The sequence below is a fragment of the Caloenas nicobarica genome, chromosome 20 (genome assembly GCF_036013445.1).
Source record: "Caloenas nicobarica isolate bCalNic1 chromosome 20, bCalNic1.hap1, whole genome shotgun sequence".
NCBI lineage: Eukaryota > Metazoa > Chordata > Aves > Columbiformes > Columbidae > Caloenas > Caloenas nicobarica.
In genome coordinates this window covers 477,568-549,656 of record NC_088264.1, presented here as the reverse complement: position 1 = coordinate 549,656, position 72,089 = coordinate 477,568, and positions in this window count along the sequence as shown.

Sequence of the window (72,089 nt, the reverse complement as noted above, 5' to 3'; positions counted from 1 at the left end):
AATTACATAGCCCTAACTGATAATTATAAGACATTATGCAGTAATGTTGTATCTAACCTAAATCCAAATTCAAAGGAATTTCTTTTAGACTTCTTGTAATAGGCAAACACTTTTATGGTATTTTCAGTTGTAGAAGGATAAATACATCAGCCAGAAATGATCCAGTTGTTACCTCTTTCAGTGCAGACGCATATAACACTTCAGGTTTGTTGAAAGTTATGAGCAGAAGATCTGCCTCCTGCTGAAGGGAGTAACCTCTTGGCCAAACTTGGCCAAACTATCATGTTGATCTTGCTCTGGCACAATTACTCCGTATTTTCCTTGAGGCTAATTTGGAATATATACAGTTGAAGGAAATATGTGAGGTTTGTTTCTTACTCAGATTTTGGCAGGATTCTGTAGAATATATTCTTTGTTCCTCAGCTACTCTGTAGACACGTCAAAAGCATGTAAAGCCCCTAGTAACTGAAATTTGAGGATTGGCATTTGAGTTCATGATGGAATGTAGTAGGAAAACCTTTATAATCATAGGACAATAAGTTAGTTTTAGGATAATTGAGTCTTGCCTTTTTTTTTCTTTCAACTCTTTATCTCTGATGGAGAATGATAAAGAGATGAAGACAAAGTTTCCACAACAGCATTTAGCCCAAACTTGTCAATGCTGACTCAGCTTTAAGCTCATGTAAAGGATTTGGGCAGCACAATTCAGCACTGCATTTCACCACCAGGCTACAGGTTGTGCTGAGAGACTGGAGACAAAGAAACAAACAAATATAAATCTTTCAAACCAAACTTATGTTGAAGGGCAATTTGGTTTTGTTGTTAAAATAGCCCAGGTTTCACCATACAAAGATATGTATTCAGAAAATCACTTTGGTGGTTATACCTTGAAATTCACTGAGGCAGAAAACCAGTTCCGACAAAGATTGTGCTAGAAATAATCTTGACAGATTTAGTTTGAAAGAAGAAGGGATACAAACCAATAAGAAACTAGAGTTACATACCAGTATTGTGGATGTTTATTGTCTTTTTAAAAGACACGGCTAGTCTTTTACTTTGTTTTATTTTTAAATCTCTTCTCTGATAAAACTTTAGGGGATCTTTCAATGAATTAAGTTCTCATTGGCTTTTAACTTGTTTTTACCTCCTTTTCTCCCACAAGATCAACCTTATGGAAAACACAAGCTTCTACTGTTCAGTACTTACAGCCCTTTACAGAGAACTACTACATTATTGGATTTTTCCTCCATAAATACATATATTTGTCTCGAAACTCATAAGGAGGTTTTAGCACCTTAGCAATATTTTCAGGTAAATAGTCCTTTGAGAGCAATGGTGGTGGGAAGGATTTTCAGATTTGAATAATGTGAAATATGAAAAGCAAGCCTGCATTTGATGGATTTCTAATGGGAAAAAATACAGAACTTTTCTACAGCACGGTGAAATGTTGCAGCAATAGAGGTGAAACAGTTACTAATCTAAGGGGGAAATAATGTAATAATCCTTGCAGAGTATGTTCTTGGTTCTGCTGCATGAGGCACTTGCAAAATAGTAGGTAGTAAGTTGCTAAGATCCCAGACGGTAGGAATTGTTGAAAATGACAACCTGAGAGAGTGCTGGAGGTTGTAGATCAAAACCATCTAATTCCTTAACAATACGCTTCATTAAGCCTGCTGTAAGTATGAATTTTTAAGTATGTGAACATGTTAGTTTAACTTTAAAATGAGGAAAATGTTAAAAAGCTTTAATTACAAGGCATAAACGTAAACTACACGTGACATTAACGATACAAACAGAAAAGCTACTCTGAAGTCTGTTGCAGGATTTTTAGCACTATTCACATGGCTTAAGGGCCATAAACTAATGAAAATTCAATAATACTCATTTAGATCACTGTACAAATGAATGAATGTACGTCAGGAATATATTTTCACTTAAAGTTGTGTCTGTCTTTTTTGCTGACATTTAGTTTTTTTCCTGCTTCATATTTTAGACAATATTTGATAACACCAAGTAAAACCTTCTGTTCCTATCTGTATTATGACCATTGTTATGTAAAATTGTCTGTATGAAAGACATTTTATTTTTGCCCTTAGAAAATGTACTGTAACATTACTATTTTTCTTCTGTATTCTACTTTTTAAAAAAATCTGAAAGTGGTAAATTTCTTGAATGATTGCCTTTCCTACTGTGTCTTTGAAGCCTTAATTATGAGTTGAACATATTTTCCTCTTAAATCTGTCTTCCACTTGCCAAGGGATCTAATGAATAGAACATCAAAGAATATATTATCTCATTGTTCCCAAGGTGGCTAGTATTTGTATTGATGCAGGTTTGTATGTGTAAACTTTTGTGCTGTTTTATGCCAGAATGAATATGAGCACAGTCCTTTTTCAGAAATAAGACTTCTTTTCTAAAATGTTCTGGCCTCTGAATTGCTAGACATTTTGAAAATATGACCCAAGCTTGAAATGATCTTGCTGTATCATAAAGAAATGCACCTTCCTCTTGATACTGTGTATCTTCTGTCTGCAAATATATTACTCTTTAATAGACTTCATATTTTTAATAGTCTTAACCTAGACTGTCAGGTGCCCTTATTCATCAGGAAAAGGTTTTAAAGATCATCACGATATACTTCGTTGCTGCATTTTACTTTCTAATGCGAAGTACTAAACGTTTTGGAGTGATGACTTCCTGTCTGAAGTATTCATTTGTTTTGGTTTATCATACTTTGAGGCAGAGTTTCCCACACAAGTCAGGAGAAATGGAGCATTGCCAGCGCATTTCTGGGAACAGGCAGTAAGCCAAATGTGTCACTCTTTCTGAGTGCACGAATCTGCTACTGGCTGTGGGGATGTCCTGGTTTTGTTAAAAACAGGTTTCTCTTTTAGTGAATTTCCCTGTCAGCTAAAGTCTTCTTACTAACTGCAGTTTTCCTGAAAGTTAGGTACCTGTTTTGGTAGACGTAGCAATGGAATGCAAGGTCATTGATAACGATGCATCCTGCGAGATGTGCAAGCAGCAGGTGAACTGAAAACTGACCAATTAAAGTATTCCATCCCATTCATGTCATACTTCCTATAAAAGTGGAGAATCACGAGGATTTCGCCCCTTTTCCTTATGGCCGACATTGGGAGAGGACCTTGTGAGTTGTCCCTGAGAACTGAGGCCCAGTGACAGACTGAATCCAGCTCCGGTTGGCTGCAGAGTCCAGTCCAGGATTTCGGGTGCCGGCCCCACATCTGCCGGAGCAGTTGCCAGGACCTTCAAGATTGGTTTTGTATATTTTGTATTACTTTCTCTATTTCCATTAGTAGCATTAGTTAAACATTTTTAATTTTTTCCAACTCTCTTCTCTCTGTCCTTCTTTCCCTCCCAATCGCCTGTCCTTAGTGGGAAGGGGGGAGAGGGAGGGGCTGAAGGGGGAAGGGAGGAGAGGGGGTTAACAATACATCTGCCACGGTTTTATTGTCACCCCGCAATCAAACCACGACAGATGATTGGTGCCCAACATGGGGCGCAGAAAGGGTTAAAATTTGGCACTAAAAAGTGGTAAATTTGGAGATTTTTTCTTTCCCAGTGCTCTGACGTACCTTTGAATTTTCTTGGCATGGTGCCAACTCATAGAGTTGTGAGACTCGGGGGTCTGTGTGCTTCGGACATTATCTAGTGTCATTAAGGCAGAGTGAATTACATTGTTTTAAAGATACTGTGGCCTAAGTTGTATCAGTTATTTTGTACATTGTGTTCCATAGTTCCCTACCTGTGTTGGGCATTCTTCATGAATCGATGTCTATATTATATAACAACAAGAAACTGGACGATGGTTATGATGATACTGTGCGGTTTGGCACTGGTTTACTGCATTATACTGCAGCCGATAATGAATTTCTACTCGTTTCTCCTTTACCTTGAAAAACCTCCAGGAGAGATAAAAGAGCAATACAGCTATGTGTTTTAGAAAGGATGACTAACAATACTTTCGCTTTCTTGCTAGGACAGTTTACAAATGTTTTTGAGAGCTTTGAATATCCTTGGAGCTTTGATAGAACTATAATGGTGCTATTTGTCTTGCTGACTATGCTTATGTTTGTGCTAGTGTTAAGAGAAATGAGGTTAAATAGGATGTTCGCATCTCTTTTGAGTCCTGAGACTTGCGTTGCGTCTGCTGAGGCAAAAAGCACTCCGAGCCGCTCAAAACGAAAGGCAGCTAAGGCTGCAGTCACTGCCCTCCTGATCACAGACACTGCGGTGGCTCCACCAGCTCAAGCTCCGGCTGCCAAGGTTGCTGCTGCCTCCTCCACTGTAGATACTGTTACTCCTCCAGCCTCAAGGGCTAACAAGGCAGCCCCTCCTTCCTCACACACTGGGCACTGTTGCTGTTCACAGAATGTTGGGGATTGGAAGGGACCTCGAAAGATCATCTAGTCCAATCCCCCTGCCAGGGCAGGAACACCCAGGTGAGGTTACACAGGAAGGCGTCCAGGCAGGTTTTGAATGTCTCCAGAGAAGGAGAATCCACAACCTCCCTGGGCAGCCTGTTCCAGTGTTCCATCACCCTCACTGAGAAGAAGTTTCTTCTCAAATTTAAGTGGAACCTCTTGTGTTCCAGCTTGAACCCATTACCCCTTGTCTTACTGTTGGTTGTCACTGAGAAGAGCCTGCCTCCATCCTCGTGACACCCACCCTTTATATATTTATAAACATTAATGAGGTCACCCCTCAGTCTCTTCTTCTCCAAGCTAAAGAGCCCCAGCTCCTCAGCCTTTCCTCATAAGGGAGATGCTCCACTCCCTTCAGCATCTTTGTGGCCCTGCGCTGGACTCTCTCCAGCAGTTCCCTGTCCTTCTGGAACTGAGGGGCCCAGAACTGGACACAATATTCCAGGTGAGGTCTCACCAGGGCAGAGTAGAGGGGAAGGAGAACCTCTCTCGACCTACTGACCACCCCCCTTCTAATACACCCCAGGATGCCATTGGCCTTCTTGGCCACAAGGGCACAGTGCTGGCTCATGGTCATCCTGCTGTCCCCAGGACCCTCAGGTCCCTTTCCCCTACACTGCTCTCTAATAGGTCATTCCCCATGTTGTAATCATAACAAACACTGTGATTACGCCAATGCCAGTGACAGTCATCCAGACTCTGGAAATAATTCAAAGGATGGTGAGCTCATATCTGCATCAGTTGCCGGTTGTAAGAAAGTCACAAGAAAGACTACTCGTGCTGCAGGTGATGGCAAAGGGCTAGCAGGTGATGGCAAAGGGCCAGTAGATGATGGCACAGGGCCAACATCAACCCAAGGGGCACCATCAGCGCAGGGAGGAGAGGAAGTGACCGCTACTCGGTCCTTTTCTCCAGGTGACCTGAGAGATCTGTGAAAAGACTATAGTCGTCGCGAAGGTGAGAATATTGTAACCTGGTTGCTCCGATGCTGGGATGAAGCCAAGCAGCTGGGATCTCTGTCAAAAGATTCCACCATTGATAGGGCAATTTCAAGAGAGCACAACTCCGCTACCCTCCGGACCCGACTCCTAACAGCTATGAAAGTAAGATTTCCCTACAAGGAAGATTGCATATGCACATTAGGGAAATGGAATACTATGGAGAGAGGCATCCAGTTCCTGAGAGAATTAGCTGTGCGAGAGATCATCTATTTTGGGCCAAACAGCCAAGAGGGGACAGACCCAGATAGAATTGATTGTACATGACCTATGTGGCGCAGATTTGTACAAAGTGCACCACCTGCATATGCTAAGTCATTGGCAGGAATGATCTGGGCAGCCACTGGTAGACAAAGGGTTTCTGACGTGACTGAGCAGCTCCGAGACTACGAGGACAGCCTTGGTGGTTCTCTACGGACTTATGTCTCTGCTGTGGAGAGACCGTGTGAAAAATCTGGTGACCAGTTTGAAAAGCTGTTGCAAGAAATCAAAGCACTCAGAGAAGACACGTACCATTCACGACCTGCACAAACCTATGTTTCAGCTATTAGGAGAAGGCGCTTCCAATCCCAAGACAGAGGATGGAGGCAGTCCACAAAAAGAGGTTCAATGTGGTTCCTCCTGCGTGAGCAGGGAGAAAACATGAATAGATGGCATGGAAGACCTACCTCAGAACTTCAAGAACAATTACATGAGTTAAAAGGAAAAGCTCCTAGGAAAATGGCTGCTCCAGCTTACAAAAGGGGCAGAAGAGATTCTGATGCTCTTGATGGAACCTCTAATTCACACTTAGAGACTGTGCAAGACAGAGATTAGTGGTGCCCTGCCTCCAGCCAGGTGGAGGAAAGGGATAACAGAGTTTATTGGACTGTACAGATATGATGGCCTGGTACAACACACCCCCAAGGAGTATAAAACTTTGGTGGACACCGGTTCTCCGTGCACGACAATTCCTTCCAAGTATAAAGGAACACAACCCGTCAATATTGTTGGAGTGACTGGGGGATTCCAGGAGCTGACTGTTGTAGAGACTGAAATGAGCCTAACAGGAAAAAACTGGCAAAAGCATCCCATTGTGACTGGCCCAGATACTCCGTGCATCCTTGGCATAGACTACCTCAGGAGAGGGTATTTTAAGGACCCAAAAGGATATAGGTGGGCATTTGGTATAGCAGCTGTGGACACTGAGAAAATTGAACAGCTGTCTGATTTGCCTGGTATTTCAGATGACCCTTCTGTTGTAGGACTGCTGATGGTTGATGATCAGCAGGTGCCAATTGCTACCACGATGGTGCATCGCTGACAATATCGTACCAATCGAGACTCTTTGATTCCTATCCAGAAGTTGATTCGTCAACTGGAAAGCCAGGGTGTGATCAGTAAGACTCACTCACATTTAACAGCCCAGTTTGGCCAGTGCGTAAGTCTAGTGACCAATGGAGACTAACTGTAGACTATCGTGGCCTGAATGAAGTTATGCCACCGTTGAGTGCTGCTGTGCCTGATATGCTAGAACTGCAATTGGAACTGGAGTCAAAGGCAACTAAGTGGTATGCCACCATTGACATTGCTAATGCATTTTTCTCTATCCCTTTAGCTGCAGAATGCAGGCCGTAGTTTGCTTTCACCTGGAGGGGCATCCAGTACATGTGGAATCGCTTGCCCCAGGGGCGGAAATACAGTCCTATCATCTGCTATGGACTGATCCAAGCCACGCTGGAAGAAGGTAAAGCTCCAGAACACTTGCAGTATATTGATGACATCGTTGTATGGGGCAACACAGAGAAAGAAGTCTTTGAGAAAGGTGAGAGAATAATTCATATTCTTTTGGATGCTGGTTTTGCCATAAAATGAGGCAAGGTCAAGGCAACTGCACGAGAGATTCAGTTTTTAGGAATAAAATGGCAAGATGGTCGTCGTCAGATCCCAATGGACATGATCAACAAAATTACAGCTATGTCTCCACCTACTAATAAAAAGGAGACACAGACTTGCTTGGACATTGTATGTTTTTGGAGAATGCATATTCCTGACTACAGCCAGATTGTGAGCCCTCTCTATCGAGCGACTCGTAAAAAGAACCAGTTTGAGTGGGGCCCTGAACAACGACAAGGCTTTGAACAAATTAAGCGTGAGATAACTCATGCGGTGGCCCTTGGACTAGTTCGGACTGGACTAGATGTTAAAAATGTGCTCTACACTGTGGCCAGAGATAATGGTCCTACCTGGAGCCTCTGGCTGAAGGCACCAGGAGAAACCCGAGGTCGACCCTTAGGTTTTTGGAGTCGAGGATACAAAGGATCTAAGGCCAACTATACTCCAACTGAAAAGGAAATACTTGCAGCTTATGAGGGAGTCCGAGCCGCTTCAGAAGTGATTGGTACTGAAGCACAGCTCCTCCCGGCACCTCGACTGCCGGTGCTGAGCTGGATGTTTAAACGGAAGGTTCCCTCTACACATAATCCAGCCGAAGCTACGTGGAGTAAATGGATTGCATTGGTCACGCAACGAGCTCGAATTGGGAGTCCCAATCGCCCAGGGATCTTAGAAGTGATTATGGACTGGCCAGAAAGTAAAGACTTTGGGATGTCTCCAGACGAGGAGGAAGTAACAAGTGCTGAAGAAGCACCACCGTATAATACCCTTTCAGAGACTGAAAAGCAGTATGCACTATTCACAGATGGATCCTGCCGTCTTGTAGGAAAACACTGAAGGTGGAAAGCTGCTGTGTGGAGTCCCACATGACGAGTTACAGAAGCCAGTGAAGGACAGGGTGAATCTAGTCAATTTGCAGAAGTAAAAGCCATCCAGCTGGCCTCGGACATTTCTGAATGAGAAAAGTGGCCAATACCTTATCTCTACACTCACTCATGGATAGTAGCAAATGCCTTGTGGGGGTGGCTACAGCAATGGAAGAAAAGCAACTGGCAAGGCAGAGGTAAACCCATTTGGGCTGCCACACTGTGGCAAGACATTGCCGCTCGGCTAGAGGGACTGCCTGTGAAAGTTCGTCATGTAGATGCTCATGTGCCTCAAAGTCAAGCCACCGAGGAATATCAAAACAACCAACAAGGGGATCAAGCTGCTAAGATTAAAGTAGATGAAGTGGACTTGGACTGGCAACATAAAAGTGAACTTTTCCTAGCTCGGTGGGCTCATGATGCTTCAGGGTATCAAGGTAGAGATGCAACATATAAATGGGCTCATGATCGAGGGGTGGACTTATCTATGGACACTGTTTCACAGGTTATTCATGAATGTGAAACTTGCGCCAAAATCAAACAGGCTAAAAGTTTAAAGCCTGCATGGTATGGGGGGCAATGGTTAAAGTATAAGTATGGAGAGGCTTGGCAGATTGATTATATTACACTTCCACAAACACGTCAAGGTAAGCGCTATGCACTTACAATGGTAGAAGCAACCACTGGATGGTTGGAAACATATGCTGTACCCCATGCTACAGCCTGAAATATGATCTTGGGCCTTGAAAAGCAAGTCCTTTGGTGACATGGTACGCCAGAAAGAATTGAATCCGACAATGGTACTCATTTCAAAAACAGTCTTGTAGACAATTGGGCCAAAGAACATGGTATTGAGTGGGTATATCACATTCCATGTCATGCACCAGCTTCTGGGAAAATTGAAAGGTACAATGGTTTGTTAAAAACTACACTAAAGGCACTGGCTGGTGGAACCTTTAAAAACTGGGATTCACATTTAGCAAAAGCCACTTGGTTGGTCACCACTAGGGGATCAACCACTTGAGCCGGGCCTGCACAATCAGAAATTCTACGTACTGTAGAAGGATATAAAGTCCTTGTAGTACACACGAAAAATATGTTAGGAAAGGCAGTCTGGGTTACTCCTGCCTCAGGCAAAGGCAAGCCCATTTGTGAGATTGTTTTTGCCCAAGGACCTGGCAGCACCTGGTGGGTGATGCTTAAGGATGGAGAAGTTCGGTGTGTACCCCAAGGGGATTTGATTTTAGGTGAAAATATTCAATACTGAACTGCATTATGTTAATTGCCATACTAACAATGTTTAATAAGTGTCTTTCAGATCAAGACAGTGGAGATGAAACCAGAGCTAGCCTTTACGAGTGGCACTGGACGACTTCTTCGAAGTTGATGTCTTTAACCCACAAACAGTGGTCATGAGATGCACTAAATGTACCATTTTTTCCTGCCCTGGGAGACTGTTGTGATAAATGAACTTAAAGAACTTTTTGAAGGATGGACCACGGACTAAGAGAATGATGAATTACACCTGTGTATATATGTGCATATGTGTATATATATATACAGTAGTAGTAATTAATTAGATTGTATTGATAAGGTCTAAGCATGCCATCAATGGCATGTCATAAGGGGTGGAATGTCCTGGTTTTGTTAAAACCAGATTTCTCTTTTAGTGAATTTCCCTGTCAGCTAAAGTCTTCTTACTAACTGCAGTTTTCCTGAAAGTTAGGTACCTGTTTTGGTAGACGTAGCAATGGAATGCAAGGTCATAGATAATGATGCATCCTGCGAGATGTGCAAGCAGGAGGTGAACTGAAAACTGACCAATTAAAGTATTCCATCCCATTCACGTCATACTTCCTATAAAAGTGGGGAATCACGAGGATTTTGCCCCTTTTCCTTATGGCCGACATTGGGAGAGGACCTTGTGAGTTGTCCCTGAGAACTGAGGCCCAGTGACAGACTGAATCCAGCTCCAGTTGGCTGCAGAGTCCAGTCCAGGATTTCGGGTGCCGGCCCCACATCTGCCGGAGCAGTTGCCGGGACTTTCAAGATTGGTTTTGTATATTTTGTATTACTTTCTCTATTTTTATTAGTAGCATTAATAAAACATTTTTAATTTTTTCCAGTTCTCTTCTCTCTGTCCTTTCCCTCCCAATCGCCTGTCCTTAGTGGGAAGGGGGGAGAGGGAGGGGCTGAAGGGGGAAGGTGGGGGAGAGGAGGTTAACAATACATCTGCCATGGTTTTATTGTCACCCGGCAATCAAACCACAACAGGGGATATTTTGACCTGTCTGTTCATTACAAGGGTTTGATCATGAAATACATAGATCATCATGGCCTTGTGTCATTGACAAAAAAAGTCTCAACTCTGGGAATTTAATGAATTCAATTTACTGCCAATAAATATAAACGTAAAAAGAAACCTGCCATTTCTGTGCAGTGTCAGTTGATGAGATGTCATCACAATGGTGATTTCTTGTAGAAACAGCTAGTACTAAATTTTGGGTTTATACTTGTGGTCAGAGAAAGGTATAAACATCTTTACCCTTAGACCTTAGTTGCAGGCCGCTTTTTTTATCCGGGGGCTTCTTGGTGGATCTTAGGCTGCAAAACATGTAAAAGTTTTAGAACTAAATTATGATGCACAAAAATAAAAATGTAATGGAGAGCCGTGTCGTATAAGGCACGAGACTTCTGAAGCTCACTCTCAGGTTGTTTCAATTTGCATCTTATGGCTGGACTAGAATTTAAAATTAAAGTAAATGAAGACCACAATGTAAAAAATCCATTGTATATTCACCTTTATTTGACTTCGGGATGATACCTTCTTATTAATTAAAATTTAATTCCTAGACAGTAAGCTTTGCAGACTTGTATAAAAGGGAGCTTACGTATTCTGTGGTGTGATTATTTACCAGCTTCCAAAGCATTTTCAAGTTCTTTTCAAATTTTTGATTTGTGCAGGTTGTTATATCTTAAAACTTTGTATTGACTCTAATGAAAGACCCTACCAAAAGTCAATGTGATGTAATACAAACAACATATCTGGAAATGATAAGAGATTTTTGTTAATGGCCCTTCCTGCTTTAGTCCATTTTCCTCGACAGAAATATTCAGAAGATACACATGGAAAAAGTAGAATTGACGTTTATAGACAGAAAAAATGCAGAAGTCATAAGTTTAGCATCTAAACAGGTATGCTTACAAAAATGTAGAGTTCTTTTCTCTGGAGAATCAAACCTAGAGGGAAGCTGTGGAGAAATTTAAGAGACTGCAGAGCTCCACTTCTATGAATCTCCTTAGAAAAATGTCAGTTATTTCTCCAAATACCGATATAACTAGGTGTCTTGACAGGTTTAAAAGTTTTGGAGATACCTCGTATTAATCAATTACATAATCAAAGATAAATATATTAAACTATATTCTGTTTTCCAGATGTCCTTCGAGTTCTGGCTCAAAGCACCAGCTTTAGATTTCTACCACTTGATATGAAGATATGCAAGTGAGGTTGAAATCTGTCTCTGTCCATTGAAGAAAATCTCAGCTAAATTTGAACTTTACTATAAATTGATGGTTCAATGTCCTCTCACAGATTATAACTACTTTAATATTTCACTAAATTGTTCACTAAATGAACCGTTTTAATATCAGATGCATTTAACTTACTTTTTCTATTACTTTAATGCATATTTTATACCTAGCCAGGGTTATACTATTACTAATTGCTTGACCCTGCACTGCCATCTATATTATTATATACTGGAAGCATTTCGCTTTACTACATTCTTTCCAATTTTTTATAATGTATGCTATGTGAAGAAAATCACTAAAAAACAAACGTCAGTGGAAATGTTAATACATTGACAGAACGGAAAGATAACAATTCAGGTCCTGAATATGCATTATTATAAGTGTCTAAATCATGTCAGCCTAAGTAAGTCTATCTTCAAGTCTCTTGCTGCAAAAGACCATAATACTTCATGATACAACAAAATGTCAAAATCATAAGGAGAAGGTTTGCAAGAACATAGTCATCATCTCATCCAGTCTTTAGTAATATTCTCACAAACAAACCATTTCTTGAAGAAACAATAATACTGATGTCAGTATATGGCACAAATGCTTTGAATTCAATTTGAGATAATACTTCCAATTTGAATGTGATCTAAACCACTAAAAGAAGATCAGCGAAAAGCTGACAGAAAAATATTATGAAACCTTTCACTTCTAGACAAACAGCAATTTGGATAATTCTGAAATGAATCTCTGGGGGTGTTTTCTGCCTAAGACACCTCCTAAAAGCCACGTTCAGGCCAATCTGGAGTGAAAAAGAAGCAGAAAAATAATAAAATGATAGAAAAACCACAAAAAATCACTATTCTTGTTGTCAGCATAATAACAGAATCACAGAATAATTGAGGTTAGAAAGGGTGTCTGGACATCACTTCTGTCAGCCTTCCTGCCGAAGGTACAGTCAACTCAATTCTGTTGTCTGGGACTTTGTCCAGTCAGAGTTTAGGTATGTCCAAGAATGGAGACTTCATAATCTCTCTGGGCAACTTGGTTTACTTGTTAGTTTTTAATCGCCCTTACAGCCTTGTCCAGCTGAGTTCTGAATATCTCCAAGGATGGATATTCCCCAACCTGCTTCGGTAATTTGTTCCAGTGCTTAAACATCTTCACGGTAAGATATATTTTTTCCTAATATCTACTCTGATCTTACCACTACGCATCTCTGAACTCATTCCCAGCACCTCTGGGTCTTTCTTGTCATGAGGGGCCCAAAACTGACTCCAGGATAAAAGGTTTGGCCTCCCCTGTGCCCAGCACAGGGGACGGTCACTGCCCTGGGCCTGCTGGCCACACTATTGCCGATACAAGGCAGGATGCTCGTGGCCTCTTGGCCACCTGGGCACATTGTTGGCTCATATTCAGCTGCTCTTGATTAACACCCCCAGGTCTTTTTCCTTCAGGCAGCTTTCCAGCTGCTCTTCCTCGAGACTGTAGAATTCATGGGGTTGTTGAGACCCGAGTGCAGGACCCAGCACTTGGCCTTATTAAACCTTGTACAATTGGCCTCGGCCCATTGATCCAGCTGGTCCAAATCCCTCTGTAGAGCCTTCCTTCCCTCTAGCAGATCAACACTCCCACACAACTTGGTGTCATCTGCAAACTCACTGAGGGTGCACTTGATCCCCTCATCCAGATCATTGATAAAGAGATTAAACAGAACTAGCCCAACTACTGATCCCTGGGGAACACCACTTGTGACTGGCCACCAACTGAATTTAACTCCATCCATAACAACTCTTTGTGCCAGTTTTTTATTCAATGAAGAGTATTCCCATCCAAGTTGTGAGCAGCCAGTTTCTCCCAGAAAATTCTGTGGGGAACAGTGTCAAAAGCTTTATTAAAGCCCAGGTGAACAACATCCAGTCACAATATCACAGGTTGGTTGAAGCTGAAAGGAACCTTAAGAAGGCATTTGGTGCAACCATCCTACTCAGCCAGGGCCACCTACACCCATTTGACCAGGACCACATCCAGAGGGCTTTTGAATATCTCCAAAGATGGAGAATGCACAACCTCCCTGGGCAACCTGTGCCAGTGCTTGGTGACCCTCACAGTAAAAAAGTGTTTCCCAATGTTCGGATGGGGACTCCTGTGTTTCAGTTTGGGCCCATTGCCCTTAGTCCTGTCACTGGGCACTTCTGAAATGAGCCCGGCTCCATCCTCTTTGCAGTCTTGCTTTAGGAATTTACATACATCAATAATATACCCCCCACCCTGAGCTTCCTCTTCGCCAGGCTACACAGTCCCTGAACCCTCAGTGTTTCCTTGTAGGAGAGATGCTCCAGCCCCATTGCCATCTACGTTGCCCTTTGATGAACTCTGTCCAGAATTTCCATGTCTCTCTTGTACTGTGGAGCCCAGGACTGGACCCAGGGCTCCAGGCGTGTCCTTACGAGTGCTGAGTGGAGCAGAAGGATCCCCTCTGTCAACCTTCTGGCAACACTCCTCCTAATACAACAGAGAATTCCACCAGCCTTCTCTCCTGCAAGGTCTACCAGGACTCCCAGGTCCTTTTCTACCAAACTGCTTCCCAGTTGTGTCATTCCTCAGCATCTCCTGGTGCCCAGGGTTGTTTCTTCCCAGCTGCAGGACTTTCAGCTTCCCTGTGTTGAACTTCATGAGGTTTCTGCCAGCCTATTTCTCCAGCTTATATAGTTCCCTCTGGATGGCAACATGACCTCTGACATATCAGCCACTTCTCCCATTTTCATGTTAGCAAGAGTTAGGTGGGGTTTTTTTGTTGGTGGTGGTGGTGGTGGTTTTTTTGTTTGTTTTCTTTTTGTTTTGTTGTTATTGCTGGTGGTTTGGTTTGGTTTGGTTTTTCAATGGAAGTATATTCTTTTCATATTGCTGAAGGATTTTGTACTCCACTTAAATCTGGAGATGTATTGCCAAGTGCAGTTGGAGATAAGGTTGTCAAAATCTATTATAAATAGTATTCTGTACTTGATAAAAGTATACCACTTGTTCGTATCTTGTGGTATTTTGTATACAAAATCCTTTACCATACCTGTTTTGTTGTTGTTGGTTTAGCTTTGGTTTTGTATTATTTTGTTTTTAATAGTCATATACAACACTTCACATCTGTGAAAAACAAACACAACCTTGATATAAATTTCATTGCTCACCCAATTTAGTAATAACTTGAATGTGCTGGAAATACTGGATCTTCTTTTTTGTTAGTGTTATTTTTTTTTCAGATACGTGAAATACAGTGCATCATAGGAATAATTAAATATCATCTACATTTTATTTCAAAGGTAAAAAGGAAAGAGCACTTTAGTGAATGAAAATGTTTATTTTGTTCTATATCATTCTGTTTGACGAGATAACAGTGCTAATGTTTAAAAGCAGTCTACTTACCAGGATACAGACAAGTGATTAAAACTTTGCTAAAAATTTTCTCCAAATGTTAAATATCTGCCTCTAAACAAACACAAGATATTTGCAGTCAGTTATGAATGATGATGTGTCTTGAACGGTTTTATATTTCTACCCTTGAAAAATTTTCAGAAACAGAGGAGTTAGAGGCAAGTCTTCCACAAGGGGGCTCAATATTTCAAACTCAGTCTTGCAATTCTCATTTGACAAACTGCCCAGCAGAGACTAATGCCACAGAATTAGCAGGAATTTAGTTTTCTCTTAGTAAAATTATTTTTATTAACATTGCGAGTTTTCCACAGTATTGCTTAGATATGTTCATATAGCATTTCTGACTCTGTGTTTATTTACTGGAAATAGTTCCAAAGTATGTGGGTACTCTCTTTCTGGCATCAGCTGTTCTGTGTGATCATATTTGAGCATGACTTGCTGTCTGAATCTCCAGTCTTCTGAGATCAGCTGTATGGGACCAGTGTTCCTGAGCAATTGCATTGTGCACCATCTATTTATTTATTTCATCTATCTATCTATCTATCTATCTATCTATCAATCAATCAATCAATCAATCTAATTATTATCATCATTATCATCATCGTCATCTCTTCCTTTCCTGTCTTATTAAACTGTTCTTACCTCAGCCCATGAGTTTCTCCCTTCCCTTTTGATTCCCTCCTCCTTCTCACTTGGGGGGGCCATGGAGAGTGAGTGGCTGTGTGATTCTAGTTGATGTCTGGCTTTAAATCAGTCACAACAAAAGTAATTACTGAAGAGGGTCTTAAAACAGCTTCACTTTAGTAAAAAAAGCCTAAAAGTTACTTTTATTTAACTTCTTCTTCCTTATACAGTTCTTTGAAAAATGATATGTAGAAGATATGTAGAAGTTCCTTGTTTCTGATCAAAGCAGAGAATTATAGTCTGCGCACTACAGAAGTTCATGCATGGACTTACATTTAATATAATTTCAAAATGCTGTTTAGCGTTCTTGAGTCTCTGCATTTTGTTTAAAATCAAAGTATTTTGTCCATTCTGTGTATACCTTGAAGTAATTTTTACAAAATAGCCCATCTTAATAAGAGTTTATTTTTAAAAAATGTGTCTCACAGCACATTTATTTCCCATGTATAACAACCATCCTTAAAATGCTTACAGTGGAGGTTTTGTAACAGAAAATATATTTGTAAAAGCAAATGAAAACGATGAATTTGATAATATATTAAAATTTCTGTTTACAGAAATCTGGTTCCTGAAAATGCCTGCTTGTTTCTGCTCTAAGTAGAAGCTGAAATCATCATCACTGTCAGAAGCACTGGGACACAGGACCACGTATTTTATTGCTTCTTCTTAACAGAACCTGTATTAGCTTTTCAACAACTACTATGTTGCCTCGAACTTGTGCTGGACTCTCCACATACGGGAATGTTCTGTCTCCTTCACACAGCGATATGTGTCTTCCTTAACAGATAGAATAGTCTTTGGCAGCATAAGTGATTTACAAAGGCTTTTCAAGATTTTTAAGATTTTAAGATTTATTACTACAGATTACCGTAAATTGAAAATTTTGTACCACAGTACACAGCCTTAGACATGGTGGCAATGTGGTACAGAGCAGTTTCCTCCGCAGGTGTTGGAGCAGCTCTCCTTGTCAGGGCAGAGGCTTTGACACAGGCTGAGTTTCACATGGTGGATGCAGCCCTTCAAACCCCAGGCTGCAGGGAGTGCCCATGGCCATTCCCTACCACCAAGAGAGATGTCCCCCTGTCCTACGCTGTCTTGGAGAAGTTGTGCCACCAAATGGAGGAGTCATGGGAGCTGAGAGCAGGTTGCACAGCATCAGAGAAGATGAAAGAGAGACAAGATCTTCTCTGGGACTCAATAGGCTGAAGATCTCTGCAATAGTGAAGCAAGCAGTGTCCACCTCTAGCATCCGAATTCCACCTCTGTATGTGGGAAACTCATCCAAATGAGTTAATGGGAAAAGCTCTCCAGAGCACTTAAAAAGTCACGGAAGGTTATGGCATAAGGGGTATAGGACACACTACAGAATGTGGGTAAAGAGTGTTTGGGGCAGATTTCCTATAGAATGTTTTGAAGAGGAAGCAAACCTGGGGAGAGGAAGGAAAAATATCAAGAAGTCTGGAGATGAAAAAGGGGATAAAAAACTCTGGTCTCATGTAGATAATCACAGAATCACAGAATGGTTGGAATTGGAAGTGACCTCTGGAGATCATCTTGTCCAACTCCCCTGCTAAAGCAGGTTCACACACAATAGATCGCACAGGGTCACGTCCAGGCGGGTTTGAATGTCTCCAGAGAAGGAGACTCCACACCCACTCTGGGCAGCCTGGTCCAGGGCTCTGGCACCTCAAAGTAAAGAAGTTTCTCCTCATGTTTAGATGGAACCTCCTATGCTTCAGTCTGTGCCTGTTGCCCCTCATATTATCTGCCGTTCACTATGCTTGCCTTGTCCATGCCCTGTGTCTTACTGCTGCAGACTGTCCTGCCTTGTCATCAGACCCTATTTCTCTTTTCCTGTTTATGGAGAGCTAAGTGGCCATAACTAGGGGAGGAGCCAAGGGTAATAGAAGCTCCTATGTCTGTTAGGCCAACACTCAGAGAGACCAGATTAAGTTAAAATTTATGTGTTGGTAACTGAAGTAGGGACAATATGTCACATGTCCCACCTGTCTGTGGTGCCAGCAATGGTAGTGACTGTGGGTGTGTATGGCAGCAATTATGGTCAGTCTTGTTGGTGAGCAGGCTAAGTGGTCTGAGAGGACATACAACTGGAGGAGTTGGTTACCATAGGAATCTGTAGGCCTAGGCCAACTGCTAGAGAGACTGTGAGGTCAGGGGATCAAATGGGAGGCCCTCTTATATGTGCTTCTGTGGGAGAGGGTGGGGTGTGTCTATGAGTAAAAGGGTCTGTACCAGCAGATTCGGACTGTGTTCTCACTACCTCATGTGAGCAGGTGTCAGCAGGCGGGGAAACTGAGGATACAGGTCCCTTTACTGGATGGACTGTATGTCTATGCCAAGTTGCTAGAGTGTTGTGAATTGCATATATGTATATGTTTCCCATTGGCAGACCTTTATCCTGATCAGCTGGAGGGGAACATTAGTGTTGCTTGTCTTTGCACGAGTGTTTAGTGTTTCTGCCCATGTTGGTCTGTGTGGCTGTGTGTGCATATGTACTGTTTCACAAACTAAAGGGCTTCTCAGACAGAGAGACTCCGTTTTGAAAATTTAATCCGTCTATATCATAGAGGCATAAGAAAGCCTAAGACACTGCCACTTCAAGAAGCCAATAGATGTTAATTTCTATTTTTCACCTTTAACAGCCAATAGATGATAACATTTTCTGTTCTTTCAGACCAATTTTACTTTCCCAGACTGTTTCCACTCTTTCAGATCATAAGGTGCTGTTACAATTTCTTGGTTTTGCACTCATCGATGGTATCTCCTCACATTTCCTCACATCCAACAGTTCTTGGCATGTTCTATCTTTCCAATCTATTTTGCAGTTATTCTTTCATGATGGGGATGTATTAACTCTGAGAAATACATATTCTGATGAATAAAGAAAGGAAAGTGTGAGTGCTTAGTAAGAGGCTACATTTTAGGTGTTATTTTAGGTCTTATTTTAGTAGCATTGTGTGTGATTGTTCTCTACTGTTCTTTAACACTGCATAAAAGTCCATTGCGGTATCTTCTTTTTAAAGAGTTACACTATGTTGGCAGGGCTGCTGTGTGTCTACTTTCTGTGTAGGTTAAGTTATAAAATGTGTAGAAAAGCTTTATTCCCTGTAATGAATGTCTGATTCTTGTAAATCAGTGAGATTTCAGGGGACAGATTAGCAATCTGATCATGGTGGCTATGTGTAATTCTGCTTTATTATCATTAGTGCACAAGTGGGTCTTTTGGGCTCACTTGTTGGTACCATTTTAGTTTGATGAAGCACTTCAAATTCAAGTTAGTGAGACCTTGTTCAATCAACATGTAGCACTGAGGTAACACATCCAGTGTCAAGTTGTTCAGGGTAGTTTTTAAACAACTATTCTACTGTAGTGTTCAACGTCAGAGCACAAAAATCATATATCAAATTTTAAAATGCCTTAGTGGCTCTAAATGCAATAAATTTACCTTTTGGGGAGCCATAATTACAAGTTTGACTTACAGAAGTTTGCTGAAGTCTTACTCTCTTCTTCCAGCAAAAACTGAGTAGATCTCTCCTGAATATATATTTTTGCTATATGTCTGGCTTCTCACAGGAAGTCAGCAGCAGGTGTCCAACATTCTGTCAATGTGAGCAAGCTTTTATATGCCTAAATTTAAGAAATAACCACTTTTCCTAAATGAAGATGAAACAATGTCTTTGATTTGGCCTCATAATTGACCTTAAAATTGGCCTCATAATAAATAATATTAAATAAATGTAAAACAAACAAAAAAATATGTCCACTGAATTACAGAGTTTTAACTTCCCAACTGTTAGAAAATAAACTGTCAGGAGAGTAAAAATAGATCCAGATAAAAATAGATCTGTGTAAATATAGATCCAGAAGAAAGATACATTTCATACCTAGGTAAGCAAGCCTTGCCTGGCTCCCTGAATTCTAAGCTCCTGCTAGAAAGTAGGTATTTTAATTTTTTTGACTGAAGGTCTCTCAGGGTAATCTTTTCATGGGTTCCCCTCCCACTTTCCCAATGTAACCAGAACCAAGGCCACTGAAAAATAAACTATTTTCTATCATTTAAAATTCTGTTGACCTCATCTCTAAAAATCTTTAACTTCACCAGGTTTTGGAGCACACAGGTACAATTTAATGGTGAAGTAGCACCTGTGAGGCCTTTGTGCCTTTTATCAACCATATGAACCCTGTCCCAATTTGATATGGTTTAAACCTTAAAAAAAAATTATTTGCATGCCATGACAAAAAAATTAAATTTTAATAAATGTGTGGTCACTACCCATCCCATCCCATCCACACAGCTGTATTTCAGTCAAGGACTGAACAGGTTGCACCCAGCAGTTGCAGCTTAGATGCTATGAGCATGGTCTGAGTAACTCAGACAAAACCAGAAAGATTACCTCTTTTGGAATTTACCTTACTTCATTTTTAACATGGACAATATGTTTAAAGAAGTTTCCTGATGTGAATGCAAAGATAATAATAACTGAGGAAGAGGGAGGAAAGGAGACAGGCAAAGGAAATTGCAGAAATGGAAGTATGAGATTAGGTCAACAAACCTAGCAGAAGGGAGAAGCTGGTCCAGTAGTTGGTTGGCTGGGGACAAGAAAAAATGTTTTATGATGAGTTTCAAAAGGAAAAGGTAGTCAGGACTTGGGATTCTGGCAAGTAGAGTATAAAGGGTAGAAATGTTTGAATTTGGGAGTGTAACTTCTGACTTTGCAGGACTGCTAGTGAATATTTCACTTAGGATTAACTTGTATGCTGAGAATCTCTTTTGCAATGCAAGAAAGTGTCATCTTTCTTTTTGTTTGTTTAGTACTAAGGAGAAACACCAAGAATCTAGAGGAAAAAGTATTGATATAAAAATGGTAAAATTGTCAGGCTACTAAAATTAATGGAAACTTTCCTAGAAAAAATATTTAATTCTGTCCTCAGAAATAAATTACTGCAAACTCCTCAACTTTCAAAAGATCCTCTCCGTAAAGTATTTGTAAAGAATTACTTTAATTAATCCTTATTACATCCCCTTAGGCTTAGGTTTAACTGAGTTATTAGGGAAAATGTGAAAGTTTACATTCATGTAGATTTATTTGCCCTTGAATGTGCTTAATTATGTTTGCAGAATGACAGATACCTTGTCTACTGACAGTAGGACCTCAAAACCAGACAAAGTCTTTGTCCCCCTTCAGTCTGTGACCCAGAGTCTATGCTGTACTTTGGGTTTGCTCCTGTACAGATATTCACAAAAGCTGGGTGGCTCATGCATTTCATTACAACCATCTTTAATGCTGTCCTCAATGTTGTCTTCTTCTGCCAGAAGTGCTCATTAACTGGAAGAGATAAAAGCAATTTAGGAGGACTTTCCATCATTACAAAGAAATAATTTTATTTATATTCTTTTAATCTTATTGTCAAGGAAAGACACATGCACAAAATGTGGTAAGATGGAGCACTTAAATGACATTCAGTATTATTTAAAGAATGGTCTAAAAAATAATGACACAGTTCATAAAGCAGATAAACATAAACAATACTTTCAATGTTTTATGTTGGCATATAATTAAAAAAGATGTCAAAACCAGCTGAATTAACAAAGAAAAAAGCAAACAACATTCTAAGTCTGAATTACAGTGCCAGTGGAATCGGTAGATTCTTTCTCTGTGAGGAAAACATTGAAGATGCCTGTAATAGTTTTGGCTGGGATAATGTTCATTTTCATCAAAGTAGCTGGTATGGGACAGTGTTTTGGATTTGTGCTGTGTTGATAAGACAGGGATGTTTCAGTTATTGCAGAGCAGGACTTGCAGAGATCCAAGGCCTCTTCTGATCCTTCACACAACCCCACCAGCGAGTGGGATACTGGAGTGAACAAGAAGCTGTGAGGCAACACAGCTGGGACAGCTGACCCCAACTCACCAAAGGGATATTCCATATCATATGATGTTGTGTTCAACATATAAAGATGGGGGAAGAAAAAAGAAGGAGGGGATGTTTGGAGTTATGGCATATGTCTTCCCAAGTCACGGCTATGCATGATGGAGTCCAGCTTTCCTGGAGATGGCTGAGCACTTCTCTCCCTCATCCCACTGGGGGAATGAGTGAGCGAGTGGTGTGTGATGTTTCATTACCAGCTGGGTTTAAACCATGGGAGTCCTTTTTTAGTGCCCAGTGTGGGGCTAGAAGTGTTGGGAGAATGACAGATCTGACCAGAGCATGTTAAAACAAATTTGTTATAAGCATACACTATATTAGTTTAATGGTAGCTGGTCACAATGTTGATTTATTTGCTTTCAGAGTTGTGCTTGTTCTCAGGGTGGTGTTATATGACACTGTACTTGCTGGATATGTTCCCTGTTTTGCTGTTTATCATCTCTGGGGACTGGATTAAAGTTTTAATTTTGCTGTACTATTGAACATTGTTTTATGTTATAATTAAATTACTGGTAGTGAGACTAGCCTGGTATTTCTACTCAGCAATGCCATTGTGTCTGTACTTCATTAGCCATCTCTTGGAAACTACTAATAATTACACTCTTTACCTTTTCTCCTTGGATAACCTATCTCTGGGGTGGATGGGGAGACACACTTTTCCCCACTCTTTCACCTTCCCCTTCTCCAGGCTGGCTACAACAACTCTTAAGAATGCTGAATGTTCTTGGGATGTTTCTATTGCAATGTCTCCTGAAAGTGTTTCAGATCTTGTTTAAGGTTAAATGAATATTCAAGAATGCCCTGAGGCTGGATAGTCACGAGTGGCAGGGTGTGTGGGATATTATGGCTAAGTACCTAGGACAGTGAGCACCTCCAATATTTTGGAACTTCACCTCTGAACATGTGCAGAATCCTGAAAAACTACAAAATACTCAGAAAAACTGTGCTGTCATCGTGGCAATTCCAGAGAGACACAAGTCATTGCAACATGCCAAGGCCTATCTGATGCCCATCGAGTCCTGTTCAACAACACTTGGTACCCTCAAGGGCAATAGAAGATCTCTGGATCCGACAATAAAACGACAGGCACTGCAATCAGAGCAGCAAGCACTGCAGCTGAACCAAAGAATCAACACGTGTCAGCATCAGTTGCCCGTATAAAAAAGAAGAAATATTGGATGCGAAGGTCACAGCTTGTTTAGTAACGGAAGAAACTCCTACTAAGAAGAGGGAAGAGGAAGAATTGGACCAGGTAGGCTACTCCAAAGCAGGGCCATCACAAGAACAGGAAGATGAAGAGGCACAACTCATAAATGAGGTGGTAACCATCCCGTCATTATCCCTGAATGAACTGTAAGATATGCAAAAACATTTCAGCCATTGTCCAGGCAAACACATTATCACCTGGCTACTTTGGTACTGGGATAACAGGGCCAGTAGCCTGGAATTGGAGACTAGGGAAGCCAAGCAGCTGGGATCCCTTTCTAGGGAAGGAGGTGTTGACAAAACGGTTGGAAAGGGAGTACAAGCCCTCAGCCTCTCAAGGTGACTCCTGTCAGGTGTGAATGAAAGGTATCTCTTCAAGGAAGACATTATATATCGCTCAGGCAAGTGAACCACCATGGAGGGAGGTATCCAGTACCTGAGGGTATTAGCCATGCTGGAGGTGATTTATGATGACCTGGACAACAAGCAGATATCCAGAGAGCCAGATGAAGTCCAGTGCACGTGACCCAAGTAGAGGAAGTTTGTACAGAGCACACCATAGCTATATGCCAACTCATTGGCAGTAATGACCTGGAAAGAAGGAGAAGGACAAATGGCAGATGAATTGGCTGGCCAACTTGGGCAATACAAAGAAAGTCTCTCTTCCTCCCTAAAGGACTGCGTCCCATCTGTGAAGAAACTGTCCTAGGAGTTCCAGCAATTCAAAGAGGATATGCCCTACTCCACACCTGCATGGAGCATTGTCTCAGCTATGATGGAGCAGTGTCTCAGCTATGAGGAGTAAGTGCTCCTTTGCTCAAGAGAGAGGATATAGTGGGATCTTACTCCTGATCTGAATAGAGTGACTTCTGATTCATATTTACAGGAAGCGAGCAACAAATACTGTGACCAGAATGAGCCCTGCCTGCAGCCAAGTGGAGGAAAGGGACAACTGGGTTTATTGAACTGTGTGGATTTGATGGCCTGGCACATCAGACTCACAGCAGTGTAAGGCACTAGTACAAACCAGTGTACAGTTGTACTCTAATGACATTAAGCTATCAAGGGGCAGAACCCATTGATATTTCTGGAGTGACAGGGGCATCCCAACAGGTAATTGTATTGGAAGCTATAGTAAACCTGCTTGGGAAGGACTGGCAAGAGCACCCTATTGTGACTGGCCCAGAGGCTCCATGCATTCTTGGTATATGCTACTTCAGAAGAGCGTATTTCAAGGACCCAAAAAGGTATCGGTGGCCTTTTGGTATAGCTGCCTTGGAGATGGAGGAAACTAAACAGCTGTCTACCTTGCCCTGTTTTGTGGAGGACCCTTCCATTGTGGGGCGAATAAAGGCCAAAGAACAAGAGGCGGCAATCACTACAATGGTGCATTGGCAGCAATATCACACCAAGACTCTCTGATTCCCATCCATAAGCTGATTCAACAGCTGGAGAGCCAAGGAATGATCAGCATTACTCATTGCCCTTTAACACTCTCATATGGCCAGTGCGCAATTCCAATGGAGATTGGAGACTGGCAGCTGAATGAAGTCAGTCCACCACTAAGTGCTGCTGTGCTGGACATACTAGAAATTCAGTATGAAATGGAGTCAAAAACATCCAGTGGTATGCCACAGCTGACATCATTAACACTTTTTTTCTCAATCCTTTTGGCAGCAGAGTGCAGGTCACAGTTTGCTTTCGCCTAGAGGGGTGTCCAATATGCTTAAAACTGACTTCCCTAGGGGTGGGAACACAGCTCTACCATCTGTCATGGACTGATCCAGACTGCACTGGAACAGGGTGAAGCTCTGGAACACCTGCAATACATTGATGACATCATCATGTGAGGCAACACGCAGAAGAGAACATGCTTTTCGAGAAAGATGAGAAAATAGTCCAAAATCTTCTAAAAACCAGTTTTGCCAGAAAGAAAAAAAATAAAAAGTAAGGTCAAGGGACCTGCATAGGAGATCCACTTTTTAGGAATAAAATGGCAACATAGGCATCATCAGATCTCAGTGGGTATGACCAACAAAACAGCAGCTATGTCTCCTCCAACTAGCAAAAAGGAAACACAGGCTTTCTTCAGTATTGTGGGTTTTTGGAGAATGCATATTCCAAATTACAGTCAGATTGTGACCCCTATCTATCAAGAGACCCAGAAGGAGAATTATTTCAAATGGGTTCCTGGACAAGGACAAGCCTTTGAACAAATTAAACAGGAGGTAGTCCATGCAGCAACTCTTGGGCCAGTCCTGGCAGAACAAGATATTAAAAATATGCTCTACACCACAGCTGGGGAGAATGGCTCTGCCTGGAGCCTCTGGCAGAAAACACTAGGGAAGACTCAAGGTCAATCCCATGGCTTTTGGTGTTTTGGATACAGAGGATCTGGAGCTCACTATACTCTGACGGAAAAAGAGATATTGGCAGCATATGAAAGGGTTTCAGCTGCTTTAGAAGTGGTGGGTACTGAAGCGCAGCTCCTCTTGACACCCCAACTGCTGGTGCTGGGCTGGATGTTCAAAGCGAAGGTCCCCTCTATATATCACGCAACTGATGCTACATGGAGTAAGTGGGTCACACTGATCCCACAATACGCTCAAATAGGAAATACCAGTTGTGCAGGAATCTTGGAAGTGATTATGAACTGGCCAGAAAGTGAAGATTTCAGAATATTGCCAGAAGAGGAGGTGACACATGCTAAAGAGTTCCGACTGTATAATAAACTGCCAGAAAATGGGAAGCGATATACCCTGTTCACTGATGGTTCCTATCATATTGTAAGAAAGCATCAGAAGTGGTAAGCTGTTGTGTGGAGTCCTACATGGTGAGTCACAGAAGTTTGGTGGTACAGACCAACCCCAGGGCCACCTGGCAATCTCAAGACAAGCTGATATACTGTTCCCACCCTAGTTACAAGTGTTCTTGCCTTAATCACAAGTGCAATGAATCAAAATGAAGTCACACTCCTCACCTGGTGATCACAAAACGGGACAGCATTGCTCTTGTCTTGATCAAAGAATGAGTTGGGACAATCTGGTAGCCCCTGGTTGTACCTGAAATTACTACTAACTGGATCATTGCCCAGTTTGGGAAATATCAGGTAAGCCTAAGGTGAGTTGTAGAAAAATACTGACCAAAGTCTCATGACCTAAGTGAGGCAGGTTGAGCACTCTGGGATGGGAGCAGGCTGCCAATTTGTATCTTTCCTCTGAGGTGGAACGTCACCTGAAGTCCCCTCATGATGATGCCACAAAGCTGTGGGTGAAGATAGATTTCAAGGAGCGCCCATTGACAATGCTGACACATCAAAAGTGAGTGATTTGCTAATCATGAGGGGGAAATTTTGGCCACAGGTATATCTCCACATATATTCAAGTATCCATGATTAATGTGTGTATGTATATGTGTGTTTTACAGATCTGTATATATGTGTTTTTATCGATACCTCTGTGTGCGTGTCTATCTGTGATCTGTTTTATCTCTTTGTAAATATAATATAGTGTGACCCTTGCTGTTCTTGAATCTGTGACTAAGCAGCTATATTAACAGTTCATATATCCCATTGAATTGATTTAAATTACTTTACAAATCAGCTGTTGATTAAGTGTTATTAGAAATCATATATTAAACTTGTGATCTACCTTAATAAACTTCAAACTGCTGTTAAATCTAAACCATGTAAAAAACCCATCTGCAACAAGAAGCCACTGATGGATGTGAATTGAGTCAGTTTGTAGAGGTGAAAAACATCCAGCTGCCTTTAGATATTGCTGAACAAGAGCAATGGCCAGTACTTTATACTGGCTCTTGGGTGGTGGCAAATGCCCCATTTGGCTGGTTACTGCAGTGGAAATGGAGCAAGTGGCAGCATAGATACAAACCCATCTGGGCTACTGCATTGTGTCAAGATACTGCTGCTCAGGTAGAGAACCTTGTTGCAAAAGTATGTCATGCAGATTCTCACGTACCCAAGAGTTGTGCCACTGAAGAACATCAAAATAACCATCAGGTAGATCAGGCTGCTAACATAGAAGCGGCTCAGGTGGATCTGGACTGGCAACACAAAGGTGAAATATTCACAGCTTGGTGGGCCCATGACACCTCAGGACACCAAGGAAGAGCTGCAATGTAGAGATGGGTTTGTGATCAAGGGGTGGATTTGACCATGGACACTATTGCACAGGTTATCCACAAGTGTGAAACATACACTCCAGTCAAGCAAGCCAAGTGGTTACCTCGCTGATATTGAGGACAATGGCTGACAGGGAGACCTAGCAGATTGACTATATCACATTCCCACAAACCCACCAAGGCAAGCACCATGTGCTTACAATGGTAGAAGCAACCAGCAGATGGCTGGAAGTGTATCCCATGGCCAATGCCACTGCCCAGAACACTATCCTGGGCCTTTAGGAGCAAGTCAGGTGGTGACTGGCACCCCAGAAAGAACTGAATCAGACAACAGGACTCATTTGCAAAACAACCTCACAGACATATGGGACAAAGAGCAGGGCACTGAATGGGTATATCACATCTCTATCACGAACAAGCCTCCTGGAAAATGAAACTATACAGTTAAAGACTACACTGAGAGCAATGGGTCGTGGGAGCTTCAAACATTGGGATACAAATTTAGCAAAAGCCACCTGATTAGTCAACACTAAGGAATCTGCCAGTCGAGACTGTCCTGCCCAATCAAAGTTTTACATACTGTAGAGGGGGATAAAGTCCCTGTAGTGCACATTCTAAATGCTCCCCAGTGGGTGTGCACCATTCTTGGAGGCTCTGCAATATCAGGACGATGTCCAGATATATGAAAAAAACCCTTCCATATTCATTAGAATGCATCAGTTTTTAGGAACCGCACAGAAGCTGAAACAAAGAACAACAAAAAAACCCACAGTTTGAAATGTATGGGTGCGTGGGCTTCTTAAAAAAAAAAAATTGCAGTATTTTGTGTGTGTAATGGTCAAACTCTTCTTGCACAAAACTTACCATTTTGTTACACTCAGCTTTGGGGAGTACTTAGTTTGCAAACATGCTGCTTAAGCTGTAAGGAACCTCTTTATATTATCTAGTTTAATTTCTGATCAAAGGATTTTCTTCCAGGGTCAAGGCCCTCAGTGCACCAGCTGACCATAATTGCCACGAACAGCCTGTCCTGGGCCCCTGACTCATACCTGTGTCCCAGGGGCTCCATTTCAGCTTGGAGTCCCATCTCCCACCCTCACCTGAACGTTTGCAAGAAAGCCTGTGCCAAGCCGTGAACTCTGCTAACACTCACTTCCTGGCTGGGCTCCTCCCAGGCCTGATCTTGCATTTGTTGGATGAGCTGACTGTCAAGCGAGCCTGTTGTTCTCACCAGCCCTGCTCAGTAGGGTACAGCAGGATTGCATCCTTTTTTGGAGATGGTGCTGCCCCTGACTGGTGTTGTGATTACCCATAGCTCGTAGCAGCCCCACTCTTGCTGCTCCATGACACGCATTAAGATAAATATTAACTTTTTGTCTGATGAGAATTTCAGAACATTATCTTTTTGTGCTTTTCATGATTTTCAGTTGTAGAGTTAGTTCTTTAGAATATATAAGAGATAGCTTGAGGAGATGTTTCTTTTTAACTGGACTGAACTCAGGTTTTGCACTGTATGGATTTCTGTGTCATGATTGGTTTTACTTCCACTTTGTACTTGTGGAATACAGATTCCTTACCATTTTGGCTACGTTCACGAACATGAGTAATTATCCAGCTTTTTTGTTTGGCTTAAATTCTTGGCAGGAGACACAGATGCACATATGAATTAACAGAAGTAAAATATAAATCTCATGACTGTGTGTATGAGATTTCAAAAGGCTAAGCAATTTTTAGACATATTACGAAACATATAGGAAAGCTATTTTAAATATGAGTTTCTTATGTCTCTGTAAGCCATTCATGTCTTATAGACTACCAATGCAATTAAAAAAAGCCCCCATATTTTGGGATTGTATAAGAGGATAGTTGAACAAAGGCCAGCAATGCAAAGCAGTTCAGTAACATGAGTGTACATTTTTTCTGTAGGACATTGTCTTCCCTATTGAGAGGGCTCATAATAAACTTTATAGAATAAATCACAGAATCGTGGAATGGTTTGCGTTGGAAGGGACCTTTAAAGGTCATCTAGTCCAACCCCCCTGCAATGAGCAGAGACATCTTCAGCTAGATCATGTTGCTGAAAATCCTGTCCAGCCTAATTTTGAATGTTTCCAGAGCCAGTGTTTCACCACCCTTGTAATAAAAAATTTCTTCCTCATGTCTGGTCCTGAATCTCCCCTCCTTTAGTTTAAAACCATAACCTCTTGTCCTATCACTACAGACCCCACTAAAATCTGTCCCCATCATTCTTAAAACCCCTTCAAGATATCTGCAAGCACAAGAATGAACAAAATGTATAAATTTGAATCTCAGAAATACCTTCTAAATTCAACAACATAAAGTAGTACCTGTTATGCACTTCTTTTTACCCTCCCACCTTTGTCTTCAAGTCAGTGATACATATAACATTAATGAAAATATTTTACTTCTTCCTAATAAATTTGCAACTGCAGAATCTGTTCCAAAGTTTTTATATCAAATGGATGCAACTGAAGCAATAGTCTGAAACTTGCTGAAACTATTTCAGGGTGGTGGTTGAGCCAGGCAGTTAAGAAAAAAAAAAGTCTCTAAACATAAACTGACAACAAAATATGTGGTAATTGAGACAAATTTATGTGGAACTGTTCAATTGGAATAAAGGCCAAATTAAGGGAAAAGTATGTTGTAGAAAACTGCATTTCCTAGCCACCATGGTTGTAGCCACTGTCTTCTGTGTTTAGTCTCAAATCTTCTTCCTAAAAAATTTTCTTCTCCCCAAACACTTGTTCATAATTTTATTACATCTCATTTAATGAGATGCCAGTGGTAATCAACAGGTGTCCTGGAGCTATCAGTGAGAAAAGATTTGGTGACAAAGAATAGATTGAATTTGGGGGTGAGTTGAATATGCATTCCTCATCTAAGAGGCATCAGTAATTGCTGGTGTTATACTGCTGAACTTACTCATGAATATTCATGAGTACATTCATGAAATGCCTTCAGAAAGGCATTTCATGTCCCCCTTTTTAAAGTAGTTTCAGAGTCACTGAGACCTTCTAGAAGTAACTTTAAATCTGAGATAAGGAATACAAGAAGCAAGTCAAAATCTTACGGCAGCAAATGTTACGGCAGTATATTTTTATCTATATGGTGCCTAGCTACTGAAGCATGTAGAAATACAGCATGGGTATATCTCTACTCCACAAACTTGTCTGAAAATCTCACCATTGTTTTTCAAAGGTCTGAAGACATCTCACAAGTGCTGCTGAAAAACTTAAACTACTTAAATAGCTTAAAGAGACTGTCAAAAAGAAACATAAAAAGAATGTTTTAAGAATGTTACTTTAAAAATAATTCTATTGTGGATGATAATTAGATCTTTTCATACCAATATTTAAAGTCTTTTTGGACATCTTTAAAGATGTTCTGTAAAAATTGCATATGTATTTTTTGGCTATTGCAGCACTCCTTGCTTTTAATGAAGAGAAATATTTTAAAGGTTAAAGCAGATTCATTTACATGAGTTGTAGTTTATTTCTGGGATTACTATTTTCTAAACTGAATCACTCTTTTAATTTCAACGTATTTCATAGAATCAGAAGATGGTTTGGGTTGGAATGGACCTCTAAAGATCATTTAGTTTCAACCTCCGTGTTTTGATCAGGGACAACTTTCAATTGGTCAGGGTGCTCAAAGCCCCACCCAACTTGGTTTTGAACACTTCCAGGGATAGGACATCCACAGCTTCTCCAGGCAAACTGTTCTAGTGTCTCACCATCATTTATTATTAAAAAAATATTTCTTCTATACAATCTAAATCTACTCTCTTTCCATTTAAAACTGTTGCCCTTTGTCCTGTTACTACAGGTCCTAAGAAAAAGTCTCTATCCATCTTTCCTGTAGGCACCTTTGAAGTGTTGAAAGGCTGCAATAAGATCTCCCCAGAGCCTTCTCTTCTGGCTGAACAACGACAACTCCCTCAACCTTTCATCAAAAGAGAGGTGTTTCATCCCTCTGACCATTTTTGTGGCCCTCTTCTGGAACCAATAAACCAATAAACAGGTCCATGTCCTTCTTGTACTGAATACCACACACCTGGATGCAGAACTGCCACTGGAGTCTCACAAGAGCAGAGTAGAAGGGGAGAGTAACTTTCCTTGACCTGCTGGTCACACGTCCTTTTGTGCAATCCAGAATAAGATGGGCTAAGTTGCAAGTCCGCATTGTCAACTCATGTCCGTTTTTTCATCCACCAATACCCCCAAGACCTTCTCCACAGGGCTGCTCTCAATTCATTTGCCTCCCAGTCTGTACTGGTATTGGAGGCTGCCCCGCCCCAGGTGCAGGACCTTGCAGTTGGCCTGTTGAACTTCATGAGGTACACAAAAGCCCATTCCTCCAGCCTGTCAAGGTCCCTCTGGATGACATCCCTTCCCTCAATTGAATCAACTGCACCACTCAGCTTGGTGTCATCTGCAAAATTGCTGAGGGTTCACGCAGTCCTACACTCATTTCTTAAATAAATTTCTTGAGATATGTAGATATGAATGAATAGGAACAAAGCCATTTCATTTTTTTTTTACTATTAATGAGTAAATTGTCTGCCTTAATATCACTTTGCTTTTCAGACCAGGAGGAGAAAATGTGAACGGGTCAAGCTGGTGGTACTTGCTTGTCATATAACGAACTCCTGGACTGCACCAGGAATACAGTTTTCCTTCTTATTTTCTCAAGCTTAGCCTCAAACTTAATTGTACCTCATAATTTCCCATCCCTTGAAATGGCTAAACTGCTCCTGCAGACCCCGTTGTATTTCTCTTCATTTTAAGAAAATCCATTCTTGAAAAAACTCATAATTCCTGATATTACAATGACAATCTTTCTTTGTTTTGTTTTATTTTGTTTCCACTTGTAAGAGCTAAATACCTTATGCTCAGTTTAGGGCATTTTTTTCTTTTTATTTATTGTTTTCTTTTTTAAGAAAGCGCTGTATGCCACATTCAAAAAGACCTTTCTTGCTGTATATATTGATACTTTCAAATAAAGATAGAATACTGCAATGATAATGCACCTTATGGAAAACTGGTGATTCAGTTGAAGGTTAATGGCAAGCATTGCAGGAACACCAGCGTACAAGCTATAATTAGGAGCTTCTAATGGCAGCTCACATTATAATATAAACAGAAAACATCTGCATGCTCATAGCAATTACAGTCTCTGTCTCTCTCCGTATATTTTTTGTGTTTTAATAGCATGTTTATCACTAAATCTTAGATTATTAAATTCCAATCTAAAGGGAAAATAAGTATAAATTGCACTTATGTAAATGGAGATTCCAACACTACCTAAAATGCTTCACATGCATTTTGCCCTTAACAATGTTTTGCCTTGCTAGGGTGGGGAATGTAAAGAATGCATATTTTTGATAGAGGTATTCGCACATTTCAGAATAGAAATATGTATAGGTAAAACTCTTCATTCCTTTGATGACTGAGTAATTTGAGATAATGCTTTTATATGTGATTTTCCTTTTCTACTCCAGGTAGCAGGCTTTACTTTTGTCCTTGTCCTTGTAAACAATCTTCAGAAGAGGGAACAGGACTCAGGTCTCCTCCTCACAATAAATGTCTTAATCAAAACTGTATATCTGTGCTATCTTTGATATTTCTTTTGTAAATATGCATACCTTTCTGGCTGAAATGAAGCAAGTGTGACTCCAGAGCAGCCTATAATCTGCTGATTAAGGCGTTCTGAGAAAGCATGACATGGTGGAAAACTGAAGGCATTTTGGGATCATCTGCCCATACTGTAGATGCAGATGCTCAAGTCATGAGTTACTGGAGACAAAACTACTTTGGATATATTCTTAAAGTAACAAATAATCTTCCGTCAGGCAAAAAATTAGGATATGGTGTCAGAGTCAAAATTCAAGGCAACAAGAGTTCATGAAGATAGATCAGTATGTGGACTTATGTCACTTGTGGTTCTCATCATGAACTGGCAACAGAGCTTAGAGACTCATTGAAGACTGGATTCCTGGGGACAGGCACGTGGGATTAGCCATTTAACAAGCACTGTGAAGCCTCAACATCTTCTGCGACTTTGAAGATATAGTTGTACTTAATATTCGGTCCTTTTCTTTTTCACATTAACCTTTTTGTTTTCCCCTATACTTCCATATGCACTGTCATTGCACCACTTCCCATTTTCATCCAGCTCTGACCATTACTGTAAATGTGCATTTTAGATATTTTGGTGCATTTAGACTGCAATTGTTTCTCTGTCATTTTATTTTACTCCTTCAGCTCTTCAATGTATTTCATTTCATTTCACTAATCAGCTTTCCTAATTTCTCAGGTTTTCCTATTGATTAGGTCAATTTGACCAGTGTGTCATTTTCTTGGTACCATGATTCTCAACATTTATCAAATGATTGAATATCATCCTTGCTTTTAGGTTTTAGAGATATGTGATGAATAAGTTTCTAACTACAGCTTTTAGTCCTTACCACTGTTCATGTTTATACAGTTGTTACCAGTTGCATTATACGTAGCTATCATTGTGGCTGGACATCATGCCTCACGATGTTAATAACTGCTTTTTTTAGACTTCTGTGTATGCAAAGCCAGGGCTTCAGCTGGTGTAGGTTAGAATATGTATCTTTAACAACATTGTGCCAGTTTTCTCCAGCTCCAGCAGAAGCAAGAAACTTAAATGTAAACTACCTGAGGGCAACTACCTGAAATTCAATTTCATTGTTTCAGTTTTTGTGTGGAAATTACTTCCTGTACTGTTTTCAAGTCTTTGTTTAGGTTTTTGTAATGTAAACAGAAATGTTTAAATTTAAGGATTTGATCTAGGGAGAGAAACTAGGGGGTTTATTCTTGATTCAGTGGGTATTGGCTGTTATATTCTGTGATTTCAGTTTCAACAAATACTTTAGGGACAAAAAAAATGGGCTGAGGTGAAATGCAGAACTTATTATAATATTAAAATAATAAGTGTAGACAATTTTTACAAGACTGTGAAGCGCATTGTTGTAAGCACTATAAATACAGGTCTACAAATGCTTCTTTTGTTGTGCGTGCATCCTGTTTCAAACAAACTGTCAATGCAGCTTGGAATGCAACAAAAAAACATGGAACTGTCCCTCATGAAATATAGATTTTATGTTAAAGAATAATGATCCCATTTGAAAATACCCTTCAAAAACCCCCTTTTTTCTGTATTTCACTGAAAATCACAAAGGCATTTAATTACCTCTTCTCTGTATAATTTAATCTCAGAATGTAACAAGAACTCATGATTTTTTTTTTTTTATACTTAAGGACTATTCAAGGGAAAACCTTGGAAGAAATGGTGTTATGTATAACTCCTACCCTGACTCAGCCTGAAGTTCAATCCTGCCTACCACATCTTGTTGAGATTTTAGGGTGGCTTTGTTTCTTAATCTAACATTTTAGTGTCTTAATCTGATGTCTTAGTCTTCATGACTTAATCTTACATTTTATGCTTAAAACTTAATAATTGTTTGCTCTTCATTTTGACATGCAGTAGAGATGCCAGTCCTCATACAGTCATGAAAATAATTTATGCTTTATTCTTTTCCTTATGTCTCTACCAGCAGCAAAAGAGGTAGCAGCACATAGTTAATGGCTAAGGGGTGGAATACTACCAAATTCAAATTGTGTTCCTTTCTCCAACTGTATCTTTCTCTCTCCTGTGACCTAGTGGTTAAGCAAAAGTGGTTAAGTTATTGCATGTCTGTTCTGTTTTGAAAATGAACTCTATAATGGTCAGAAATACAGAATACTTTGTTTTTATGTTCTGTCTGCTTTTTATTATACTGCCATCCCAGCTAGGCAACATACACTTACAGGCAGCTTCATATTTGTTTTTCACAGGTTTCAGACCCACACTTGCAGAACTCCATCTATTTGTCTTAAAAGATAAAGAGATGACCTAATTACAGGCAGTATGTATGCATATAAAAATGGACCTTTTAATAAAAGTTAATAAAAGGAAAAAATGTACTTAACTAAATTCAATAGACCAAAGATGAAAAAAAATCAGAATTGAAATCAGAAGCAAATTGATATGAGTGAAAGTAATCACTCTTTAAGAAGTCTTCATCTGTGATGAAGGATATGTGGTAAAATATTGCTTCATACTTAATCTATTACCTTGCTTTATCTGTTAATACTTTTCCCTGCCATTGACATGAGCAATTCCAATGGCAGATGTTACTATGAATAGGTCAACATTTCTTGCATGGTAAAACTTTGTCTGAAAACTTTCTACTAACAAATATTAAAGATGCAATGTTTCAGAAGAAAAATATTGCTTTCTACATTTGCTTATATTGGCTTATAAGTACCCAGAAAAGAATTCAAACTCTTTTATCACTTCACAAAGCTCATTTTTTCTACTGAATAAATGGTAAAAAAGCTCTGTAACCTGTTCCTTTTCTGTGACTCATTTGTGGTAGGAAAGAAAAAAGGACAAACATTCATCACAACACATTTGAGACAGTGTTCTTCTTATCTTTTACGAACTAATTACAAAATGCTCTTCTGAAAGAACTGTAACATGTAATTAGTCTCAAATTTTGAAAATAATTATGGTGTCAAAAGTATTTTACAGTAGATTTTATAAATTAAAGAACTCCAAACCACAATTACTTATCATATTGCTTTATAAAAGGACAAAATTTACTAAAGTCTTTTCTACAGTAGGTTGAATAATTTATAGATTACAATAGTTACACTACTGCTTGAAGCAGTAGTTTTACCTAATATAGATACAAAAGATATTTTTCTACTTACCTAAGTTTGACTAGAGTTTTCCTGACCAATACAAATCACAGTTGATCATTAATATTTTTGAAGTATAAATCTTATTTTTATTTAATGGGACATGAGAACTGCTGATGTGATACCTTCATGCACATGCAACACCACCTTACCAGAAAATAATAAGTTTGAAATATTTTGTTCTGGATTATGCTGAATGATGTTATGGTCTGACTTAGCAGGTGATATCAGAAGACCTAATGCAAAAAGACATCTGCGAACACTATGTGTAATATTGTTTATGTGTCAAATACATCCTGTTATATTATGGATCATTAGCTAATAGACGTGACAATATAGCCAGTACAGTTAAATCTTAGCTATAGGTGGCAGTCAATCAACCACAGATCAAAGAATGAACACTAATCTGCAAAGGCTTGATTATACCAATTTTTACGAAAAAAATACCAGGTGTTTGAGTAATCCTCATGTCTTGAGGAAACATAATTTTGTTTAAAAAAGATAAAACACTGGGGGATTTATCATACAGTTTACTTCGGTCCAGAGCATCTCACTGAGACTCATTTTTTATCACTTCTTTCTTCCTACTTCCATAATTTTTCAGATCTGGTTAGTTTAGTCCTTTTCAGAACAAAGGCTCCTGTAACATACTTGCCACTTTTCATCACAGTCTTTAAAGTAGAGATGAATTGAAAGCTTTGTTCTTAAATATAGGTGAAATCTAGTAGTTGATTCTTCTAAGCTACCTGTACTGGTTTTCAGTCTGCTCAAACTTGAAATTCAGAAGTAAAACATTAATAAAGTGATAGAAGGCGATAAAAAGAAAAGTTTTGGACAAATCTTCTGCACATAAAATCTGCAGCTCAATAGAGCTTTTACCCTACTATGACTCACTTTTAACAGCAGCCACCAATTTTTTTTGTCTAAACATAATTCTGCACAATGCAGTGAGATATCTTGAGAGTCTTTTGACTGAAAGTCATTTATGAATCCAAGAAGTCATTGGGCTTTTTTTCATTATACTATATTAACGATAAGAACATCAGTTTTAGAATATAGAGTCCTACTTGTCTTGGTGAATTAATATTGACCTGCTTGGTGCAAATAAGAAAGGACATCAAACAAGTTCAGAGCAGTAACAAGCGAGACTGTGATGTGATAAAACTGGTAACTCTGAACATAATAAAGGTGTTAAGGGTATGAGACACTCCTGAGCACTGGGTCTGCAAATAATTCTACTCATTTTCTCTAATGACTTAATGGCGTTTTGAATGTGCTATATGTTATCACACCAGCCATGATCAAAAGACTTCAGATATGTTTGACTTCTGTAATTACAACATGAGATAGAAAGACCACTTAAAAATCATGACCATGTTATCCAGTGAAGCCCTGGGGAAAATAAAGAAAACAAACAAACAAAAACCACCACCATCAACAACAGAATCAAACAAAAAAACCCAAAACAAACAGAAACAACAGAAAAACCCCACTGGTATATTCCATATATACTTTATTTAGTATAAAGAAGACCATGAAAGAACTGCAAGAAGCCATTGTGAAGAAGTTATACTAAGAAAAACAAACAAAATTTGGCGAAATATGAGCTCTAATGCAAATCCATATTTGCGATGTGTCCTCTTATTCATGCATATTCTGTATTCTAATTGTTCTGGAATAAATGCTATGAATGCATATGACTTAAAATTTGATGAGATATTAATGGATACTGTTCTAGAAGGCTGGGTTACATGTTCAGTTTTAAATACTGACATTGGAGTAAGGAAATAGGGGGAAAAAATGATACGGAATTGTGGTATTCCAGCTAGTAATGAGCCAGCAGTGTGCCCAGGTGGCCAAGAAGGCCAACATCATCCTGGCTTGTACCAGCACTAACGTGGCCAGCAGGCCCAGGGCAGTGACCATCCCCCTGTCCTGGGCACTGGTGAGGCCCCACCTTGAATCCTGGAGTCAGTTTTGGGCCCCTCATGACAAGAAAGACAGTGAGGTGCTAGAGAGAGTTCAGAGAAGGCTAGCGGGGATAGTTCTGTTTAATATCTTCGTCAATGATCTGGACAAGGGGATGGAGTGCACCCTCAGTAAGTTTGCAGACGACACCAAGTTGTGTGGGAGTGTTGATCTGCTGGAGAGTGAGAAGGCTCTACAGAAGGATTTGGACCAGCTGGATCAACGGGCCAAAGCCAATTGCATGAGGTTCAATAAGGCCAAGTGCCAGGTCCTGCAATAACCCCATGAATGCTACAGGTTCGGGGAAGAGTGCTGGAAAGCTGCCTGGAGGAAAAAAGACCCGGGGGTGTTAATCAAGAGCAGCTGAATATCAGCCAACAATGTGCCCAGGTGGCCAAGAAGGCCACCACAATCCTGGCTTGTATCAGCAACAGTGTGGCCAGCAGGCCCAGGGCAGTGACCGTCCCCCTGTACTGGGCACTGGTGAGGCCCCACCTTGAATCCTGGAGTCAGTTTTGGGCCCCTCATGACAAGAAACACCTTGCGGTGCTAGAGTGAGTTCAGAGAAGGGTAGCGAAGCTAGTGAAGCTGTTCTTAATGCACACCAGGATGCTGTTGTCCTTCTCGGCCACCTGGGCACACTGTTGTCTCATATTCAGCCGGCTGTCAACCAACATCCCTGGGTCTGTGTATGCCAAGCAGCTTGACATGTAACTCAGACAGGGTGGGAAATGCAAGAGCTCTCATCACAGAGCGTGGCTGCCAAGGTCGCACTGTAACATCAGACTTTCAATCCTAGGACACCCTGGTTTATTACGTTTGCTAGACAAAATGGTAATCATTTTACTTCAGTTTCTGAAGAAAATTAAAATGAAGCCTAAGGGTACCTAAAGGTTTATATGTGAGATGTGGATATAAGTGTTTCTTAACTGAAGCAAATGAACTCCAGAAACCCAAATGATGAAAGATTCTTCTCTGGTTATCTTTAATTTTGAGCAGGAATTGAGGGATTGCAACTCCCAGAATTGCTTCTCCTCCATCTATCTCTAAAATCTGACAGAATCCTATCTATCTAGATACTTTATAAGATTTTTCTCAGAGAGTAGTAAGCTCAAGAAGATGCAACTAGCAGTTTTGCCTTACTCTGACATAGCATAGCTTGAATTCTCCAGGCAGCTCTACACACTTGCTTTTTTTGTGACCTGTAACAGTTCAATGCATTCGGTTTTGAGTGGTTTTTTTGGTTGTTTTTTTTTTGTCTCCTCGTATGCAAACACAACGTATCTTTCAGTCCAAATTACACTAGATTAAGGGAACTAACAGAACAAAACCATATATCATAGCATTAGAGAAAACATAATGACTCATTGTGTAAATAAAGATTTTAAACTTAAGTACACAATGGTCAAAGCCTCTTATTTCTATTATATATATATTTTTTTTTAAGACACATACTGAGCAGCACTTCATCTCTGTTCCTTCACAGTTGCCTACAGGGAAGAAGCATACAGAGTAAGAGTAATTCTTGTTTGTTTGGTCAAAAACTGTCTTTCCATTTGCAGAGACTGCTCTTAGTCTTACTTCTTATCAACCATATGCATGTTACATCAAATCATAAATAGATACCAGCGTTATTGTAAAATACATTATGATTTCATGTCATATGATGTTGTGTAAACTTTGTTAATGAAAGATACTTTCAAATAAAAAAAGGAATTTGGAAGTCAGCAGTCATAGCCAAATTCATTAGGGAACTTTAAACATTTAATTGCTTGTTTTTTCTCTTTTTTAATCAATCTTTTCCTTAATTTGTAACTTTTTCACTGTTGCCTATATACTTGAAAGCACTCAGGATACCATTTGTTCAAGAAGTGCTTGGACACCTGCTTTGGATGTAGGGAGAATTAAAAGTGTTTTATTACAAAAGCAGATTCTGAAAAAAGTCAATCATGTGGTACAATTGTTTATTTTGCACACTGTTATCTCAGTAAAGAGCTTGTATTTTCAATGCAAAAACACTCTACGTTGTCTAGGAATATATTTGATATGAAATCAAATCAACACTTAAAGATAAATTCTGATTTACATTAATATTTAAGATCCTCTCTTCAGCAGCATTACAGTTATGCACTAGTATGATGTGGGGGATCCTGCTAAATAAGTTTTATTAAGATAGTCATTCTCTCACAGGCAAATCAGACACCTGAGTTTATTTGTTAATGGTGGTTTGCACTTGAAACATTTTCTTGCAATTCTGCTTTTTTGTTCAAGAATGTTACAGTCTACCTGTACTATATCTTGAGTCATCTGTGGAACAGTTCAAGTGAAGGAGAAATGACTTTTCAAAGGACAAAATATAGGTACTTGTATTTATTAAGCCATAGTGTTGATACTCCACACACGTGATACACAGCTTCCAACCAGACACACAGCTAACATATTCTTGACAGATAATGCAGATTAGGGAATTTTGACAGCCTGAATTTCACTGGGAAAAAAAATCTTGGGAGAGAGGGGAAGAGAGGGAAATTTGTTTATTTAGTTATTTATGTACCTATATGGATGCATATTTTAAGCAAAGCTACTGCCTTTATCTAGATAAAAGTAGAAGTACCAAATTTTGGTGCAGATGTAGCAGAATTTAGAACAACCGAGTGAAAATAGTTAGGTTCAGGTTGCTTATTGGAGAGAAGACTGGGACAGAGAAAGTGAGGTAGGAGGGCAGCAAACCAAAGGGACAAAAAAAACCAACCAACCATCCAACCAACCATCCAAACCAAACCAAACCAAACCAAACCAAACCAAACCAAACCAAACCAAACCAAAACAAAACAAAACAAAACAAAACAAAAGAAACCAAACCAAACCAAACCAAACCAAACCAAAACCAAACCAAACCAAACAAAACAAAACAGAACACACAGAAAAAGGGATAATAAAGCGTGTGGATGATGCACAGAGCTTCTTGGGGTACCTATAGGCAGCCTTGCCCTTGATCACTGCAGCCTAAGTCAGGACAATGAACCATAGATGTTGTTCTGACCCTACTACACAAGTCAAACTTGCTTTTGTGGTGAGGAGGTTTGGTGAGCATGTGGTGCTTTCCTTGGCTGGTACCTCAAGAATTAGATCGCACAGCTTGGTAACACCAGGTCAGTGCCCTGAAGGCATCAGCATCTTCCATCACTTCCTGACACATTGCTTTGGACTCAGTTCTGTAGGCTCTGTGGGGAGTCAGAGTCATGTGCAGTGCCACTTTGGTGATGGGGAAGCTGCAGACACATTTATCCCAAAACACGCTACAATAGGCAGTGCAATACTTTATTAGGCTTGGTAACTACAGGTTAGCATGAGTCAGCTAACCCCTGCAGGAGTGTTAAGCACCAGCTGGGGTGGTACTACACATCTTTAATACTCCAGCATTATCATATTATCGTAAATCTCATTTTATTGTTAGATTATGTTTGTTTGATATATTATTCCTGTACTCATGACTTAAAAGAAAGAATCCTGTCTGCAATTCCTAACCTAAAGATAAATAAATTCTTTCAGTTTTAGGTTGGTCTACTTATATAATGAATATAAGAGTGGCTTGCAAAACAATCATGAACTACAGACACTACTGACCTTGCAGCTTTACACCTTTTGAAGCTCCCGACAATCAGTTGAGTCTTGTTTTAAGACATATCTCAAGACTGTTAGATAAAGTGTCCTTTAGCTGAATGTTGTTCAGTATATGCTAAAAGTATTATGTAATGCAATATGCAACTATGTAACCAATTGGCTCTTCAGGACTGCCATGAGTAGTGATAAAATTTTGTATATAATGCCTTTTACTTTTCTTGCTGGCATGCTATCTTTATTCCAGCATCAAGACTTGCACAAGTCTGTAATAAACACAGTATCTCATCTCTGTGTGCTAAATTTTGCTGATTTGTATGCACACAGGGTAAAGAACCATTCTTTTGGATATCATCTTAAGAATATATGAACCGTAGTGGACCTTAAACCTGGCAGCATAAGCAAGTGGACGTTAGTTAATCTGCTTTATTAACCCAGCATCTAATTTTTCAGCAATCTGAACACCCTAGTAACCAGTGTCTTATGAACAAGTATGAATAGACACTTTGGTCTTTATAGCACTCAGACACATGAGACACACCTGAAGCAACCTCTGTCAAACAGAGACCCTGAAGGAGCTGCTAATTGGCCTCCCCCCATACCTGCAGACTCCAAGAGTGCCCAGAGACATATAAACATGGTGATGCAGGAACGTGTGTGGATGGTCTACAGTCCTGAATGGTTAGAACTGAGATGTTTCAATGATTGACCTCATTACTTGGTGCTTCTTTGCCTAGAAGGTAGGTCTTCCACAGAGAAGTCTTCTGCAGGAAAGTCAAACTGCTATAAATACTGCTTTTTATCGCTGTATGTTTATCTCAATAAACAATCTGTATGTTTATCCTAATAAACAGTTAACCTTGATATCTTAACTCACTGGTCTCTAAAATTGTATATATGTCCCTTTGGGAAGCTTTGTCCATGAGAAATTCACTCTGTCCTTCTGAGAATGTAACAAAAGCTTGATTCCTTTACAATAAATTATATATTTTTGGGGCAGCCATGTCAATGATACTTCTACTGATGATAAAGATTTCAGGCCTATCAGGTACACACAGTTAAAACGGTATGTGTTGTAACTATTTCCTTAGCAGTGACTTTTTATGGATCTGTTAGGATTGCATTCACATGAAGGTAGTGGTCAAGCAGAATAAATCCCAAAATCAGATTACTGGTTTACCCAAAAATAAGGGGAAAAGAATGATCAAAAAATGTCATGGCTGCTTTGGAATTGAGAATGGAAGGGAGTGGAGGTTCCTAAAATGGAAGGGAGTGGGGGTTGCCTGATACTGCAGAGATTTTTCTCTTTAGACAGAGGAATTTTAAGATTGGGTTTATTCTGGAAGGAAATAAGCAATGGCACGTTGTGACATTTTTCTTTGGATTTTTGGATTCAAAAAGTAAGGTTCAAAAACTATATAAGCAACTCTCTCCTTAGATCTCCAAATACTGAACAGACACATATAGATCAAAATTCTGGAGTTAATATAGAATTCACATTTTTATAGAGATGGTAGCAGTCAAAAACTTCTAGGGGTCTCTATCGGCCAAAAGACAAGGAGACTATGAGGATTTTTTTTTTTCCCAAAATTTAGTGATTTTTTTCTTTAGTTTCTAAACCTTCTGACAAGTCAGTACTCTTTATAAATACTGGAAACATCTGACATGTGTTCTGCCAAAAATTAGTAGTCCTTACTGACAAAAACTCCATATGACTTCATTTCTGAAGAAATCATTGAAATTATACTAAGAATGGTGTGTAATAGAAGTATTTTCCCTGTAGGCTTGCAGTGTAAACATTAAAGAACCATTCCTTCAAGTGTTCATTTTTCAGATCCATGGAGAGTAGGAATATCCTCTTAAGGCATGAAGAGGGATTATTAGGCTCAGGATTCATACTGACCTGTGTTTTTTCCATTCATATATTTAACTGAGTTTACAGAAATTGCTCAGGGACAGGCTTGCAAATACAAATCGACTTCGAAGGACTTTGTACATGTAAAATGCCAAAGCTGCATGGACTAAGACGTCGAGTGAATTCAGGGACAGTTGTGGGTTATCCCAGAGATTATCATGGCAATCTCAGTACAGCAGGTATTTTACATTTTTCTTTAATTTAATTACTCGGCCTCTGAACCATGACTTGTTTACTTTAGTCCTTTCAAGCATTACTCCAAACACAGCAAAATTAATATCTTCTCTGCCTTTCCTAAGGCAGGAATATGAACGCTTCTTTCACAGAACATCCTTGTGAGATAGTAATAGTGTGATTCTTCGTGTTGCACGGGGATGAATGGAGAAATTAACATCGGGGGTCTGTTTGCAGTGTTTATTACTTCTTCACCATGTGTTATACACGGCAGCTGCATTTTTAGCACTTCAGGGTACGTTTCCCACTGATATCAGCTGCAGTTTTCAATTACACAGGATCCAGTTACACAGGATTTTTTTTTTTTTTTTTTTTTCCAAAGAATTGATGAACACTGTGATGAACACTCTGTTGTTTCTCAAGAGTTTGTCTCTTCTGTGACCTGGAGACTTCCTGTTTGTCAGAAATACAAATTATTCTCAGCCAACCAAAACATTTCCATGTGGTTTCTGCAGTCCTTCCACTCTTTAACTACATCCTTTCCAGTAGGTGATCTATATGAGCATTTGCGTACAAACTAGCAGTCAGTCCAGCATGACCGAGCAGATGCATACAATTTCTGTATCAGTAAGACGCTCAAACCTATAATCTGATGGCATCATAATGAATACGTCTAGATAGTGTGTCTGATGCTGCTTAGCATTTCCTAAGTTCAAAACATTCCGCATTGCAACCCTGCACTATCAAGGTGTTCTGTTTTCTAGTCTTTTTACAGTGTTTTCTTAACAATTATAGTGTTTTCATAACACTTATTTGGTTTACTTTTGAATTGTCTTGCAGAATTTGAGCTTTACCCATGTTGTCCATGTTGGTGTAGGTGGCATTGTTTCAGCAGCTGGGGATCTGCAGGAGTGGCCTCCGTGAGAAGAGATCAGGGGCTGCACCATGGCAGCTCCAGCTGACTCTGCCCTGGCCCCACTGCAGGCACAGCTGAGAGAAAAAAGGGCACCACCAAGGCCAGAGCAGTAGGACAGGCTCCACCCTGGAGCTGATACCACTCCAGAGGGTCTATGACCTGTGGATGGGACCCTCTAGAGTGGAGGAAACAACTATGGAGAAATAGGCAGTGAAAGAAAAGAGAGAAGAACAAGGAACGACAAAGGAAACCATGGTGCCCTGAGCCCAACCATCCTCACAAGGGGATGGAGTATGACCCATGGCTGTAAGGAGAGAAGCTGAGACAGGGAGGTGGGAGGACACATGTCTGGTGTAACATGAAGCCTGGGAAAGAGGGTGGAAAGTTGTTTTCCCTCTGTGTTTGTCTGCTTTGCTTCCCAACACCTGAATCAGTAATTGAATGTTTAAGTTAATTGGCGATAGACTAAGTTAAATACCCCAAGTAGAGTAAGCTTTGTCTGCAACAGTGCTACAAATAACTCACAGAAAATGAAAAAAAAAGAAAAGAAAAAAAGGCTTTGTTTTTACTTTATCTTATAGACAAGATGACTGTGTTCAACTGGATTCTACTTCTAAGCCATATTTCTGTCAGCTTTCACAAAGAAAAAAGGAGAAACAAAGCGAATACAGGGGCTTTCGCAACCACAGAAATAGGTTGTACTCTGTTTTGTTGAAGATTAACCTGAAATAAATTACCTGATTTCCAAAATGGAGGCTAATGGAGTACTTTAGGAAGAAGTGAAACCAATGTAGAAGAAATACTTTTAGAGATCTCAAATACATAAGTCGAGTGTAGCAGAAAAAAGGAAAGAGACACTTAACCCTTTAATTCACATTGTCAGTTCTTTTCTAACAAAACAGAAAAGACTTTTTTGTTTTACCAAAAATTATTTAATCATTTACTGCTATTGATGTATGAGCACTCAGCATTTGCAGGAAAATAACTATCAATCCTTCTGTTTATCCCACGCGCTGTCAACTTTTTTTTCTGCTATTGGAATCTGTGCTGTGACTTATTCAATCAGTGGATCTTCCTGATCTACTTCTTTTTTCTAAACGATGAGTCAAGTACATAGGAAAATAAATATTTAATCTTGATAAGAGTTTTTTCAGATTTACAGTAAGTTTTTTGTATTTTCATTGATGTTTCATACTTTAAAAATGTCTCATGATTCCACAGGCTTTAGAGAACTGCACATTTCATAAAATTGTTATGTATAGCTCTGTCAGACTTCTACTAGAGGAAATTAATAATATCTATATTGTGATAGGCAGTAATAGTTTCCATCTGTTTCTGACATCAGACAATGTTTTGTCTTCCATATGCATGTTAAGAAGACACTGCTACCGAAACTTCAGCTTCCATCTGCTGTCGCACCTAAACATAAGCTTGACTTTACACAAAACCAAGTGGTTTAGGACAACACAGGGTAAACAATGAGTGAAACAAATACAAATACTGGCAGTCTATTCTCTTAAGTTGCTTAGTGGATATTTTAAGGTTACTGCTACTATGCTTACAATGCTATGAAACCTGTTTGCAGTGATTACCGTGTATTAATTGAACTAAATGGCATTACTGGGACAGAAACATTTATAACTATATCCCATAAATGACAACAAAGAGTTAAAGGATTATATTTCACTGGTTTAGTAAGAAAGGGTTAGGAACTGTAAATGGATTGCACAGAGGAAATTGTGGCTGTTAAAAAGACTGTTTAAAGAATGTAACGCTGAAAAGCCTACTTTTGAATTTCATTAAAATTGTAGCAGAGATTGACAAAATCAGAAAACTCAAAGCTAGGGTCATCACCCTGTTGTTAATGAAAGCTACTTCTGTAAAACCCAAATTGCAGGAGTGTCATGACCTTAATGTGATGAATTCTGATTTAAGTGCATTTGAGGAAATATAAAGCAAAAGACTGTACATGAGCAACCTAATTCAGTTTAAAAATGATTTTAATAACAATACTTAGTCAAACTGGGGGATTTGTATAAAAAATATTGAACCTGATGCACGCATTTCTATTAATTTTACACCATGATGTATTATATTGCACCAGATTGGCACCAGCCATAAGAAAGAATGAAGGAAGAAACTTTTATCACTTGCTGCCCATTCTTATATGGGCATCAAATAGTAAAAACAGAGAAAGGATACATAAACATTGTATGCAACCAGTTTTTACAAAGCAGTTGTTAGCTTTCTGCAAAATAATCTGTAATAGTAGCATTTGACAGTATAATTAACACCAAATTATAGTTGGCTACCAGATAACAGAACTACTCATGACTGAAAACTACATTTGGAAGAATATATTTGAGTAAGGAGACCAATATATAGCACATACCTGAGCATATGATAGTCCTGGTGTAATTTAAAACACTGGGGATTTAAGACTTGGCAGAAATCCTAAGCTATTGTTGCTCTCAGTCTTTTTTCCCTATCATCTTGTTTCTGCCTCCTCCTCTTCTCTCTACACCAAGATAAGAATAAAATCACCTTTTACATTTTCATAGGTTTTTTGTTACTAATTCAATTACTAATTTCATTATCATGAAACCTTCCTAGATCTGCAGAAGGCACTGCAAATTTATCTCCAGGAAGTACAACTCCATCTCGGAAACTCAGTGCTTTGTGCTCAAGTTCATGAAAGCTACTTAGAATTCTGTATGTAATATTAATGAAGATATGCCAGGCTATTATAAATGTTGGGGACTTAATGGGGAAAATAGAGCACTAGAAAGCATTACACTGCCATTTCTCACTGTGTGCTGTCTGCCTAGGAGGGTTGTTTCTGCTCAAGTTCTGTTTCAATGTGAACTTAAATAATCAGGGGACGAAGGTTAAGTTTAAGTCATTACAAAAATGTGTTCAGTCAGGTCTTCAGCTTAAGCTATAATATGTAATGTGATTGAGAAGCATCTCCTCCTCTCCAACAGTGTATTAATTATTTTTTTTTAAAGAAGATATGTTCTTCGCACCATAAATAAAATGAAAATAAAGGACTGATGGTAACATGGAAGTCACATTACTCAAACTTTGTTGCTAAAAGTGCACAAATTTTACCCAATTTTCTGACTACCAAGAGATTTTTACACAGTTGATAGTAGGATATGCTCCAGTGTATGCTGACGAGATCATGAGATGGAAGGTCTCCTCTCTGTGCAACTTTACTTCTATTTCTTTTTAGCTTTCCTAAAGCACTTTCAAGCCATTCCCCTGCTGATATATCTCTTTTAATGATCTATTTTCTCTTTCCAAGTAACAGAAAGTGCTGACCTACTAGGGAGATAACTCCGAATTCATTTTTGTCCTTTGATCCCAACTTGTGCAAGTAGAATTAGAGGTGGTTTGGTGCCTGCAAAGGAAGTGGGTAATATCTTTGATTCTCGTGTGCCTTTGTCACTCTGAAGATTTCATCAGGTTGCTGTGAGCCTGGCTTTCTCTACCTCTTTAGCTTAATAGTTGTCCTTAAGTTAATGTAGGAGTTACTAGAAATGTTAGGGGAGTAATGAAGGCAGAAGTATAATTCATCTATGTAAGTGCGTGAATTGTGTTTTAAACTTCCAGGATAAATTTATAGAACAGTATGCATTTGATGCTGCATGTGTAACACTTTACTATACAATGGGACTAATCTTTCACTTCTTCAACATACTGTCTTTTTACTTTAATAACTATTCCTTTTAACTTTTCTCATTATTGGATTCACAACATGGTATGTTCTTATAACAGCTAACTCCAGTGAAAAAGACCAGTTTGAACTTCCAGAAAATTACAATAAAATGAGAATGGAAGAAGAGTTCCTGTCATGTAGAAAGCACAAACAGACTTGGATTATAAAAGCAACTGAAGAAGAATACGGGATGCCTCTAAACGAAAATTTGGATCAGCATGGTTCTTCTAGGACTGGATTTTCGTGGCTTGCAAAGGCATAAAATTATTAATGTTGGCACCCATCAAAAACTGACAGATCCTCTATTGAAGTTTGATATGTTTTTTTGTTTTCTTTTCTTTAGGTTTTCTATTTTTTCTGAGGAAAAGTTGCATGCAACGCATCAAGAAGTGTCATGGTGCTTTTGTAGAGTCGCTCAGAAATTACAGTCATTTGCAACTTGTAATACTCTGAACATGATAAGTCTTTATAAGCCAAAAAACCCAGTTCAATGAACCCTTACATACATTAGAGAATGCTCTGAAAGCAAAATGAAAATTTGAACGCAGCATATGAAATACATCTTTGGTAATACAATCTGGTTTAAAGAGTATTCATAGTGCTGAAGACCAGTATCACCAACCAAAAGTGAATTATTTATATTGTGGAAGTCTTTGTGACAGGCGTAACTGGAGACCAAATATGTGAACATGTTAAGGAAGTGATTAGGTAAATTCATATATATGAAGTACTGCTGAGTTTAGATATGAGAAGAATATAACTGGGAAAGTTATCTCTCTCATGTCACATGCTGTGTTTTCCTAGACATCAGCCAGTGGCCACTGTCTGACAGGATGAAATTGTCATGGGTAAACTTTCAGTCTGTTTGAATAGAGGTGTTTGGGTTACTTTCATTTTACTCAGATAATGTGCCATAGTTTGGTTTTGGCTTTAGTGAGGTTTTTTAAGGTTTTTTTTCCAATGGCAAATAGTTACAGTCATTTGTGTCTGCACTAGAAACTCTGACCCAGGGGACTGTGTCATCTTATTTACGGTTTAACTATCAGAAATTTCATGATCTTAAAATCTAGAGAGATTTTCACATTCTCTGATATTTTTCAGCATTCATTGGACTTACTTTTGCAACACTAAGAGAATTTAAACAACAAATCAGTCAGAAGGTACTAATCATATGCATCACATGTCTATTCTCACATTAGTGGGTTGTCCCTGGTCAGCAGCTCAGCACCACTCAGCCACTTGCTCACTCCCACCACCCCCAGTGGGATGGGAGAGGGAATAGGAAGAGCAAAAGCGAGAAAACTCATGGATTAGGATAAAGACAGTTTAATAAGCAAAAGAAAGAGGAAAGAAGCAGTGGGGGTTGGGAATGACGCACAAACAAAAGCGATGAAAGTGACGCAAGGGCAATCACTTACCACATCCTAGAAATAGATTGATGCCCAGCTAGTCTCTGTGCAACAGCTACCTACCATGAACCACTCACCCCTCAGCAATAAAAATTGCTGAACATGACATTATGTGGTACAGAATATTCCTTTGGTCAGTCTGGGTCAGCTCTCCAGGCTGTGTATTCTCCCAGGTTTTTTTGCCATCCCAGGCTACATGCTGGAGGGTCGGAGTGAAAAAATGAGAAAACCTTGATGTTGTGCAAGTACTGCTGAGTAATACCCAAAACATTGGTGTGTTATCAGCACTGGTTTAGTCACAAAACCAAAAACATATGGACTGCTATGAAGAAAATTAATTCCATCTCATCCAGACACAGTACATCACATTAAAAGAAAGCAGACATAAACCATAGAATCATCTTAGTTGTAAGACACTCTCAAGATCATCAAGTCCAACTGATAACCTAACAGAGGCACTAAACCACGTCCCTAAGAATCTCATCTACATGTCTTTTAAACACCTCTAGGGATGATGAGGCAACCACTTCCCTGAGCTGCCTGTTCCAGTGCTTCACCACCCTTTCTGTGAAGCAATTTTTCCTATTATCCAATCTGAACCTTCCCTAGAACATTTGAGGCCATTCTCTCTTGTCCTATCACTTGCTAATTGGGAGAAGAGACTGAATCCACCTCGCTATAACCTACTTTCAGGAAGTTGTAGACAGTGATAATCTCTCCCCTCAGCCTCCTTTTCTCCAGGCTGAACAGCCCCATGTCCTTCAGATGCTTTGCATCAGACTTGTGCTCCATACTATTCACCAGCTTTGTTGCCCTCTCTGAACCCACTCCAGCACCTCGAGGTCTTTTCTGTAGTGAGGGGCCCAAAACTGAAGAGACTATTCAAGGTGGGGCCTCACCAGTGCCGAGTACAGGAGACAATCACTTCCCCAGTCCTGCTGGCCACACTATTCATGATGCACACCAGGATGCTATTGGCCTTTTTGGCCACATGAACATATGCTGGCTCATACTCAGTTGGCTGTCGACCAGCATTCCCAGGTCTTTTTCCTCTGGGCAGCTTTCCAGCTGCTCCTTCCCGAGTCTAGAGTGTCCATGGGATTGTTGTGATCCAAGTGCAGGACCCAGCACTTGGCCTTGTTGAACCTCAGACAATTGGCCTCAGCCCAATGATCCAGCCAGTCCAGATCCCTTTGTATGGCCTTCCTACCCTCCAGCAGATCAACACTCCCACCTAACTCAGTGTCATCTGCAAACTTACTGAGGGTGCACTCAATCTCCTCATCCAGATCATTGACAAAGTGATTAAACAGAACTGGCCCCAGTACTGAGCCCTGGGGACACCACTCGTGACCGGCCAGCAACTGGATTTGACTCCATTCGCCACAACTCTTTGGACCTGGCCATCCAGCCAGTTCTTTGACCAGCGAAGGGTACGCTTGTCCAAGCCATGAGCTGCCAGCTTCTCCAGGAGAATGCTGTGGGAAATTGGGTCAAAGGCTTTACTGAAGTCTAGGTAGATAACAATCACAGCCTTTCCCTCATCCACTAAGTGGGTCACCTTCTCATAGAATGAGATCAGGTTGGTCAAACGGACCTGCCTTTCACAAACCCACATTGACTGGGCCTGATCGCTTGATTGTCTTGTATGTGCCACATGATGGCACTCAAGATGATCTGCTCCATGACCTTCCTTGTCACCTAGGTCAGACTGACAGGCCTGTAATTCCTTGGATCCTCCTTCCAGCCTTTCTTGTAGATGAGCATCATATTTGCCAGCTTCCAATCCAGTCTAGCCTTTCTGGCCTCCTTTGCCCTTCAGGACTGCCTTGCAAGGGATTCTGTCAACCAACCTTCTAAAAAGGAAAAGTCTGCCCTTTGGAAGTCCAAGGTAGCAGTTCGGCTGACCACCTTCCTTGCTTCTCCAAGAATAGAACACTCAATCATCTCATTATCATTATGCCCAAGGCAACCTCCGACTGTCACATGACACATGAATCCTTCTCTCTTCACAAACAGCAGGTCCCAGTGGGGTGACTTCCCTATGTTGACTTAAGAAATTGCAGATTTATATAATACTGAATATTTTTTCAATCCACTGTCCAAGCCCCTCAAATTTGACATTAAGATCAGAGTATGACTAATGATTCTGAAATACTGCACAGAAAATAGGGAAAGTGGACTAGTAGTTACGCAGGTATTCGTATGTACCTGCCTGTCTCAGGGGTGATTAAATACTCCTAGAACTCAGCAATGATTCCAATTTGAAGCACAGTTTGACTCTAGGACTCTGGTCTATGTGAAGATTCAAGACAGTTCACACGCTACTATCGGTCTGTATGTAAAATAGTTTATCAAAAAAACTGACAAGCAAACCCAATACATCAGTTACTTAAGATTGCTCACCCTTACATAGAAATGCCGTCACTTCTGAGATGCAAGTTTATTAGCACTTGAAGATAGAAACCAAAGAAATTAATTTCAGGCTGCAGTAGAAATGTGAAAGGTGGAATATAATTGTCAGAACTGACATTTAACTATGCCACTCATTTGATTGTTTGTTCTGAGCTATAACAACAGGTTTCCTATAACAAGAGTATCTGAAGCCCTGACAGAAATGGTCAGGGCTTCAGTGGATAGTTTATTTAGAAAACATCTGTGTGAGCCTACACAGGCAGGTCATAGGAACAACCACAAACCATGAATGAAACACAATAACTTTGTTTTCATTAGCTTCCTAACTAGGGGATTTCAAAAAAAAGCACCAAAGTACCCGAGCAGAGGTTCACAAGTGGGAAGACAGGCACTTCAGGGCTCAGTCCTTGCCAGAAGATCCCTGAGCTGGCTGGTTTCACCTGTGTATCATGAATTCACACAGGCACAGTTTACCTCACTGCTCTGATCTTTGCCTGCAGTAGAGCAGGAATTTCAAGGATGTTCAGTAAGGTGTCTTTAAGGCTTTCACAGGTCTATGTTATCTAAACACAGAGGTTCTACTTGTGAAGCACACAAGGCTAAAAAACAATTAGTGTGATATATGTGTTTTACTACTCCAAAGCACCAGTCACTTGAGTATATTCACAATTCTCCTCGACAGTCTTCTGTTATATTCCCACAACATCACAGAGTAATTTCTTCATATGCTGGCATACTAGCTGACATTAATTAGTGTGCCAAATCTTCACCACCTCTTCACAAGTGACCCCTGCAGACCATTCATTCAAAAACTGACTCAATCTATGCAGCTTGGACTAAGGGAATGGATGAACACACTAGACGCAGTCGTATGACTCCCGGCAAAACTGTGTATGGATGCCTACTGCATTAGGTTCTTTCACAAGACGATGACAATTCACAACAAGTCCCTATGTGTGAGGTACGCTTGAGCTGAGTGTTGCTATACAGCAAATTGCAAATATTAACTAGTATTAGTAACAACAATATGTACATTTTGTCATATTACAATGAAATTTGAAGTTCTTCAGGATTATAACTCCAATATTCTAGCTGTCAATACACATAAAGCTGAATTTGACACTTCTTCACAGCCTTTCTTACCTGAGTTGGTCATGTTAGTCTCATTATGGTACATGGTGCACTTGCAACAAAATATTGTCAAAGATACCCAAGGAATAAAATGCTAACTGTGAGACATGCTGAAGGACCATAAAAGAAAAACACTCCCTAGGAAAATAAGACACAAAGAATATTTCTTGCTGTGGTGAGATGACCTTGACAGGCTGCCAGAGGCCCACCCAGCTGCTCTCCTACTCCTTGTCCTCCATGAGACAGGCAGGTGAAATACGACAGAAAAGCTTGTGGGTCAAAATAAAGACAGGGAGATCACTTGCCGGTTACCATCATGGGCAAAACAGACTCAGTTCATGAAAAATTAGTTTAATTTATTGCCAATTAAAAGTTGAGTGGGATGATGAGAAACAAAGACAAAAACTGAAACATGTTCCCCCCACCTCCCTACCCCCTTCCCAGGCTCAATTTTACTCCTTCATTCCGAACTCCTTTACCTCATCCCCTGCAGGGAAGAAGGAGAATGGAGGCTGTGGTCAGTCTATAATAGCTCCTCTTTGTTGCTCTTTCCTCCTCACATCTTTCTCCTGCTACAGCGTGGGTCCTCTCCATGAGCTTCACTCCTTCATGATAAATCTGCTCCAGCCTGGGCTCTCCACAGGCTGAAGCTTCCTTCAGTATGTATCCACCTGGTCTGGTGTAGGGTCCTCCATGGACTGCAGTTTGCAAATACCTGCTCTGGCATAGTCCTTTGCATGGTCTGCAAGGAAATACCTACTGCACCATGGTGTCTCCAAGGCTGCAGGGAAATCTCTGCTCTGGCCCATAGAACACATCCTCCCTTCTTTTTCTCTCACCTTGGTGTTGGAGGGCTGATTCTTACACTTATTTTTTTTTTCTTCTTGGCTCCTCATTCTTGGATATAGTTTTGCCCTTTCTTAAATAGGTTTTTCCACAGGTGCCAGCAGTTTCGCTAATGGGATCAGGTGCAGCTTGTCGTGGGGCCATTGTGGAAGCAACTGGAAGTGGGTAGAACGGGTGGTGTCCAGCACAAGGCAGCCCCTGGCATCCTTGCACAGAGTCCCCCTCCTGCTGCTGAACCCTTGCCAACTACACACAGCACATTTGCTTTCTTGATCTGTGGAAAATATCACAAGGACATGACTAACATTCCCTATAGTTGGTAAAAAGAAATCTTCTCATCTGTTCTCCACATCACATATGCTGATACACATTTTGACATTTTAATAATTTTCTTGGGAAAAAAAAAATGAAAGTTCCTAGACCCTTTCAAATGATTCATAAGAAAAGGAGCATGTCTTCCAAGACGCCTCAAAATAGTCAGATTCCCAGGTGTAGTGTAAACTTTTGAAAATGTTTACAGATACTGACAGTTTTCCAATCTTGGATAAGTGTCTAATCTTTTTGTGGAACAGCTTGTCCTAGTTTTCATTATTTCTGGCATAGAAGGGTAAATTGCATGCAAGATTCATCATTTCCTCCTGCTGTCTAAAATCACTTTCTTTGAAAAATAATGTATGGAAATTACTTCCCACTCACAGCTTCCCTTAAACTTGCTCTGGTTGAAAGCTTCCTTCTTTATGCAGACCAGTAAATCAGTACTTGGGAACGGGATAAAACTTACTCTTTCATTGATGCTTTTCCTAATGCAGTTTTCTGGACTGCGTAAGTGCCCAAAGGTGACATTCCAGAGGCAATACCTGTAAGGAATGGTACCAGCAGGTGAAACGTTGAGGGAGCACAAGATAAAGAAATACTCCTTCTGTGATGCTAAACCTTCATGAATTAAGTGCAGATTCAACTATGTCTGTTTTGCCAAGGGTGGTACTGTAACTTAAGGTCAACAGGAGAAAAAGGACTGTTGCATGTCAGCAGGTGTAACACTGTTGAGCCCTGTTTGATGTACTGAAGACAAGGCTTTGTTTCATGGACTAGGTTTTTCAAACATTTATATTTGCAGTTCTTTCATATTTTTAGGGCCCTTGCCTATTAGCAAACACAATTCTTTCCTGGAAATTCAGTATTTCCAGTTTGGAAAGGGTGATTTCCATATCCTTCTCAGGAATCCTACAAGCCCTGACTTTCTCTTCTGTTATCTTGCCTCTTGGACTAAAGTGAGGTCCTTATCTGGCTTTATTAATCTGTATTTTACACAATTTTTGGCTGTTCAACAATGTATACAGCCTTTCACTTTGTCAGTAGGCATGTAGCCTTTCTTGTCTTTGTGCACCCTGCATTCATACCCTGCATGGGGGTAGAAGGAGAAGAGAGACAGAAAATACCTTACTCTTCCCTGGCCCACCCTTCTGAACTGAGTGAGAGTGCCAGCAGGGAAGCAGCGAAAAGCAATGTAGTTGTGCTTGGACACCTCATTACAAGGAATAGTAATACCTGCTTCAAGGTAATAGTATTAAACATGCTCTAAGGTCCCAATGCCATCTGTTTCCAGTTCTTCCCAGATATTTAGGTTGTGACTCTATTTAATTAATTTCTAAGTGTTGTTAAACATTCTTTAAAAAGTAGATTTATCATTTGTTGATGCATTGGTATCTCTGCCACTTTTTGAAATGCTGTGCAATATATACATGTATTAATTAACACAAAACTCATATCCTGAATTTTTGCTGTTGAATGGCCATCAATGCATCTAACGGCTTGATATTTTTATCTACTCTTCTATGTAAATCAATTTTTTCCTCTTGTTTACTAGGTGCTACTACATTGTCTGAAATGTGATTTTTTTAATACAAATAACATTTTCTAGTTCAGTATTGCAGATTTTCAGCTGAATGCTTTCGGTAAAGTCAGTAAATAAAGCTGACTTTTCCACAATTTATCCTATGAAGAGATGGAGGAATAAAAGCTGCAAAATGGTCAATGTTCTTGCAGAAGAATTAATCTCCTTTCTGTTTATTTATGGAAAACAATCCATCTGGATATTTCTTGCCAACTGCTTCTTACTGACTGTATTCAGTGGGCATAAAAATAATTTATGTTGATGGCATGTGGTTTTTAACTTGGAGAAATGCATGTAGTCAGTTGTTTTTAAGGTTGTTGCTTATGTTACTGCAATTAATATTACTTACCAAACATACCTGTGTCTGAATATTTTCATATCACTGGTACAGGGCTAGTGCTACCTATTGCATCCATTATACTTAGTGTATTAATATTCTATATTATATACTATCATATGAAATTATAACCTTGTTTTCTAATATCTGGCTTGATTTCTATAAGTCTGTAATACAGATGCCTTCAAACACGTCAATTACTTTGGGATCTGAGTGATGTTGTAATAGCTTTCTAAGATTTCAAAATGTATGTATTAACTCTGTGAAACTGCAAACAGTAACACGATATTGAAAAGGCAGATGATGTCGGGGGGCTGTCATCAGCTTGTCCCATTGGAACCATAACGCTCAGTTGTCAGTGCGATGGGGAAGTAAAAGCCGCTGCATCAGGAACTAACAGTATTTGAGTGTTTTTACGTGTCAGCAGTATTTATGTCTCTTTAAACAGGCTGGACTGCATGTTGTGCGCCTCCCTGAGGCTGGGAAACGATGTCTAAAGACAGGGACATGTGCAATCAGCATTGCTAGCTCAAAAAGGATTTTGAAAGTATTTATATACTTGCTATTTCCAAGTACATCACAAGAAAAGAGTATGTGGATGCTGCAATGTTTTAGTATTGCAAATAAAATTGTTGCATCTTTCCAAGTTGTTTTTAGAGATAAACCAGATTTTTTTGTCTCCCAAAAGCTCTTTAGCTGGTGATTTCTTGTTTGTCTGGGTTTTGAGATTATATAAACTCTTTAATTCCTTATTGTCTACTTTCTTTTAACTGGAAGATTTTTAAAAAATACTCAGTTATAATTTGACATCACCTAACATTGTGGCTCCAACCATGCAACTTTGTAGGTTAACTGTAAGAACAGAATTACTATGAATTAGATTTGTTAAGGATTCAAGCACCTGTTAGTTGCTTCAAGCAAGGCACTTTGTTGTGTGCTCTAGCATGAATACTAGGTCTTCTAACACAGACTGATATCATTAAAATATCCTACTGCTCTGTAATAAAGGGAAGATTTTATATGGAATGTGCTAGACAACCTTCAACATAGCCAGGCAGATTGAGGAGTGAAAGTGTATTGCAGTGAGTCATGATTATGGAATTATTATGGCACTGTCAGTGAACACTTTCTGAGCTCAGATTTTGCAACATGTGGACTTCTGACTAGAAATGACCGTATTTAGCGTGTATGCTACCAAAGCCAGGCAGGACCTGCTGTTCAGGAGATGTCAAATACCTATGGCAGCTACTCGCCTGCATAAACACTAAGTTTTTAATAGCAAATTTTGTAATTACATTTTATTGAAATAAATTTATTTTGTAGTTAATCATAAATTGTAGCTTTGGTTCTTTCTCCTACTAAAAATACATGTATCCATGTTGATCTTAGCACTTTAAAACCTTAGCACAAAAATAAAGAAGGAAGATAAGTCTGCAAAGATCTTAGATCAGAGAACCTTGCATGGGAAGATGGGAATGAACATAACTTTGGGTATTGCTTTTGTTTGTTTGCTTGGTTTGAGTTTTTGTCTGGTTTTTTGTTTGGTCAGTTGGAGTTTTTTGTTGGTTGGTTGGTTTTAGGTTGATCTTATTTTCAGTGTACTCCTGTTATTTTGTATAAGATAATCCAATTTTGTATCTCTAGATTGAGATATAGTATCTCTGAACTGGAAAATTGAGTTCCCATGACCATGCTGCACATATCTTTGGCCTCAGCGTGAAGTCAGCCAGATAATCCTCCGCCTAGCACCTGGCAATGATGCCAGCAGCACTACTAGAAAGTAGATCCTTCCACATTTTTTGAGACATTTTGATTGTATTTTAAAAAAACAGGAATAGATAATACACAGCTCAAGAATTGAATTTACATTTAATTATATATATTATTAATAACTCCTATTTATTCTATTCTATGCTATGCTATGCTATTCTTTACATGATTAATTATAATTTTTCATACTGACTTTTTGGACTACTTGCATTCGTGTATAAACACCACAGAATTATATCATGCTATCTCTTCTCCTGAGGCAGATTGCAAAATTGCACAGCTACTCCAAGGATGTATGCAAGACTTGACCAGGGAAGCCTTGAAGCCCAGCATGCACCACATCATGCCCCCTCAGTGGAAGCTTCATCTTTCACAGAGGCTGAAGGTGAACTAGAGACTCTGTGCAGGAGGGGCAGCTGTGGTGTGGAATCAATGTTTTGCTCCACTTCCCGAACATGAAGCCACAACATTTATAATCCAGTCCCATCACCTGAACAAAGGCAGCTTTGTCACCCAATGCAAATCTGGTTCAATGTTAAGAGCAGAGCCCATTTCAAACACCTGCTAAACACAGAATATGGTCATTTCGAGACAATGTTGTGTCCTCAATTTTTTTGTTGCTTAGCTACCATAGTTCTGCGTGCATTAAAAATATCATATCAAGTGATAGACAAATCTGCAGAATAGCTGTGACAAATTACAAAAATCACACAAATGATGGCAAAATTACAAAATGTGGCCACAGTAGGTAGAGAATTGAAAATATCTTAAAAGGGTGAAATTGTTTTTTTCAGTTATTTCTGAATCCAGGTTTCTGTTTCTATACTAGGCAATCTTTTCAAAGAAACAGATCATGTTTCTCAGTCTAATTAACAGATTTCATCTGTTGTTTACCTTTATCTGCAATTAATATTGTAATGAAGTTGCTGCATTCTTTCAGAACTTAATCTCAACAACACTTTTCTTCTGATATAGTTGAGGGAAAATGATTATCTGTGAGAGCAAATGGTATCTTGCATACTATTTTTGCAATTGATATAATTTATTAGTAACAAATCCAAAATTCCAGAGGCAAACTAGTTGAAAACTGCTTTGCAAAAAAAAAAAAAACCAACCAAAAAACCCCCCAAAAACCGCCCACAACCCAGATCACATTTTATTGTTTCTTTTTCAGTTTATCTTGCTAGTTTTCTTTCAAAATGTCATGCTGTCAATCAGGTTAGGAAGATGTCTCAAATTGTAAATTTGTGGGTATTTTGGCCAATTCCTACTTAATTAGTTTTTTACCCTAATTCATAAGTTAGTTCTGCCACGCTTTCATAATGTCTTGCTTTCTTTTCCTTTTTATGTCACATATGCAACTACTCCTTTTCAGAACATACTTCTTCATTCTGAAGTCCTTAGTATTAATGGAACAGCTCTTGACATTATTTTATACCATTGTTAAGACATGTTTCAGCACTGGACTTCCTTTTAGTATGTAAGAGAGAGTGATCCTTAATATATAAACACAGGAATTAACATTTACAGATTAGACAGCGTTCTCAAACTGAGAATGTTCAACAGCTGGATATTGTTGGATATTGTCAGTGTTTTGCAGTTACTGAAACCTGCCCTACATATGGACTTCTGTTCAACAGATTTGGTCTTCTGTGGGATCATTTTTTAACATTTCTTGTTTAATACAATAACTAGCAATACTACCTAATTGGTTAATTGAATATTTCAGGAGTGTTTGACCAAGTAACCATATAATTTTCTCCAGAGTGAAAATAAAGCCATTCCAAAATGGCATTTTTCATTAAATTCCAATTTTTAAGAAGACTACAGTATCTTGTGAAACATTACAAAGATCTATAGAAGAGATGCATTTCTGATGCCAGATTTTCATTTTTCGACCAGTGTTGTATCATTGAATAATGACTGTTATTACATTGAAGATACAATTGTTCCCTAATTAAAGCACTTTTGATATAAATGGAAGCCAGTGTAAATTCCCTGCTCATGTGTAAGGGGTAGAACTGAATGCTGAGACTTTCGTTGAGACATGAAACCAGGAAAATAATTTTAAATACGGGCTGAATGAATTATTACTTTTTTGTTTTGTAATTTCCTCTTGAATGGTATCTAACAATTTCTGGTGAAGTTTTGTGTGACTGAAGCAGATCTGAAAGCACAGTATCAGAATGATACTTAATTTTTTTATGCTGCTTTTTTTAGATGGAAAGAAACCATAGTGACTATAGTAAAGTTTATTATTTCCTATTTCCTATCTAAGACACTTTGTGACCTGACAAGCATTTAAAGAATGAAGAAAAGCTATGCAATCCCCTTAATTTTCAAATAGCATCCTAGTATAAGGTGGAAATTTCTTTTTTTTTTCTTTTATGACTGTTCATTCAAAATACAAATATAAGAATCATGTTTATTGTTGAAACAATTACACAAGGTGTTTCAAAAAGATGGACTCAATTTCAAGGCACTATGAATTCAAATTGGGTCCATCTTTTTGAAACACACTGTACTTTTTTAAGATCTTATCTCTAATATACAAGTGTACATCTGCTGCCCCTGTTGTTATTAATAATATTATATATATACTGGTTTAACATAATCTTTCAGTCTGTTTTTGTAAATGAACCATAAGGAAAATAACTATGAGTTCTGGCTGATTTTCTGAAGCATCTAGAGGTTCCAGATAGTGGCATTTACTGACAGGTAAAAACCTCTTTACTCTAAAAATCGTTGACGTATTAGTACTAGGGCTGCTCAAAGCATCAGTTTATAGGAATGATGAGAACATTGTGTATGATTTGAAATAATTTATAGTGAAATAATAAGAAACATTAAATTTATACCAGGGCACTTAATACTTGTTTGTTTTTATGATGAGAGATTTTGTCAAGAACTCTTAGTATCAAAACAATAATAAAAAGAAAAAAAAATATTAGTGATGGATAAATCTGTGCTGTATTTCTTCTAATACCTCTATTCAGTGGGCTGAAGTGAAATTGATAAGAGTGAACTCTGAGTTACTAGATTTTAAATTCGCATTCCCTAGAGATGGGAAACTCACATTAGTGCAGCTCCGAGGTAAAACAGCATTCCAAAGCATGGAGCTGGGCTGCATTGAGAACCATCTGGCTTCAGAATCCAACTCCAGGCAAATTTCTGAAATACTGCAGTTCTGGAGCTGCAAGTCCTGGACATCCTGAGATGCCTCAGACCCAGAAAATTCCATGAGTAAACTGCCAGGAAAACAGTGGTGGGTGGTCATGTTTCGTACATGATCATTTCATAAATGATCATTTTCAGATGGAGGGTGTTTCCAAGATAGTTTCTGGTGCCATACACTTTATAAAGCTTCTCTATAGCACCATGTTGCAAGTTATAACTGATGTGAAATTTCTCCTCTGCATTAATATCCTTGATTTGTATAGGCTTCTATATTTTTTACAAAGTAAACTCTCTGACTTAATTTGAAAGAAAAGTCAATGAACTAAGATCACACACGGGAAGGTTTTGTGACACCTAAAGATTCATAGAGATGTCAAAGAATACTTAGAAAAATTTATCAGTGTGCAAAGTTGAGGCTTCTCATAGAAACTTAATTTAACAGTAAAATGTGTGTTTGATGACAAAGCAAACAGTAGCATACATTTTTCCTTTGCTCAGAGTACAGCATTTCAACTTACTATTTTCCAACAGTGACTGATTTTGCTGCAATAGTAAAATTTTAAAGACAGAAAATCTCATGAGGCTTTTAATGTCTCCTTCTAGCCATTGTCCATATTTATGAAGTAACCTGAATATTTCTTCTTATTTGTGGGTACATCCTTTTTATTTTTTTACTAGTGACTGTTCTCAAAAAGCCACATGTGAGATGATAGCAGGAAAGCTGGAATTAAATATTTGTGTTCTACTCTGTGACGATAAAGATCTTAATCCATTTCCTTGTCCGAATTGAAATGAGAGGATTTTGTCCTCTTTTGACCAAGTTATATTCTCATTGACTCCAGGTTACAAAGTTCAGTGTTATCTTGTTTTTCTAGCAAGTCAGGAGATGTAAAAAATACTAATTCCAGGCAAGATTAGGAATAAAGTTTTCATGTCAGCCCAGTATGCTGAAGTACTGATTTGTGGTAGTGCTGGCTGTTTGCAGTATACAGATCCAGCTGGAGCAGTATTTCCTTGGGAACTCCACGGAGAGGAGGAGTGTGCTGAGAACTCACCAAAGAAAGTGGTGCTTTGGGATTTGATTTGGAAGCCACATCATGCCCTTAATGCTACTTTTGCAGCTACCCTTCTGGAAGAAAACAGAGGAGGGCACTCACTGATCTTGAGACTACGCCAAAGAACAGTTGCTCTTCCTAGGGGCCAGTCTGCATCAACTGGTTAACTGGGAGCACTGCGGGACAGGTTTCTCACAGGGCAGGGGTACTTATTCTGTACCCCTTTGTTGGATTATTAAAGCTTTGCTGAGTCATTAAAACCATTCTAGAGTATACTGCACTGTGAGATCTTACTTTTAATACGTGGTCGTTCCATTAAAATAAATAAAACAATCATTATGTGTGTATATCCTTGACATATCCAGTATTCACGCTGATTTTAAGCACTATTATTTAGACTTAGACATGCTTTTTTTCAATAATTCTAGGAAATCTGAAATATATTCAATGTTATTTAACAAATTTTGAGCTCCCTGTCCTAACCTTCTGAAATACTTTACTTGAAAGTACTATATTACCAATACAGTTGCTGTACTTCAGTTAGTATAATTGCTGATTAGAAAACAATGTAGTTATTATGGTTTTCAGGTTCATTTACACAGACTAAGTATATCCCAATAAAAGGTGGTTGGACGTGCTGCTACGGTTTTCAACCAAGAGAAGAAAATAAGAAACTAAGATTACTTGAAGTCACAGTAAACCTTTAGAAATTACATTTCTTCCACTAATAATGTAGTAAGAACTACAAAGTAAGTGACAAATTCTGTTTGCAGAATAGTCAAAGGGAAAGCTCCTGTATACCACAGTGGCTGCCAGGTTTCACTCAAAATCTTTGCCACATTTTTCTGGGTCCAAGTATTATTTATGTCCCATATAGCCTCCCATTATTTTAGCAAGAAAGACAGTTTGTTTGTCAGAGGTTTTGTTAGGAAGTAACAATGGGGTTTTTCTCTCTTTCTTTTCTTTTTTTCCTTTCTTTTCTTTTCTTTTCTTTTCTTTTCTTTTCTTTTCTTTTCTTTTCTTTTCTTTTCTTTTCTTTTCTTTTCTTTTCTTTTCTTTTCTTTTCTTTTCTTTTCCTGTAAGAGACAGGACAGTTATTTGTTTTGGAAGGAATTATAATTATACAGCTTATTTTTTAAAAAAATCTTTGATTTGCATTTTGCCTTCTGAGCTGCAAATATTCATAAGCTATCATAGTGATTTTTAATCATGCTTTTCACTGAAGTTCATATAAATATTGAATTATATCACTGTGGGGGAAAAACAGCAACTCCAGTTCTGTCTTGTTTCCTGATGTCTAGCATCCTTTTCATCTTTATAAGAACATTATTCAACCACAGAAATTTTGCGGTGAAAGGAAAATTGTTCTTTCCTTGGATGGTCCCCTAATATTATTGTTTTTCCTGAGTGGTATTTATTTTCTTCAGTTGTAAAACATGCTAACTTTTAACAAGCCATCCTGCACAAAAAAATACATTTTCTGACTCTTACATTTTGGGTTGGTTGCTAAGTCAAAGCAAATTAATAGTACTTCAATGACACCACCGATATTATGACAGTTTACATAAACGGAGGATGTGGCATTTGGAAAACAAAGCGCTGAAGTAGCAGTGTATGGCTATAGAAAAATGTCTGCTGAAAAGCTACATGAGATCACAGAATCACAGAATGTTATGGATTGGAAGGGACCTCGAAAGCTCATCCAGTGCAATCCCCCCGCCGGAGCAGGAACACCCAGATGAGGTTACAGAGAAGGTGTCCAGGCGGGTTGGAATGTCTGCAGAGAAGGAGACTCCACAACCCCCCTGGGCAGCCTGGTCCAGGCTCTGGCACCCTCACTGAGAAGAAGTTTCTTCTCAAATTTAAATGAGGTACGTTGTAAGAAAGCAACATACTGAACTGTCCATTCAACACGTTAATTTATTAAGTTTAGCAGTATTTTCCTTCCTATAACTCGTGTGATGCCATGCTTGCCCTCAAGGCGCCATTTAAAAATATTAAAGAGGGTTTGAATGTAATTTTTCTCAAGACATCTTCGATATGTGAAGCGGGAGTGGAAGAACTGAAGATGTTTGTGTAAGCAATTAGTTAAAGCAACAGTGAAGCTGTTTAGGGAAGGAAGCACAGTTTGAGTATTTAATAAAGTGCTAATTAAGGAAGTGAAGACAAGGCAAAGGAAGCAAAGTAACTAAGCAGGAGGCCTGTAGCTTGGACTAGAGTTCAACAGAAATTAGCACAGGTTTAATGCTTTCTTTTCTGCTCCATCCTTTGCTGTGTAGCTGGTGTTTTATTCCTTCTGGCAAATGTAGCATGGTGTCACAACCCGTCTACTTCCCTGTTCTGAAGCTGTGTGTAAGGTAGAAAATTTGAAAATTGGTATTTTTCAGAAGCCAACAGTTGTTTCAAAAGAAAAAGAAATCAGTCTTATTTATTACATACCTATAAAATAAGTAATAAATACATATAAACACACTTCTGTCTCCTGTGTAAACAATCAGGAGCAGTACTGATGCCCTGTACCAAAGCAGGTGCAGTACTAGTGCTTTGTTTAATAGGATATTACCGTCCTTTGACTGAATCAGGTGGAAAAAAGCCACTCTGTCATTTTATTCTTCCGAAGCTGCTATTCTAGCTGAAGTCAATTCTGTATAATAAGACCTGTGCTACCTTAACCCTTATTTCAAGCATGTGAAAATTCAATGAAAGGTTCTAACACACACAAATAATTTTTTCAGTTCAACGCTTTCACTCATAAACTCATGGTGAATGGGAAAAAAAAATCATGTAATTGCAAGTCTTCTGTTTGCCTGAACTGAGAGCTCCCATAGGTCTTTATCAAGCTAGATTTCTGGGGCCAGAAAAGCCTGTTAGCTATAGTAGGGATTTCATATTTGTAAAAACCTTAAATTTCTTCAAAATTAGATCCTCTATCTTTGCTGAAATTGATTAAATACATTAAAGGAAATACCCTTAAATGGAGATTAAATAAAATGTTTACCACTAAAATAAAGTTAAGGAAATATCCTTACACGCCACTAACCAAGTTCTCAAAAGTCTGCATCATTACAAAGCAATCAGGAAGAAATCACTGACTCTTCCCTAGTGGGCTATGTATTGTTCTAACAAAAACCTCCATAAAACAAACAAAGACACTCTAAATTGTGCGTAAGGGTATGTATTTAATGTAAACATGAAACACTGGCATTTACTGGAAATCTAACACAATAACTTTGACATTTACAATAGGAGAATCAAAGCAAAATATGTGCAATATGTATATCCAAAACAAAGCTGCAAAAGGCATAATATAGCAATCAGAATTAAACTTTTTTTACCAAAATAATAATTTAGTTAATTGAATCCATATAAGATAAAGTAATTAGCTTTTTTTAGCCATGTTTCAAAAGACGAGAGGTGAGTAATTTACTTCAGTTCTTTAAAATATCTGTGGAAGTCTCATTATAGAACACAAAAATACATAAAAATCTCTGAACTTAGAACATAATTTGTCAACGTGACAGTCCTATGTGGAGATTTTAAAAGCTTCCTAGGGTAAAGGTTGCCTGATTCTTATTAATTTCTCTTAAGAGACATTGTCCTTTGCATGTGTACCTTATATAGGGGCCTCTTTTTGAAGAGGCATGCAACTATCCGTTCTTGAAAGGGAATCTTCATTTTTTCCTGAATACAATCTAGTCAAGCAAAATTTTCAGAAAACCTGTGTGTCAAGGTAAGTCAGAAAAAATCTTTCAAAAAGTTTAAAATGATAATACAATGCTATCTGTGGAAATGTTTTATAATCAAAGACATAGAGAATAATGATCAGGATGTGAGATAGTTTGAAATAAAATGGAATTTTTTTTACAATCAGAAGTTTCACTATTATTTTTTATATCATATTAATGTTATCAAGGTCTGTTTCTGCAAATAATTCTTCACCCATTTCTGCAAGTTAGATATAAACAATCCTGACCTTGTGCCACTCAAAATGAGTATACTGTGCTAGATTGAGAGACTATTTAGCATTCTCATTAATTATTCCTGCATGGATTCCCTTGTTCTTTTCCCTTTTTCTTCTCTTATTATCTGAGATTTTTTCTTTTTTATTTTGTTTCATCTTTGGTATATCTTTTTGAAAATAGAGAATCAAGCAAAAGCATTTTCTAAATTAAATGACTAAGTTGATTATTTTTGTAGTGTGAATATTCCTGAGTTTTAAAATCCAGGTTTGGACTTTTGAATATTCTTTTTAGTTTCTTTAACTTTGTGATTTATAATACAGTTGCTCATCAAATAGGGATTATACGAACATGTTTTTGAAAAAACTATAATCACTATCTTCACTATGCATTTTATATTCAAATATTTAAGATGGAGAAAATTAAAAAGAGAAAATTCAGCAAAACACCAAGTAGTCAAATGAATGAAAGATCAAATAAATGGAAAAATAAATTAAGGGAAGTGAACTATTATCCATAAATATGTGTCCCATCCCTGGAGTCTCTGCAGTAAGTGGGAGCAATGACAATCACTCAAGAGGTTCAATTAAATCACAAAATTACTTTAAAACTCAGCAGAATTACAGTGAACAGTGGCTTGGCAAAAGTTTGTAACTATATCATAAAACCGAACAAGATTTCAATGACAAAAACCAAATATATTGCCCTTATGTGTCCAGATGAAAGTTAGAAACAGGGAGAGAAAAAGATAGATAGATAGATAGATAGATAGATAGATAGATAGATAGATAGATAGATATCAGAAGAGAGGTGAGATTTCACCACTCCAAAGGTTGTTTTGTCCAGTGATGTCCCTGTAGCTCTCAGTGTGATGGGCATGACACAACACAATGCAATGCAATGAGTGTACCGAGTGAGAAGTTTTAAATACTTTATTTCATTTGTATGTGAGATAGGAGAGGACGACTCACCTACTTCCTCTTCTCAGTCCTCATGCTAATTAAGAAGATTGTTCCAGAAATGAATTGGTGGTCCCAGAAGTGAGTGCGTTGGTCCCAGAAGTGAGTCGGTTGGTCCTCTAGGGGTAGCTGGTGATTTGTAACTCCTCCTAGCCCTTTGTAATCACTGTATGACCCTGCTTCTGTGCAAGCACGATTAATGACTTTATCTCAGAGGCTGGTGCCTTTGTTTTCCAAGGAATAGAGTTGGGCCTCAAGGAAGAGACACCATTGTGCCTCCACAGCACTTATCTCTTCCTCCCTGGCAGAAGCTGCAAAACCAATTGTTTAAGGCGTAACAAGGTGCATACCATGTCCATCACAATATGACCTCTGATTGTCATACTGTTGCGAGTTTCTCTGAAATTTTTAAAGAATTGGTCAAATTACATACAGAGAAAAAGGATGGCATTGCTGTCAGCTACCATTGCCTTTGGTATGGCAGAATTTCATTGTTTGTCTTTGCTGAAAACATATTCCAGCATGTCTTTGTTGCATATTTCTCATCTCCTCTATGACATTAGCTTCAAGAGATCTTATTTTCACAGATACTGTGTGTTAGAAAGTCACCTTGTGTATAATCAAAGTGTTACAAATTGTGAAGAAAGTATGTCAGAAGGTAGGCTCATATAAGGATGTTGAAGTTCAGGTACTAATACAAACCCATCTAATCTAAGTTTTTCGCATACATCAGTTTTAGTGGGTAAGTAAAATGACATTTAAGGTCCTGTTTAGTACCATTGATGTCTTAAGAACACATTGACATGGATTTTAAATAGATTTATTTTAAACTGACGTAGATTCTTTAAGATTTTATGGAGTTGAGGGATTTTTATTTATTTATTCTTTCTCTTTTGCTTGCTTTCTTCCTCATTTTATAGTGGTGGAGTGGAAAGAAGGTGAATGTACATATTTCAGTAGTTTCAAAATTGTCCACAACAGCAAAAATAAATCTTTACGATGTTTTTCTTTTTGGTACAAAATTCAGTCTACTACATCAATAACACCTGCAGATAGTAAGTAAAATTACATTTTCAACCCAAACAGCTGGGAGAGAATAAGCTCTTGCAGTATGAATTTCCACATTCATTCCTAAGAAGTAATCTCTCACTTTCATTTTTCACTAATACACTGGCGTCACAAGATGTTACCTCTCCCAAGCCCCTACTTAGTGTGATGGTCCCCCAATAGGGTGAGAAGGAAGGACTAAATTGCTGATAGCAATCCTGCACTTTAAAACCTAACTCTCCATAAGTCAGGACAAATGTATATATATTGGAACAATATTCAGCCTGTGAGATAGACTGTGGCCACATCAGTTCTAGACTACATGCCATGGCCAGTCTGAGGTGTATGCAAATACAAGATGGAGACTAGTACTGTTACATTAACTCCCTAATGTATTTGCTACTTCCTGAAAACTGTATTTTGTGGTTTTGCTGAAAATGAAGACAGAGTTCTTAATGATAAATAGTCTGTATTTTATTTTTAAGGTGACATATTATACTCCATAAGAGCAAAACAACGAAATCATTGAACACTTGCCTCCAATCACTAAGCAGGAAGTGAGCTGGTTGGAAAGTAATTTTTTACATAATTAAATCTATTGAATAACTGAGTTTACATTTGTATGTGGAAATGAAAATCCCTGTACTTCTAAGGAGATTTTATGAGTGTCTTGAAAAATTAAGAGAAAAGCATTATAGGAGAAATGATCTTGATGCTTTTAATATCTCTCAAATGAAAGTGGCTTTTCAGTGCATCTAAATACCATCTGGAATGGAATAAAAATTATTTCTTCCTTGCATTTTCAGAGTACAAGAAACACCTCAGGATTCTTTTAATAGATGCTACATGTTGTTTTGACTATTATTATGAGGGCAAAATAGATTGTACAGAACAGAGCATCTCCTTTATATTAGCCCCTTGAAGATACCCTGTGCTGAGGAAAATAATTACTAAAACGCTATCTCACTGATAATATTAAAAAAATATTTTTGAAAATCCTGTGTCCTTTGAATCTGCTACTGAAGATAACTGATTGCAAAGGAATGTTTCTGTTCTTTGTAAAGAGGTTCTAAGTACTATACAAACATTTTTAATAAGGGCAAATTGCCTGACAAATTGGGTGGCCTTCTACAACAGGGTTACAGTGTTGGCGGATAAGGGAAGAAAAACTGACATCATCTGCTTGGACTTCTGCAAAGCATTTAACACTGTTCCGCACAACTTCCTTGTCTCTAATTTGGAGAGACCTGAATTCAACAGATAGACCACTCGGTGGAAAAGGAATTGGCTGGATGTTTGCACTCAAAGAGTTGCAGTCAACAGCTCAATGTCCAAGTGGAGACCAGTGATGAGTGGAGTCTCCCAGGGGTCAGTATTGGGACCAGCACTGTTTATCATCTTGAGCGACCTTGAAAGGCTTGAGAGGTGCAAACCTCATGAAGTTCGACAAGGCCGAGTGCAATGTTCTGCACATGGGTTGGGGCAATCCCAAGCACAAATATAGGCTGGGCATAGAATGGTTTGAGAACAACTCTGAGGAGAAGGACTTGGGGGGGTTGGTTGTTGAGAAGCTCAGTATGACCCAGCAACGTACACTTATAGCCCAGAAAGCTAACTGTATCCTGGGCTGCATTAAAAGAAGTGTGTCCAGCAGGTCGAGGGAGGTGATTCTCCCCATCTACTCTACTGTTGTAAGACCCCAATTGGAATACTACATTCAGCTCTGGGGCCCCTGTCATGGAGACACCCCAAAATGACTGCAAGTAAATTATATGATTAAACCAACTTTAATTTTGCAACCAAAACTAAAACCAAGCAAGAGAAAACAATGAGAAATGGGGGTAATCCGAAATCAATCCACACTCCAAAACCATTTAACAAAATGCAGATTTGACATAGCAGTCAGGGATATTATTACTATATGACAACCCACAAGAACCATGATCCACAGCTCATACACAATCCAAAGAGGCCTCTCTCACTCAGAGGTACCCAGAAGATACAGTCGCTTGCCCAGGGGTGGGAAAGGGCTCACTCAATGATATATCCAGAAGAAATAATGCCTCACCAAGGGGGATGCAAGGGCTCTCAGTCCCGGGAAGTCTCCTTAGATGGCATCTCTATCTAAGGTGAGAGGCTCTGATCACAGTTCCACTGCTCCAAGAAGACCACTCAAAGAGGGTCTCTGGTGGGGGCCCCATTTTATAGCCTGGTCAGATCTGAGCTGTAGACATTTATAGGCATGGTCCAGAGCTTCTCTGGGCCTGGAGTGCCTTGTTGGCTAAGGACTTTGTCTATTGACTGAGGGTTCCACCCTTCCTGCTTCCCAGGCTAGGGATGTACATGACTGGAATCACTGTGGCCCAGTGGGCAGGGAGTGTGACTGCCGGTGCCTGACCAGAGTGTCTACATGATGACAGCCACAGTGGGGTGCAAAAGGTGCAAAAATAAGGCAAGAAAGAGCTAGCAGCTGCCGTGTTTAAAGACCAGGACCGTATCAGGGTGTGTATAACTGACACAGCCCGCAACATAAGAAGGACGTGGACAGGTTGGAGTGAGTCCAGAGGAGGGCCATGAGATGATCAGAGGACTGGAACATCTCTCCCATGAAAATAGACTGAGAGAGTTGGGGTTGTTCAGCCTGGAGAAGACTCTGGGGAGACTTTATAGGAGCCATCCTGTGCCTGCAAGAAAGCTGGAGAAGGACTTTTTACAAGGACATGTAGTGATAGGACAAGGGGTGATGGCTTTAAGCTGGAAGAGGGTAGTTTTAGATTAGATATAAGAAAGAACTTCTTCACCATGAGGGTGGTGAGGCAACCAAACAGGCTGCCCAGAGAAGTTGAGGCTGCTCCACCCGTGGAAGTGTTTGAGACCAGGCTGGATGGGACTTTCAGCAGCCTGGTCCAGTGGAAGGTGTCCCTGCCCATGGCAGAGGAGTTGGAACTAGATGATCTGTAACATCTCTTCTAAATCAAACCATTCTATGGTTCTATGGTTCTATGATTCTGTGACTTTCTACACTCTATACAGTTTTGCAAATGCCATCAATGAAGAATGATCCAACTTCATGGAATTATTGCTAAAACAATACTGGTCAGCAAATACTAGAAAAGTTTTTGTAACTATAGCTGTATGGTATTGATTTTGTATCTTTGCTGGAAAAAAAATTATCCTGTTGTTTTTCAAGAATCAGCCTGGAAGATGTCGCACAGAAAAATCCTGGCATGAAGAGACACAATTTAACCAATAGAGCTACGAGGAAAAGAGAAACCCTGAAAAAAACAAAATCCCCATAGCAGGGATTTGCAAGAGTCTAAAGAAAATTTGCATTATAACAATTTTTTCCTTCCTACTTCCTGCAGAGGGATCTCCCAGAGCAATCACACTTCTCTGAGCTCATTACTTCAGTTTTAATCAATGCTGAAGTCCTGTTCCTCACCGCATAAATGAACCACTTAGAAAAGGGCTTTCACAACAGCTAATGCCAGTTGCCTTTAGCAAATGACACATTTTTTGTTCCAGGCCGTGAATGAAGTTTTGCATGTAAGTTAGTCAGCAAATACTGTCTCAGGGACTGTTCTGTATATCTATCATGATTTTTGGCTGAATAAAGGACACTGATTCTTTCCCTGCTCTAGCATAAAACAGCCAAATATGTTTCTTATTATAGGGGGGGTTTGGTGGTTTGTTGTTGTTGTGGTGGTTTTTTTAATTATTACTTTTATTTTTAACTGTACGTGGTGTTCACGCACTCTAATGGGTTTGATTTTGAAAATCATCAGGCATGTGACAGATGTTTAGAAGAGAAAATGCATGAATAATGCATCCCATTTTGAAGCTCTCCCTATATGTGTTAATGCCAGGTATATGCA